The 65,315-nt window shown below is 35.1% G+C and overlaps 1 long non-coding RNA gene across 1 annotated transcript; it reads left to right on the top strand.

Moving 5' to 3' along the window:
• The first annotated feature begins 44,892 nt into the window (after positions 1–44,892).
• On the top strand, positions 44,893–59,909 carry LOC115941884 (uncharacterized). Its single transcript, XR_004076562.2, has 3 exons — positions 44,893–45,072; positions 56,228–56,390; positions 56,804–59,909. It is a non-coding gene; the product is annotated as an uncharacterized LOC115941884 (long non-coding RNA).
• Positions 59,910–65,315: the final 5,406 nt, after the last annotated feature.

The following is a 65,315-nucleotide window of genomic DNA, read 5'->3' on the forward strand; positions in this document are numbered from 1 at the left end:
AGTCCCGCATCGGGCTCCCTGCTCAGCGGGGAGCCTGCTTCTCCCTCTGACCCTCCCCCCTCTCATGTGCTCTCTCTCTCTCATTCTCTCTGTCTCAAATAAATAAATAAAATCTTTAAAAAAAAATTAGGCACAATTACAGCACTCTGATGCTTTGAGGATAAGTCATTTACATATAAAGGACAGCGTAATGCTTTATAGGTCTTATAGAAGTCACTAAATGCAGTTATTGTAGGGTTATAAAATTTTAAGTAATTATTAACCACAGAAATTCCAGTCAAATATTCAGCAGATAGGACCTAGACTCTGTAGGGTTAGAATGTGCAAAAGGAGAGTAACCATGCATCCTGTTTTCCTCAGGAGAGAGCCAAGGTAGGTCTGCAGTGCCAGGGTAATCATCAGTTATTAACACACCTTTCACTCTCAAGTATCAAAGTTTAGATGATAAATATCCAGTTTGCTCTATTAGGGGTCAGAATCATGGAGAATGTCAGCAAAGCAAGGATCCAGGGAATCGGACAATAAAGAAAACACGGACGTTCCAACTTATGATGGTTTGACTTGATGATGGGTGTGAAAGTGGTACACATTTAGTAGAAACCGTACCTTGAGTTTTGAATTTGGATCTTTTCCCGGACTGGTGATAGGTGGTCTGATACACTCTCATGATGCTGAGCAGTGACAACTCCAGGTCATCCACTGATCATGAGGGTTCATTTGCAGTATTCAATAAATTACAGGAGATATTCAACATGTTATTATAAAATAGGGTTTGTGTTAGAGGACTCTTCTCAACTGTAGGCTAATGTAAGTGTTCTGAGCACATTTCAGTTGGCTACACTAAGCTAAGATGTTCAGTAGATGTATTAAGGGCATATTCAGTTTATAGTATTTTCAACTTACAGTGGGTTTATCAAGATGTAACCCTATCAGAAGTGAGGGAAAAATCTGTAGGCATTTGTCCTTCTGGAAATCCAAGCAGGAGTAATAGTGAGGTCTTCATGAGTAAACTAAGCATAGGAAAAAAAAACTGTCATCAGTTCAGGAGTCTGGACCTTCCACAATAGCACATAACAACTTACTTAGGTGTTTGACTCCAGGAACGGTGATGTGGCTCTGAGAGATATAGTTTATGCCTTAGAACAAGGTCAAGCTAGCAAAAACAAGACAGTGACATGTTTTACAATGGGTTAGATTTCTGGGAAATCTATTAGGTCAGAAACAAAGCACAGAACACCTAGGAAGGAAGATAGCATGCATAGTAAAATTTTTTTTAAGAAATTAATATTTAATGAAAGCTGTTTAAGTGTTATCATCTCCTCCAATTCCCTGATACAGAATTTGGTGTTGGTCTTAAGTTCAAGTCCTGTCCTTGTTACTTATGTCTATCTTACCTTGCCCAAATTACTTAATTTTATCACAACTCAGTTTCTTGGTTGTTGAAGTAGGAATAATAATATACACCTCCCTAGTTGATTATGATGATTAAATTAACAAATATATAGATATAGAAGATACATACAGACACACAGAATCTAGCAAATGGGAAGAATGCATTAGTGTTATTATGATGATTGTGAAAATTTAAAATGGAGGTTTCATCTCAGGAGCAAAGTGTTAAGTACAGCTCCTTCCACTTAGTTTCAAATCAGAGCTGGATTGTCAACCAGTTTTACTTGGCCCTAAATCATCTGATCTAGAGCCTTTTAAATTACCATGCTAATTTGAGGCATGTAAGGTGGGGTAAGCTTGAGTGGAGGGGGATAAATGCTTCAGGTGTGGGTTAAGAAGAGTTACAGAAGCTAAAAAAATAAACAATCCTTGATAATCTCTATAACACAGGTGCTCAACAGTATTCGTCCTCTAGGAAATCCCATATATTCACAGGACACTGGGGTTACACTAAATCATCAGATTTGCAAGAAAGCTGACAGATGAAGATTGACGGTCTTAAACATTCTAGAATGGCTATTTTCTTTCCCAGAAGCATAATGCATGAATATGACAAATTTAGCTATTATCTGAAATTAAATTCACTTAATAGAATTAATATTATCAAGTTGAGCCTTAGAGAAAACTTGTTTCCCTTCCTAGAGAAAATACCAATAATATGAATGTGGAAACAATGCATTCCTGATACAAAATTCACTTCAGTACATGTACTGGCTTAATAATTGAATTCCTGCCCTTAAGAAGGAGTTAAGTTGAATCTTGTTTTCCTCAGTGATGGCAAGATGCTGATAAGACAGAAATAGAGTAGAGCTACAGTGGTTGACTGGTCTCCAAAGGCTCATAAAACACCCATTCATTTTTGTTTATTGCCCAGAAAATCAACTTAAAATTTTAGAGCAATAGTTCCAAAGACTTAAATAAGGACATGGGGAGTGAATTACTTATCTTTAGAGTTAAGTACTTCCCAAATACTCTATTCCATTCAGTGTGGTTTTGGATCAGAGAAGCTATACAATAAGACTTTGAGACAAACCAGTCATTATTTCTCTTGTTAGCAGTCTCTTCCAAGACTGTATATTTAGAATTTGTTGTAAATACAAAAATCCTTAGACCCAGATTTGAATTTGGATCAGAATTTGCTTAACAGACCCTTCCAATGATTAAAGTATGACTATTCAGTCAAAAAAACCCTGTATTGACCAAATACTTATAGCTTTCCTGTTTTGTGCCCAGTTCACTTCCCCATTTCTGGGAATCACCTTCCTTTTCCTTGCTCCATTTACAAGGAGCTCTTATGTTTTTATAAAATGATCTTGTTTATCTGGTCGAAGGCATTATGCTCAGGGATGGGTCCTTGACTTAAGTTGGACAAATTAGATCACTCCACAAAAATGTTACACTGGGGCCAAGAAAAATTTTATGGAGGGTCTGCCTGAAGACTGAACAAGAACGTGTAAACTTGAAGTTTGTTACAACCACACTTTTCAGCTATGTGGACTAAGAAAGACGATACTGCGATGCGTAGGCATACAGAAGAATCAGGAGATTAAGACAGGACCTAGTTTTAACTCTACTGCCTGGGTTTATTTCATTCCTGAGGCTCTATTGTATCCCTTCCTTTTATTCTCATCCAAAACTCATGGAATCTACTGAATTTTCTTGTTTAAGCTAGTTAGACTAGAATCCTGTTTCTTGTACTCAAGGGTCTTCATTAATGCATACTGTGATTCTGTTGAGTACCTGGGAAAAATTATCGCAAACATTTATTGCTTCAAGGTATTTTCAGCAATCCTCTATTTCAGTATTTTTGATATATTTGATTTAAAAAAAGTTTTTCAAAACTACTTAACAATGTACTGAGTCAAACAAATTTTTTTTTTTTTTCCTTTTGGCTGTACTCTGAGCCTTTAAAAAAGCTACATGCATTGTGACTCTCTAAGAGCATATTATAGTGCATGGCATTTTGTGCCCATATGTGACTTTAGGACCCTTTTCTGCGGAGCATCTTCAGAAATAGTATTCCACAGAAAATATGCTGATCTGTCCCAACTACCTAAAGAAGAACGCAAGGCCAAAAAAAGTAAGATGGCCAGAGAGAAGACTCGGGAGCCAGTATGTTTTGGGTTCAAAATCTGGTTCTACTTCATTTTAGCTGGGTAACCCTGGACAAGGACATGAACTTGTCTTGCCTCACTGGCCTCATGTAAAATGGGGATACCACTATTATTGATCTCTTATGATGGTTGTGAGGAATACATGGCTTAATAAAGGTGTAGCAAATACGGAGAAGTTGTTCACTTGTCATCAGTCCTAACCACATTCCAGAGGGCCTTCTTGTACTGCAAGACAACATCTTTTGGGACTTGGATTTAAAACTGAGCCATATGGGCAAAGAGGTAGATTGCAGATCACACATTTTGGGGATACAAATTTTGTCAGAGACAGTGTAACGGTAGAGCTGGCAACAAAAACAGCAGCTTCTCAATTCAGCAGGTAGCTTCTCAGAGTGGAAGAGGAAGCAGATCCTGTGAAGACACCAATCTGTGGCAAGTTTGGGAAGTTCCCCAAAACAAAGTCTAATGCCTGTATTTTCAGTCCTCCTAAGGATTCTGCAATCCACTTAATACCTATGATAAATCTCTTTCTTAAACTTTCCATAGTGCAGTGGATTCTCAAAAAAACAAACAAAAAAACCAGCTCTGAATGAAAAAAAAGAAACAAGCAAAAAACACGTTCTCCCAATATTATATGGAATGGAGGACACAAAGCACTCACTTCATATTATCTGTTATGATTATTTGGTGGACTCCCATGCAGCAATATCTTCTATCTTACTAGGATGCCCTAATTGCTACCTTAGTATCCCAAAGGAATGAAGTTGCCCTTCTAAGTGGAAAATTGTTATAAGAAAGGGCAGGTATTGAAGAGAAATGGAATTATGTGCATGATCTGGATGTCCCTTTATTAAAGGAGCTGCATTTTCTTTGTATTTGTTGTATGTTAACTTTGGCCAAGTATTTCCAAAGAGAGGGAGAGACAGAAACAGAAGAGATGGAGAATGACAGAGACGAAATATGGACTTAGCACTCATAGAAGGAATAGAAGTTATTTCAATAATATTTCTTTGCGAATTTCTGTAACAGAACCCAAAATGTGAATCTTACCAGTTACTTAGTCATATAAAAAACAACTTCAAAGAAGAAAATCTATTTATATCTGGAAGCAGTAAGAAAACATATTTATGGAAATCCAATTGCTCTTGACCAAAAGATCTTCAACTTGTACAGCATAGCCACAGAACCTAAGCTTTCATTAAAAAGTAGCTCTAGTTAAAATTCCTCTTTTCTTCAATATTGGGTTTTTAAGCTGAAAGACTGTAGGATTTATTTATTTACTTTTTACTTAAAGAGTAGACAACTGTTTCAGTGATTTATAGAAGAGTCAATAAATGCCTCTCCTCTTTCCTCCCTCTTCCTCCTGCTCCCCATTAAACCACAGGTTATTTTTCTAACCTTCCAGAGATCATCATCACAAGCTTCATATGATCACGTTACATTACCAATTATTACAAGTAAATTAATAGGTAAACATGAACAAAACAAAAAAGACGTTAGATGTTACAGTTTGTAGGACAATGGACTTGAATGAAGGCCAAAAAATGACAGATACACACAGATGTCTGCTTTTTAGTCACTTTGGGTCTTCTGAAGAAAGGTTGTGAATAATGAAAGCATTGTAGATCCTGCCATGAAAACTTATCTATTGTGTCACCGTTTTAATATAACTTTAATATAACTTTATTAAAGCTCATATTTCCAACTGACCACAGAAGGGACAGCACCAGCCATCAAGTTACCCTAGACAGACTCTGGAAGCTTTTGTTTTATGTCCCATTTCTTTACCTCCTACCATTCAGTCATTCACACTGTCTTGTAAATTCTACCTTCCAGTTCCATAAACATATCTCCATAACTGAAATATCTCCAGTTATAACTTAATCATCTCCTGTCCAAGACTTTTTCAGACTCTTTTCCTCTCCTTTACTCCATTTTCTACCTTGCCATCAAAAAGATTGTGATTTTTAATCTTTGTAATACTATGACAACCGGAGTAGACACATAGGACCTTTTCATTTTTCTGTTATATTTTGTTGAATGATTATAAATAGCCAGGCATTGTGCTAAATAAATCCCCTAACACATATTATTCCATGTAGTTGTCACAGTAATTCTGAGTAAGATATCCTTATTCACCACACATGTAGTAAATGCCAGACCCAGAATCCCAAAGAAATCCTGTGCTGTTTGAAATCAAGTGGATTTATAGTAAATATTTGATGAAGATCAAATATCATTACCATAAGCTCACCAGTGCCCTAACAACTCCCAATTAATGAATTGACAAGAAGGGAAGGCATTTGCCAAGTAATAGTCAACACAGAAGTTGACTTTTCATCTAAAATATCTATAAAGAATCACAGGAGTAATTCTGTAGATGATTAAGTAGTTTAAAAAAATGGAAAGAAAAAAAAAAAGACATCCTAAACACTGGGCGAAAGCAATAATTTAAAAAGCCAGGTAAAAGGCGAAATATTTATGTGATCTGAAGAGAAACCAGAGTAGGGCACTGCAAAAAAATCAATGTGAGAACACAAACCATAAATCATCATCGTCATTTTCGCCTACATTCTCAACTAAGTAGGCCATCTTAATAGTCCCCTTGAATTTTAAATTTACCACATCATTTTGCACAAATCCATCATACATAATTGTCAGAGCCTGTTTGAATCCAAGCAAAAAAAGAAGGGGGTCCTCCATGATCACACGTGCTTTGAGAGAAGCTGTTGTGTCAGGCTCACGAGCTACTTTGCATGATCCTTACGCTAGTATTTGCCAGTGGTCTTACTGGGGACATCAGTTCCAGGTTATATTTGTGAGTATTTAAAGGATTAAAAAAGGATTCAGTGTTGAGGTAAATCTAGGAAATTATCAGGACAGAACTTCTCATACGTTTGTACTATTATGCAATGGAATTTAGGAGAGTGAGGGGATTTGCAATACCTCAGCCCTTGGGGGGCCCAAGTAAGGCATTGTGAGGCTAGAGACAGATATTACCAGTTTCAGTTACATATCACAGAAATCTGAACAAATTGTATTATTTTCCATGAGTGCCAAAAATGGAAAAGGCTGGAAGCATTATCCAGCATATCTTGCAGACAGCATATCTTGATAAAGTGATCCAAAAAAAAACCTCATTGTTGATGATAGTACTAACCTGTATATAATGGGTGAAAATACACTTTTTCAAAGGACATTGGAATTGTATTAAAAGGAATTATTTTCAGGTGGTCATAAGCAGCCAGCTTGGCACTAATCTGAGTTAAACAAAGGAAAATAGGATTTTGAGTTGCCAGTAGTGGTTTGGTTTTGTTTTGATTAAGTTCATTTATTTTGCTTAATTTTCCAGCTTTTTTTTTAAGATTTTATTTATTTGACATGAGAGAGAGACAGCAAGAGAGGGAACACAAGCAGGGGGAGTGGGAGAGGGAGAAGCAGGCTTCCTGCTGAGCAGGGAGACCAATGGGGGGGCTCAATCCCAGGACCCTGGGATCATGACCTGAGCTGAAGGCAGACGCTTAATGACTGAGCCACCCAGGTGCCCCTATTTTCCAAAGTCTTAATCAGCATTATAGATTATAATGCGAGAAACATTATGAATTTTCTATGTGATCAGAAACAACACGTACCTGACTACTGGATATTTATACACAATTTAAAGAACAAGTTCTACAAAGCATGTTGTGTTAAATTTGTTTTCTAATGAAATTTGCTTAAAAGTCTTGTTTTTACACACTTCAAATGCATCTAAATAAAATAAAAATAGATATGTAGAAACACAATTAGCAGTTTTAACAGTCTGCTGTAAATTATCAGGACCGAAGTTGGTAATTATCACAATTTCACATTTGTATGAGTTCAGGTTTTTTTTTTTTTTAAGATTTATTCATTTGAGAGACAGTGTGTACACAAGCAGGGGGAGGGGCAGAGGGAGAGAGAGATTCCTTAAGCAGACTACCAGCTGAGCACGGAACCCAAAGCAGGGCTCCATCCCAGGACCCTGATACCATGACCTGAGCCAAAATCAAGAGTCAGCCATTTAACCAACTGAGCCACCCAGGCACCCCTGAGTTCAGTTTTTTAACTCTGGTGAGAAATGGGAGTTCAAATGAGAAGAGAAGGAAACTGTGGGTTTGCTCTAATCACAGTGACCCCTTAGCAAATGGAATAGTTTAAATTTTTTAAGTATCTGAAAGATGGCCAGAACAGATTCACCTGAAACACCCTTGTGTTTGAAACATACTAAAAACATGCTAAAACACACTAAATAGTAAAGAACAGATGATCCAAAGGTGAAAACTTATTTGAGGAGGTCCACTCACCAGTTCCCACTGAATCAAGTCTTCTTTTAAATAATCTCCAAACAGGAACAAAAATTAAAAAACGAAACAAACAAACAAAACCAACAACAAAGAAAACACCAAATAGTCTTGAAAATCTTCCTGCTATAAAACTTTCAATACTATCCCAATACTTTCTTAAACTTAAAATCAGGACTTCTCTTTATGACCCATAATACCTTCTGTGATCAGCTGCCTGTTGGATCTCTAGCCTCAACCTCTTGCCCTGTTCCCAGAATATACAGCAAGTTGTTTCCACCTTAGGCTTCTTCACCTGTTATTAGAATTTAGAATGCTCTTCACCTGCTGTTTGCAAGTCTTGCCTCTCTTCATCAGGTTTCAACCTCAATTACTCTTCTTTTGAGGGTCTTGACCAAGAATGAGAACTACTATTCCCCTTCCTTCAGGCCCCTCATATCCTCTATTAAAATACCTGCTTTGTTTCCTTCATAGAAGTCAGAATCTGCAGTTTATGTAACTTTTTTTATTTGTCTCCCACAGTAGATGATGCATTTTATAAAGGCAGACACTTTATTTGCTATATTCATGACTGTGTATTCTGCACCTAGCTACTTGCCTTTCATTGAACAGGTATCAGTACTTATTTGTTAAGTGAATGAATGACTTTTGGGTCTCTTCTGCCCTCTTATTTATGTTTCGAAGGAGAGAAAGTCTTTTTGAGTTCCTGGACCCAATTCTAATGTTTATGTTGGGGGTGGGGGGAGTCCTCACACACCACCAAGCACTTCTTGGGCACCAGTAGGGTGTCCAGGAATTCAACTCAATTCTGGAACTATCTACCAGAAATAGCATCAGGTTCCACAGGTTAAGGGTTCAGCCCTACAAGTCTGCCCATCCCCCCAGACTCCAGTCACAAGCCCAGCTTGTCAACTGTGCTTTGGACCACTTGGCTATAAATCAGAGGTTCCCACAATCCCTTCCTTTGGTTCAATTAATTTGCTAGAGTGGCTTACAGAATCAGGAAACCATTTTACTTACTAAAGTGCCAGATTAGTATAAAAGGATATAAGTCTGGAACAGCCAGATGGAAGAGATGCCTGGGGCATGGCATGGGGAAATGGTGTGGAGCCACCATGCTTTCTCAGGGGTACCACTCTCCCAGCACCTCCATATATTCACCAACCTGGAAGCTCTCTGAACCCTGTTCTTTTGGATTTTTATGGAGGCTTCATCAGATAAGCATGTCTGATTAACGCACTGGCCATTGGCAATTAATGCAATGTCCAGCCCCCTCTACCGTCTCCAGAGGTTGAAAATTTCAACCCACTAATCACATGGTTGGTTCTCCTGACAACCAGCCCCCAACCTCAGGCGAGGTTGGGGTATTCCAAGTCACCTTATTATCATAGCAGAACACCATCATCACTCTCATCACTGAGGAAATCCCAAGAGCTCTGTGCCAGAAATGGGGACAAAGACTAAATACATATTTCTTATTATAAATAAAAATATCATAGAGGGCTTCTTATTTTACTGCCATTTCTGATATTCCCCAGAGCAATGAAAAGTCCTGATGAATGCCTGTTCTGATTGCATTTTTGACTCAAATGAAGGCTAGGTGCTAAAATCCTGAGGGAACTGGGCCATGTGTTTCTCTCCATGCTGTTAGGTAGTAATAATGGCAGAAGATGCTTTGGTGCTATCAACCTTAAAAATAATGTAGCCAGGGCGCCTGGGTGGCTCAGTTGGTTAAGACTGCCTTCGGCTCAGGTCATGATCCTGGAGTCCCGGGATCGAGTCCCGCATCGGGCTCCCTGCTCCGCGGGGGGGTCTGCTTCGTCCTCTGACCCTATCCCCTCTCATGTGTTCTCTCTCATTCTCTCTCTCTCAAATAAATAAATAAAATCTTCAAAAAAAAAATAATAATGTAGCCAGTTATTTTACTAGTCAAATGAGTTAATTGAGGAATTGCAATTTGGGAAAACACTCAGGTGAACCAGAGGCAAGTCTGCAGAGATACAGGGAAGGTCAGCTTTTATTAGGTTTTAGGGAGAAATTGAGTTGCTCTGAAAAAAATTTCATTGAAGAGTGAGAATTCAAGGTTGTGGGAGTTTCTCACTGGCTGCAAGACGTGGTTAGTACGTTGTTGCTGGGATAGGGAGGGCTTTTTTTCCCTTCTTTTTCTTAAAAGCAGGAGACAAAATTCCTTTGTGGAAGCTGTCTTCCCCGGTCAAAATAATTCTTTCTTCCTGCTGATTATGCAAACTGCAAGGAGTGGTGTGAGCACGGGAGCTCCCCCTTCAGGGCTTCCCGACTCCATTTTTTTTTTTTTTTTTAAAGATTTTATTTATTTATTTGAGAGAGAGAGAATGAGAGACAGAGAGCATGAGAGGGAGGAGGGTCAGAGGGAGAAGCAGACTCCCCGCCGAGCAGGGAGCCCGATGCGGGACTCGATCCCGGGACTCCAGGATCAGGACCTGAGCCGAAGGCAGTCGCTCAACCAACTGAGCCACCCAGGCGCCCCTTTCCCGACTCCATTTTAAAGGAGGTTTCCTTTACTCCTTTTCACAGGTGCTGTCTTGATTTCACTCTTAGAAGTCATTTCCAATGAGGAGTCCTCCAGAAAATGATCAATTTAGTTTGCATTCAGGTCATATAAATGGCATGTTACAGCTACTTTAAAGCATCTTATAGGAAAATATATAATAAATAAGCAGTTCCTTATCTTCCCTCTTGGAGAGATGTTGACTTTTATACGTATGACAGTATGTTCCCGCTGCTTTCCAAACAGCCTAACACCATTCAATTAAGAAACCTTCCCAGCTGGCATAGCCCATAAGTACTTGAATTTTTCTAAATGTTTTTTCGGGATCTTTCTCTAGCCCTAAGGTCTCCAGTTTTTGCAATGTTGCAATTTAAGTGTGAGTTTCCTTTCATAGCCTCAAGGTTAGCAAACGAAATAGAATGCACCTTTTTTTTTTTTTGATTACGATTTTCCAAAAAGAGTGTGTAGGGAAAAAGCAAAGACTATGTTTTGAAATTACTCAGTAATCGCTTAAAAATGCTTATATTTAAGTCTATGTTTTGGAAGGCATTTATAAAAAATTCAACAACTTTGGTTATAAGTATTCATTTCAATTAATGAATTGTTTTTAAAATACAGAATATCATTTCAGCTTCCATCAGAACATAATAAGGCTTTGATGTTTTGCATATATCTGATGCTGGGGAGCTCTCTTCCTATCTAGGAATAAAATATAAATGACATAAATAATATAAGAATGTTGAAACATGGGGTAACTGGAAACTTTACTGCTCATTAATAATAAATTAGTCACCTTGATTTTATGAATATTTTAATAATTTTCCAAAATATTTTATGAAACTGAAAGGTTTGTTGGTCTGGTGATCGTAGTAACACTAGTACAGAGGTGGTTTGCTTAGAGTTCACTGTATAGCTTGCCAGGACTATGCTAACACAGTACCACAAACTAGGTGGCTTAAGCCCAGAAATTTGTCTCACAGTTCTGGAGGCTGGAAGTCTAAGCTCAAGGTAGATACACTGTTCCCTTCTGAGGGCTGTGAGAATTTGTTTCATGCCCCTTGTCTACCTTCTACTGGTTTGCTGGCAATCGTTGGCATTCCTGACTTGCAGAAGCATCTCTTAGATCTTCACATGCCTTCATCTTTGCATGCCATTCTCCCTGTGTGCATGTCTTTATGCACACATTTCCCCATTTATAAGGAGAGCAGTCATATTGGACTAGAGCCCCCCCTGATGACCTCAACTATTACATCTGCAATGATGCTATTGCAAAATAAAGTCACATTTTGAGGTACTGAGGATTAGAACTTCCACTTGAGAAATTTTGTGGGGATTCAATCCAACCTATAACATTTACTATAGTTTAAGCACTTGCCTTTCATTACTTCATTTAATCCCCAAGCCACCCCCTTAGAAGTGCCATTGTTTCCACTTTAGGGTAAAAAGAGGCTTCAGTAAGTTAAGTAAATTTTCCAGAATCACACAAGTGGCAAATGCCAGATCCAAGGGTTAAAACCAGACTTAACTAACTCCAAGTTCCATGTCTTTAAAATAACATTTCAGGGAACCTGGGTGGCTCAGTCGTTAAGCGTCTGCCTTTGGCTCAGGTCATGGTCCCAGGGTCCTGGGATCGAGCTCCACATCCGGCTCTCTGCTCCACGGGAAGCCTACTTCTCTCGCTGTGTCTCTCTCTGTCAGATAAATAAATAGAATCTTAAAAAAAAAATAACATTTTGAAACTTCTAAACATAATAATTCTTTCAAACAAGTTTCATTAATGACATACGTCCCAAAGTGGCGATAGTTACTCTCAAAAAGTTGTATTTAAAATGATGGTTTATGGCACTGTTTATGGAGACAGTTTCACAGGTGTATACTATCTTTGAACTCATCAAGATGTATACATCAAACATGTACAGCTTTTTTGTATGTCAATCATACCTCCATAGAAACAAGTAGTGCAATAGGAAACAATAAAAAGATGGGCAGCAAGAAAAAGAGAAAAATGACAGGAGTAAAGAAATGGCATGTAGCTATTTAGAAAGAAATATTGCTACTTATTCCTCAGAACTTTCTTTTTGTTTTTGTTTTTCTGATGGCTTCTGTGCTGCATAAGGATAAATAGTACATAGAAAATAATACCCAAACTTTGTTTTCCTAAGTCATAACTCAAAAGACATTTAGGAAACAAAGATACAGCCTTACAACTCTATCTTATAAAGCCTAATCTCTAATCCAGGCAGCTCTTCTGTGATTTCGTCTTTGAAATTTTGGACTAGGTAATGTATTCCTTTGAAATTAAATTTCTGATATGGAGGGGCTACCTGGGTGGCTCAGTCAGTTAAACGGCTGACTCTTGATTTTGGCTCAGGTCATGATTTCAGGGTCATGATCTCAGGGGTGTGAGATTGAGCCCCAAGTTGGGCTCTGTGCTGAGCAAGGAGCCTGCTTGAGATTCTCTCTCCCCCCTCCCTCTTCCCCTCCCCTCACCCTGCATGCAGGTGCTCTCTCTCTCAAAAATTTTTTTTCTGATATGGAAAAATATCTAACATATATCACTATAAAGCCTTTCAAGCCATTAACTTCTATTATAAATATGTAGCATTCATACCTTGCAAATATGTATAATTTGATAAGATCATATTATGTATATATACATATATAAATTTGATCTGGGGGGATTTGCTAGCAACATTTTGATTCCGATTACACTTACTGTCCCTATACTTTTTCTTATCTTTTGGTTCTCAAAAATCCAAATTGGTAACCTAATTCTAGAATGTTCCCTCAAGCTCATGCTGTGAATATTAAACCAACATACTTCCCTGGCCTTATGTTAACATTTACTGAAAACAAACAAAATTAACCTAACTACTTGCTCCAAGAACTACTTGCACTTGAGAGATAAATTGAACCAACCAAAATAGCTTGCTTATCAAGACTAATGGCTACTCTTAAAGACTCACTTCAAGATTTTCCCTTTACTGTGCCCAGCAGTCTAAAGTTTTATATCATAATTTATGCCCAATTCCAATGAGTTTCAAGTGTTTGAGGAATCACCTTAAAAGTCACATATCCCAGACCTTAAGACATTATAAATATCAAAGTGATGTTCTATGTTACTGCACTAAGTTGAATGAAGTTAACTTTTTTGTAACAAAATTTTCTGGAACTCCTCTATAGAGTTGATAGTCAGCAACTGAGAATAGAGCATCTGGAAATATGCATTTTTTTTTTTTTTTTTGAGAGAGTGCAAGTTGGTGGGGAGGGGGAAGGGGTAGACGAGGGAGAGAATCCCAAGCAGACTCCATGCTGAGTGTGGATCCTGGCCTGAGGCTTGATCTCACAATCCTGAGATCATGACCTAAGCCAAAACCAGTAGCTGGACGCTCAACTGACTGAGCCACCCAGGTGCCCTGATATGTGAACTTCTGTTGGTAATAATGATGGTAGTGATAGTAATAGTAGCCATAGCAGAAGCAGCTGCAGAAGTAGAAATCATATTGGCAACAGCAAGTACTTTGCATGCTCCCCTATCAACTTAGGATTACAAGACTATAACAAATCAAACAATTTTTCAGAAAGAAATGAAAATTGCTGATTTGATATATGTTTTCAGATTCTCAAAATGTAATGCATCCAATCATTTAAAATCCATATTAATTCTTCTGGACTCTTTGGAGACTGTTACCATTAAATTAAGTGTAAAAATGTATATGCATTCTTAAGGTATATAGAGCTTTTTAATTTTCTTTCTTTGTTCTAGAAATCTTAGAAAAAAACTTGTGAAATAAGTAAAGTTATGCCCATTTAAAAAACACAAAACCCACAACTCAGAGGAATTAAAGTTCATTTAGGTACTATATGAATTAAATCCTTCAGATTTAAAGGTCATGTTCATTATCTAATGCCACACTGTCCCTTCCGTTCTTAGTAAAGCAGCAAGTGACTACCTGGAATGGCACATTATTTAATACACTGTAGCACTTTTTATAAAATAAATAGCACATTATCACCTTTGTACATTTCATTATATCTTAAAATGAGTGTAGTATTTTCAACACATTTTTATGAGCATTTGTTTCATGATTTCATTAGTACATTTGTTCCCTCAATCTCTTTATGGCTAGAGATTACGTATCATTTTTATATCACTTTCATTGAATGATGTCTAGAAGTTAGAGACTCAATAAGGAAGCATATGCATTAGTTGAATGAACGAGGAAATGAATGAATGAGCAGAAGTTCTAAAAAATTGAGTGTTCAATTATGTAGTCCATTTATTTTTTTAAAAAAGAACTCAGAATATTTTATAAATATAATAATTTAATTTTTTTTCCTTACTGGGTTTTTATTACAGTTAGGTTTTATACTTCACTCCCCGTTATCATGCAGTGATCTTTTGTTATGAACATTTTAGTTAAAAAGAAACTAGACCTCAGGGCACTTGGGTGGCTCAGTCAGTTGAGCATCAGACTCCTTGATTTCAGTGTTGGCCCTGATCTCAGCATTGTGGGATCCAGTCCCATGCCCAGCATGGAGCCTGCTTGGGATTCTCTCTCCCTCTCAAGAAAGAAAGAGAGAAAGAAAGAAAGAAATTGAGAAAGAAAGAAAGAAAGGAAGGAAGGAAGGAAGGAAGGAAGGAAGGAAGGAAGGAAGGAAAGAAGGAAGGAAGGAAGGAAGGAAGAAAAAAAGAAACTAGGCCTGAGCAGAGAACCAGAAATACAAATATATTGCCCACTACAATAGAAGAGATATACCAAAATTCCCAATTTTGTTTTCTGCTGAAGCCTTCAGGGCAGAGTACAGTTACTCCAGTTAATTTATAAACTTACCATAATAAAACATTCATGATAGTTCTATAATTATTGTGTCTGTGAAGCAAATATACCAATTCTTGTACATGAACAATGTAAATATTTTAGAGTAATGAATGAGAAATATCATGTGCCTGTTGGAAAGTAGCCAGACACTAGAAGCAACATTTTGCAATTGTTTTAATAACCCAAAGTGGCTAAGTTTCTGTTCTACAATTTGCCTGCTATTGCAGGTCCCTTTGGAGTTTTTTGAGTCTAACTTCAAGTAAATCAGTCTCATTATTGAACTACTGCAACTCCTCATTCCCTTCTGCTTTCTTCCCTGCCTGAGGGCACCGTGCTGGGCGGCCAGTTGCTTTGGAGGGCCTGTAAAACCTGTCCTTACTACTGGACCATGATTGTACACACTAGTGTTTCTGTACCTCTTGAGTTCAATAAGGGATCAGAAACTTTCTTCACCATTTACTAATACTTATAAACTTTTGATTTGCCAAACCCAGCTTATTGAATCCTTAAGCAAATGGGTGGTCTTGCTCTTGTGCGCTCTTAAAAACAGTGCCAAAATTTTTATTGAAAGCTGGCTTCTGGGACTAAATTACTTGCTTAAGAAAGTGTTTTAAGTTCTTCGGGTCATCACTGAGAATTAGTGCATTAATGGCGACAAAATGAAAGATTTAAAGCAACTGACAAAATGCTTAAGTGGCAACTTAGTATCCTAAAAGAATGCATAAATCTCTGTCTCTCTGAATCTCTTCACTCTCAAAATATTTTATACCTCTCTTGTTGCTCACAATAATCCCATAAGACTCAGGAGGTAGATTATTATTTCATAGACAGGGATGCTAAAGCCCTTGTCCTAGTTGTAGTCTTACAGACAGTGAATCTTGATTTATTTTCTTAAGAATATTATTATGATTATAAAATTATTGCATGGTCATTATAAAATACTAGAAAAATAGTGAAAAAAAGCATAGAATAAAATTCTCCTTAACTAGCCCAACAAGAGCTACATAGCAAACCTCTTCATGCTCGTATGTGTTATACATTTAATGATAAACCTGCAGTTGTATATCTTATTCACTTAATAATGTACCTTGAGCGGTTTCTGAAATTCAAACTCATTTTTGAAAACTTGGTGTTTAGTAGATACAACATACCCTTACTTAATTCAAGTGAACTACTTTTAACTAACTGGCTACAGCAATATCTTTGTAAAGGACTCTTTGCGCATTAACTATGACTATTTCTTTCTAATACAGTCTAGAAAATAGAAATAGTGGGTTAAAATGTGTGTACATGTAATATCAAGAGTCTTGATTTTAACTGCCAGATTACCCTTATAAAGATTGAAAAAAAAGATTACACTCCCATTACCAATGTATGAAAATGCCTGTCACTATGCATGTTGCCAACTCTGAATGTGTTCGTCATTTTAAATCTTTGCCAATTTGATAAGTAAATAACAGTAAACTGTTTAAATTTGTACATCTTTGATGGTCTTTGAGAGTGAACATTTCTTTTTAAGCATTTATTGGCCCCTTATGATTATTCTTTGTGTATTGTTTGTTCATATCCTTTGGCATTTTTCTTTAGAGTGTTTGTATATTTCTATACGCTTATCAAAATCCTGTATTTTTTTCCAATTAAGTGTGTACTTTTAAGATTATTTCAGTTGTGATTTTCTTGTCTATGTTCACAAATTCATCAGTATTTATTTTTATGTTTCTTTCTTTTGGAAACCTTTTCTAATTCCAAGATCAAATACATGTTCACTTAGACCTTTTTTTTTCAGCACTTTCATTGTTTTACTTTTACTTTTAACTTCCAAAACCATCTGGAATTATATTGGCTAACTGGGAAAAAGAAGGATATTTGTCCAGAACTATTTGTTGATTCATGTAAAATGCCACATGTATACTAAATGGACTATACATGCTTGAGTCTGTCTCTAAACTTTCTGCTCTGTTCCCAGTATCTTATGTTAATTCTTACACCATGAACATACTTTTATAACTAGCATAATTTTAAGATATCATACAGGATATTTGTCTTCATTCTTAAATTTACTCAACATTTTATGTTTTTCTATTCCACTGTTGTTCACGTGAATTTAGAATCATCTTACAATATTAAAAATAACTCATTGGAATTTCAATGGTATTAAACACACTCATTATTTGGGGAGAATTAACAGCTATTATGTTTTGAATTTTTAAATCTAGGACGGCAAATTAATCTCTCATTATTCAAATCTTATTTTTTTAGTCCCATAGAATTTTTTTTATGTATTGTAATTCTTTCATATTCCTTATTAGCATGATGGTCAAATATAGTTAAGTTCATTGAATCTGTGGGTTTCAAATATTTATATTTTAATTAAAATTATATATTTTGGGGCACCTGGGTGGCTCAGTCATTAAGCGTCTGCTTCAGCTCAGGTCATGATCCCTGAGTACTGGGATCGAGCCCCGCATCGGGCTCCCTGCTCCGCGGGAAGCCTGCTTCTCCCTCTCCCACTCCCCCTGCTTGTGTTCCCTCTCTCGCTGTGTCTCTCTCTGTCGAATAAATAAATAAAATCTTAAAATAAATAAATAAATAAAATAAAATAAATTAAAATTATATATTTAAAATATTTGAATTTATATCTCAAGATTCAACTTTTCTGCTCAATTATTGATTCATATTCATTAGTTTATCCGAGGTTATTACTCAAATATCAAATATTAATTTAAATTTAAACCAAGACAAAAACCTGATTTTTTTTCTGCACAAGTAATGTCAACTCTTTGGGAGGTCTTCTTTACCTAGATAAATACTCTTCCAAGCCTACATGACTCACTTATATAAATTGTTAGTCTATTATTCTGCTTTGATTTTCTTCTGAGTAATATTAATTACCTAAAATTAGATTGTATATCTATACATGTATTAATGATCTCCTTTAAACAAACTGCAGAGTACATATTACTTGAGAGTCAGAACTTTGTCCTTCATACCTATAGCTCTAGTAACAGTGTTTCAAACAAGTTACTACTACGTAACTATTTTTAAAAGAGAAAGAAAAAGGAAATATACCGTACATTTATTTGTCATTATCCACATGGTATCTCTTCTCATTACATTTAACAAATATCTGCTTGTATCAAGAAGAATTATTCTTTTTTATTTATTTATTTTTTAATAGTAACCTTTCTTCACTTTCTTATGAGCTATAAATAGTCTTCTAATTGTTAGTCTTTTTGTTTTTCCAACTATGCCACAATAACATTGGCCAATACTTACAATTTCAAATTTTAACCTTCTTTTTTTTTTTTTAATCTGGGTAGAACATCCAAATTGTCTTAAATAATAATAATAATGGTGGAGATCCTGATCTTGTTCCAGACTTTAGAAAAAATGCATTTTAGTCAAATACTAGATTTCATGTTTGATTTTTTTGATATAGTTTTCCTCATTTTAAGAAAATGCTTTTGCTAACTCATTTATGAAGACTTTTAATCAGAATAAATACTGTTTATTTTTCTCCTTAAAGAACATCTTTTTTAGCACCTATCTACAGAATTATAGTTTCTCTCATTTGACCTACTCTTGAGGTTATTATATTAATAGATACCTTAATTTGGAACCATCCAGAAAGATATGAAATGAATCCTACTTCATCATACAAATCATGGATGCTTTCTTGTCAGTGCTTCATGATGAGAATTGCACTAGTTTTATACAACAAATTACGAATCTTTCCTTCTTTTTCAAGTTTAAAATAATTAATAAAATAGGAATTTTGTTTTTCAATAGTATAAAGTTCATTATCTCTAAATGAATACTCAGCTCAGGGCACATTCTGCATGGAGCAGTGGGTGTTATGCACAAACAATGAATCATGGAACACTTCATCTAAAACTAATGATGTAATGTATGGGGATTAACATAAGAATAAAAAAAAATAAAAGTTAAATGAATACTCAGCTCAGAAAATTTTCAGTTAATACATTGATGCATCTTTTAGCTCATTTCCTTGCCATTGATTTATTCAGGTGTTCTAAATATTCTTCAATTATTTTTAATAATTTATTTTTCCCATGAATTTATTTCCATTCGACCAAATTTTTCAAATGCTTTGTTTTGTGTAGTTTTCTTTCAAAATTTAAAGTAGTAGTGCCTTATGTTTATTTATTTTTTTTTTTTTCAACGTTGGATGGTTGTGCTTTTCTTTATTTCCTGGATTAGGTGGGTTTTATTTTATTATGACTTTTTCTGTAAACAATCAGCTCTTTAATGTATCAGTGCCTTTATTTTTTTCTTTATGTATGTATGTATGCCTGCATGCACGCACGTGTTTTTGGGTATGGTATACAGCAAGGCTGTAGGGAACATTGGAATGAGGCTGTTTGAAATGTAGCACCGTCACTTGTTAACTTTGTGATCTTACGAAGTTGTCTAATCTTTCTATACCACAATTCCCTCATATGCAACTAGGATAATTATATTGCTTATTTTATATGCCTATTATGAGAAGTACATGAGATAAGACATGCAAAGCAATTGGAATATATGCGCCATAAAATAAATGGTCAACAGATTCACAATCTTATTTACCTTCCTTCTGTTTTTTCAGAAGTTATTTTTCTGACTTTTAAATTTGATCACTTATTTCAATTTATCTCTATTTCTTCTTAATTTAGATCACTTTATTATTACTTCTTTAAGGTCATCACCTCTGATCCTCAGCCCCTTACTCTCAGATAGAATTAAACACACATTTCCTTGAATCCCCAAGGAATAGGGTATAAACTATACTTTAGTCATACTTGTGTTGCACAAGTATGTGCAAGAGTGTGTTCTCTTATTATTTATTTAGTTAGTCAGTTATTTAGTTATTTATTTTAAAGTGGGCTCCACACTGGGGCTTGAACTCCTGACCCTGAGATCAAGACCTGATCTGAGATCAAGAGTCAGACACTTAACCAACTGACTATATTCTCTTAAAAAAAAAAAATTCTCTTCAACCTTTTAATAACTAGGAATAAACTACTTTTAGGTGAGTGCTCTATCTTATTTAATTTTACAAACTTAGAATGAAACTAAATCACTCATATGTAGAGGTAAGTACCTTAAATACGACATTGGTTAAAGGACCAGTGATTTGCCTTACTTACTGGGGTAAGAAAATAATACATCAAAGTGATATAAATATGGGCAAAGAAACAAATTTACTATTTAAACAAAATTAGGGTTATCATAAGTTGAAATATGGTGTCATCCCTTGTAAGTAAATAGATGTCTTTTGTTCTTTCAGAAGTTTTAATTTCAAAATATATTTAAAAAATAGTGTTATATTCTTACATCTTTTACCCATGTCAGAACAAATGGCTATAAATTAGAGAACTATTTGATAATAGTCCCTCAATGTCTCTCAAATATTCCCAGCCCAGACTGATCCTTTATATTTGGCCAAAAATTTACACTGTATTAAATCTTGTCATTTTTTCCCTCTAAATAATAAATTGAGCTCTCAATATTTGCTGCTGTCTGTTTGGACAGCTGTCTGTTTATAATTTTTTTTATTAATAGGAACATTATCCTGAAGTTCAATAACTACATTTTGATTTAGTTAAGCCTATAATACAGAAGCTAAATAATAGATCAACCGTTTATTTATATGATTTTTGACCCAAGTGCCCCTGAAATGCAAGTTGATGAAAACAGCTGTACCACAGTAAATAAATACTGTGGTTACAGATTAAACTACTTATGGATCATTGTTGCTAACTTGAGAGTTATGATGAAGTATTGACTCCTTACTATGGCAGCAGATATTAACTGAAATATGTATTGTCCAGCTCCTAAAAATACTTGTAATTTATCTAGCTTTAAGAATATATAAATTAGGGATGCCTGGGTGGCTCAGTTGTGAAGCGTCTGCCTTCGGCTCAGGTCATGATCCCAGGGTCCTGGGATCGAGCCCCACATCAGGCTCCCTGCTCCGCCGGGAAGCCTGCTTCTCCCTCTCCCACTCCCCCTGCTTGTGTTTCCTCTCTCACTGTGTCTCTCTCTGTCAAATAAATAAAATCTTTAAAAAAAAAAAAAAGAATGTATAAATGATAAAATTATAAAACCCATCTAGCTAAAGATATTTTTTCTATAGAAATATAGAACTACTCATTTGCATCCTAAAACATTAAGTTTAACTAATAAAATTCTCACATATCTCATGGAACTTTTGGAAAGCTTTTACATAACAAAATAACCTACATTATAAAATGCTTATTAGAACAAAAACATGGATGATTTATGTTTGTAACAGATTACATGAAATATTCCGTATCACGTAACAATAAAATTATGAATCAGGAGATGTCTGGAAAGTTAATTTGGTTCATCTTGTCTTAATTAGATTTATCTATTTTCTAATAAAGGGCAAAATTGGTTCATGGATATCTTCCTAGAACAGTAAGTGAACTCTTTCTAATAAGGTTCAGAATCCAAATATCTACCACATATCCTATTCTTATGTGAAGGACAATAGATAATATACTATTTCTGGTATATCTTTTTCCATATATCAGAACAATATGAATCTCAAGGACCTGGAATATATCTTGGATCTTTTAATTCTCAAGGCAGACTACTCACCAAGATTCTCTTTTGGAAAACTTTCTTTCTAAGCACTTTTTGCAATCTCATGCTCAACTTTCTTTGTGTCCCACTAAATGTTCAAGTAACATATTATAGATTTTTTGAATATATAAAAATTTAAAGTAAAAAACAAAATGAACTATATTCCCATCACCAAGATAATTTTCTGTATTGGACAAGGTTCTTAGTTGCAAACCACAGAATTCACTTTTATTATTTCAAGCCTAAGAGTAATTTATTAAAGATTTTTAGATAGCTCCGAGAATCAGTGGGAGGACTTGAGAAATAGATTGAAGGCACTGTGGGGCTCCTGGCTCAGTCGGTTAAGCAACCTATTCTTCACTTTGGCTCAGGTCATGATCTCAGGGTTGTGAGATTGAACTCCCTGTCAGCTCTGTGCTGGGCATGGAGTCTGCTTAAGATTCTCTCTCTCCCTCTCCTTCTGCCCCTCCACACCCTGCATGCATGCTCTTTCTCTCTCTCTAAAAAAAAAAAAAATACTTTAGATTGAAGGCACTGCTTCCAGTAAAAGTATTTAGAACTACTCTGCAGAACTATCCTTATGTAGAAACCATAGTGCAAACATCACAGGACAGTAGCAACAAAAATGCTTCCTGCCAACAACCACTAGCACAACATCAATACCACATCTGTGGCAGGGACTTTATCTGGTAACCACTGTTTCTCATTTCCCTGACCTCCCAGAGCCAGGTAGCTCTGAGGTCACTTATAAAAGCAAAGTGGAAGCTCTATACAGAGCATGGCTCATTATTCTGCTCTTTCTAATTAGGACACACAAACCCAGCTCATTCTTTCCAAAGATTGAATCTGTCAAATGAATGTATCATAATTTAATTGGACCTCCTTACTGCTCCTAACTTTGAATTTTCTTTTTGTTATTGAAAACTCTTGAAATAAACATTGCTGAACCATACATTTTAGCATTTAGATCTGTCTAGTGTGAATTCCCAGCAGTGTAACTGGTAATCAGTGGGAATGTGTATATTAAATTTTAAGAGATGTTGCTAAATGCTTTCCAGTTGTACCAATTAACCTACAGACAAAATTTATGATCATGGATGTTTCTTTATACTTGCAAACATTGGTGCTAATATGGTATACAAAAATACTATTTACTGGGGTTCCTGGGTGGCTCAGTTGGTTAAGTGTCCAATTCTTGGTTTTGGCTCGGGTCATGATCTCAGGGTTGTGAGATCAAGCCCTGCATCAGGCTTTTCGCTCCACAGGGAGTCTGCTTGAGATTCTCTTCCTTTTTCCCTCTCCTGCGGGCACTCTGTCTCTAAAATAAACAAATATTTTTAAAAATACTATTTACTTTATCTCAGAACTGCTTATTTCTGATTTTTCTATTCTAATTTTTACAATTTTGATATATATTGCTTCAAATAAAAGAAATTAACCATATTTTTGTCACATATTTTTCAGTTGTTTCAGTTAAAGGAATTATCTGTAATTTACTTAATGTAAAAAATGAGGTAGAATTCCAGTTATATTTTTTTTCTCCCAAATAGATAGTCAATTATTCTAGTCTCATTTACTGGTTACTGAATAATTTATGATCCCTAATCAATCTAAAATGACACATTTAAAATGCATTTTTCTGAATGCTATTTTAACTATCCGTATATTTATTTTCTAGTATCAAACTTTTAATTGTTTTATAATAAACTTTATTTGGTCATCACTACCCATTTTCTGTTATTGATCTTGGTCCTATTCCTCTATACTAGCTGTGATTATCTCAAACCATTCCTCTATTTTCCTTTTAAACATGGATTTTCTTCTTTCTTATGTATTTACTATTTATGCAACGTTGTTATTTTTATTCCTCAATTCCTAGTACTAGGAATTTCATACCCTCCCCCGTTATTTTGTTATCATGTTGTTGTATTTTTTATTCTCAACTTATGTCCTCCTGTATTTCATCGAAACAAACAAAAAAACCACTTGAGAGAAGATATTTTTTCTCCTCCTCTCTTGGTTTTGTATTTTTCCAGAGTGAATTTTGCACCTTTATTTGCCCATACTCTTCCCTTACTATTTTTCGTTCATTGTATTATTTTTGGCTACCTGCAATTTTAAATTATTTGTTTCTCTTTTCCATGTTTAATGGGGAGAGCTCTTTTGTTTTGTATGAACATACTACAAGTTAAGTTTCTTTTTTTTTATGTCCATCTTTTCTCTTTCATTTGAGAATTGCATTTTTTCCTTATGTTAAGATATATGTATATTTTGTTTTCTCTTCTCTTGTGATCTCTTTTTTCTTATCTTTCCTTTTCTTTCTTTCTTTCTTGCTTGCTTGCTTGCTTGCTTGCTAGAGGATTTCAGTGTCCAAGTTGAAGAGCTCAGCTGGGATTGTGGAAGGCTGAGTTGACCACTTCTCATTCTGTTCATTGTGTGACTGATGGGCATGGAGCGCGTGGTGAACAGTCCATGGGAGTTAGGAAACACACAGTCTATTCTGGGCAACTTAAATTCTTGGAACCTTTTGCCTTTTTCTTTCTTTTTTCATGCCTTTAAACATTTTTAATGGGGTCGAACTCTTCATTTTCTGGACTGTTGGCTTTTTCTTATCAATAAAACCCCTAATTTGGCACAATTTAATTACATCTTAGGGAAGGAGATATTTTGATTTAACTTTACTTTAGATTTTTAACCAATACATCTTTGTTACCTTTATTTTTGAAAAATAGCACAAAAGAGGATTAACAACATGCAAAAATAGTTTAGCATTCACAACTAACTGGTCTGATGAGAGGGGGATAGTGAGGCTGTGCTATATGACATAGAGAAACTTCACCACCATATTATGCTTTAAAATACATGCTCTTTCAGCAGCTTCTTCAGACCATGACAAATATGTTCTTGAAGTAGTATTGTTTTTACATTGGCACAAAAAATGATTATTGCTTCTTTTTAATTAAACAGTTAAATAACAGCAATTGAGGATATATTGCAACAAGTATGTAAGTCCAAGGATTAGAATTTTTTATATATGATGAGTCCATTCCAGTGGATAAGATAAGTACCAAAAGGTATGGGCAGATAATTTGGGAAAGAGAAAAATCAAGAGTCTACAAATAATGGAGAGTGATGTTGGGTAGGTTCAAATGTATTAATAATTGAAGAAAGGTATGATATCCACCTATTAAGCTAGCAAGATACCAAACTTGTAATAAAAATGAAAAAATATGGGGCACCTGGGTGGCTTAATCGGTTAAGTGGCTGCCTTTGGCTCAGGTCCTGATTCCGGGGTTCTGGGATCTAGCCCCGTGTGGGGCTCCTTGCTCAGCAGGGAGCCTGCTTCATCCTTTTCTTCTGTCCCTGCACCCCCCCGCCCTGGTTATGTTCTCTCTCTCTCAAATATATAAACAAAATCCCTTAAAAATGAAAAAAAAAAAGAAATGAAATAAACAAACTGTAAACCTAACAAGTTAAAGCAGAAATAGACATTTCCTGCCACTGCAAATGAGAATGGGGAATTGTACAATTTGGGAGGAATCTAGTGGTAAAATCAGTCACTTCCCCCTGCTGGACACTAAAGATAGAGGAGTAAAGAACACAAACACTGTCCCGGATGTCATGGAGGCTTCTACTGGGAAGATAACAAGGTAATTCTTAAAACAGAGGAAATATAGTGCATGATAGAGGGATATAATCCAGTCTTTAAAAATGTTCATATATTTTTCACATTCAAATTAAGCTTTAGGAATTTGTCTCAATATAAACCTGAAAACAAAACATAATGTTTTATGCACTAAGGACCACTGAACAATTAACAAAGTGAAAAATTATGAACAACCAAAACATTCAACATTTGGAATAACTGCAAACAAAATTTTAGCATAAATATACAAAATAATAAGATATAACCACTAAAAATAATATATATGAAAAAGCAGTAAAATCAGGATAACCTGCATGTTATAATACTAATTTTTAAAAAAGTGAAAATTTCAAATAAAATGTTATCTTTATCATTTAAAATACACATAAACTGAACAAAATAACTGAGTAAATATAAAGAATGGCCAAAGAGCAAGATGATATATCTTCATTTTTATGTATTTGCCAGGTACAAGATTCTTTTTTATAATAAAATTAGAATAAAATTCTCTGAGAAACAAACTGAAGGTTCTAGAGGGGAGGGGGCTGGGGGGATGGGTTAGCCTGGTGATGGGTATTAAAGAGGGCATGTACTGAATGGAGCACTGGGTGTTATATGCAAACAATGAACCATGGAACACTACATCAAAAACTAATGATGTAATGCATGGTGATTAACATAATAAAAAAAATTCAAGACATAAACACAGGCAACTTATAAGCAATTTATTTTTATTGCATCCGTATCGTTTGGTTAAGTTTTGTTTTCTAAAAAAATAGGTACACATGAAAGGATGCATAATTTAAAAGATACAAATTGATTTATAATAGAAAGACTACTCCCTGGTCCATAGTCTTCCAGCCACTTAGTTTCCCTTTGCATTGGGAGGGAACACTCTACCTCCTCATCAGCTACTTATGTGTCTTAAAATGTATGTGTATAATATGTACTCCTTGGTTCAGTCTTTGAACCTGTAGATTTCAGAAATAAGAGGACACAGTGCAGTGAGTAGACATGGAATCAAAGCACTCAGTTGTGTTAGTTCTTCCACCAGAGCCTTCATCAGATTTTTAGATTCCTTCTGGTTTCAGATTCCTTCAGTATAAATGAGGAAAATAGGCTCTTACCTGCTGGTTTCAGAATATAAATAGATCTAATGAAATATGGACAGTGGTTCAGAGCAGGGTCTCTGGAACCACATACTTGGATTTGCTACATCCCACACATTTCCAAATACTGTGTAGTTATTTAGGATTATGTTGTTTAATTTCCACATGTTTAGCAATTTTATTTTAGATGTCATTCTGAAAAAATTCTAGGTTGATCTCTTTCTTTAAACATGTTGTTCCATCATCGTCTGGCTTGCATGATGTTTGACAAGGCAGTTACTGCTGTTTTTATCTTTCTTCCTCTGTACCAAATGTGTCATTTTATTCCTGGTTGATCTTGAGATTATGCCTGTAGACCTGAATTTTCAGCAACTTTTGTGATAGTCTGATGCTATTTTGCTTGTGTTTGTTTTGTTAGGCTTCCGTGTAGCTTCTTGGATCTGTGGGTTTCTATCTTTTATCAAATCTGTAAATGTTTGTATACTCTTAAAATATTATTAATTTTTTTCTGGTTGGTACATTTTTTTTCTATATTATTTCTCAAGTAGTTTATTTTTCTAACTCCATTTCTCTTTTTTCTTCCAGAATTCAATTATCATATATTAGTAATACTATCCCACACATCACTTGGTTCTGGTTATTTTTGTTCAGTTTTTTTCTCTCTATGCCTCATTCTGCACAGTCTCTATATGTTCATGTTCACTATTTTTTTTCCTTCTGTAATATCTGATTTGGTATTAATTTAATAAACATTTGATTTCCCATATTTTATTTTTTATACATATGGGTCCATCTCTTTATCTTTTATCTCTTTATCCTTGTGATCATGTTTTCTCTTATATCCTGAAACATGGCTGTTTTAAAACTCTTGTCTGATAATTCCTCATTTTATTACCTCAGGATTTGTTTCTATTGACTACTTTGAAAAAAATAGTCATATTTTCCTGTTTATTTGGATAACTAAAAACTATTGCCTGGATGCTGGACATTGTAAAATTTAATTGTTGAGTGGTAACTTTTATTTTGTTTCTTTAAAAAAGTTTTGAATACATTATGAAAAAAAGCTACTTGCAGATATTTCATAGGGGCGTGTGTATGCACATGTTGGTTTTGAGTGTGAGTCTAGAGTGATCTCTAGGGAGAGTTTAGTCCCACTACTAAGATATAATGCCTCTGGGATCCTCATTTAATACTTCAGGTACTCAGCAAGGTGCATTTAATCTAGCAGACAAAAAAAAAATCAAATGATTCTCAGCCTTATGTGAATTTTTGCAGTGGGTCCATTTTAGATTTTAGCCAATTGTACTTTCTCTCATAGCAGCTCTTTTTCAACCTTCATAGAGTTTTATCCCATGCTTGTACTGACTGGTATTCAGATAATCAACCAAAAACTTGAGAAGACTTTCATACAGAGAATTGGAGCTCTTTCTCCCTTTTGCTTCTCTCTCTCTCTTTTTTTAACCCCCCACCCCCGATATGAGGATCTATTCTTTTAAGCCATCTTGGACTCCTAAACATTTGAGCACTGCCTCTTTACCTTAGCAGAACTGTTGGACTCTTTTTGGATTGACCCTCTATGCACTGCTGTCTGGAAATAGCTTCCAGGCCAAAACAAAACAAAAAACAAATACTGGTTTATGGTTGGAATCACTTCCCTTGATTTCTTTTTATTAGGGATCATAGTCTCACAGTGCTCATTGTCCTATGTCTAAAAACTGGTATTGTATAAGTTCTATCAAGTTCTCTGTTATTTTGTTTTGTTTTAGTGTGTGTTTGTTTTGTTTTTTGTTTTTTTGTTTTTTTTCCCCCTGATAGCACAGTAAGTTCTGCAGCTCTTACATCTGCATGGGCAACTCTCACTGCTTGAACTTAAATCCTGACTTAGCTGCTTAGCAGATGTATGACCTGGGACAAATTATTTAACTTCTTGCCTCTGTTTTTTCATCTGTAAAAGGGAAAAGATAATCATACTTACTTTACAGGATTGTTGTGATGATTAAGTGAGTTGATGTTTGTAAATTGCTTAGAGAATGTCTGGCCCATTGCAAGCTCTGTGGAAAATAATACTTGAAGCTTCAATGACAAGGAAATGCAGTCACTGTCGCTACCCACATGGAACATAGCAGCCCGTGTGGAAAATGCTAGAGTGGAGAAGTACAGTGTGCTTCTAGCCATCGCCGTAGGAAAGGCTTCCCTGAAGAATTGATATTTGAGGTGAAATCTCTGACAAACTGATATTTGAAGTGAAATTTGATATAACAAATCACCTTGATCCCCCCATTCTTTAAAACAGGCTATTACAAACCACTTTGTATTTTTTTTTTTAAGTTCTGTATTGGAATTCAGTGGGTTATTCCCTGCAGTTTGAGAATTTGATGTAATTTGCTAAACTATAAGATATAAAATGTTCCTGAAATGTTATATATTTCCTCAACACATTTAGATTACACGAAGAACAAAATATCTATGTCAAATGGTATTCAATGCTTTTCTTTTTTCTCTAAAAAAATAAACCTGACTGATAAATCTTATACTTTCAATTCTATGGACATTTGCCTTACTATAGGGGCCTTTAAAAATCTCTAGTAAGGACAATTTAATATTTTTCTTCCCAACTGAAGGGTGCTTTTACATTTTGGTGGCTCACCATATAATTATTTTGATCTTTATAAAAGTCTATCTACACTTCCTTGAACTTTGCAAAATGGTAGTAATTATTGGTGCTTGTTCCTGACAATGTAAAAATTGAGTTGGTGATGATTCATGGCAAATTTATTCATTGTCTCCATTTCCTAGAAGTCTGAACAAATAGGTAAACGATTGGTTTAAAAACTGAATTAAGAAAATATGGTGGGCACCTGGATGGCTCAGTTGGTTAAGTGTCTGCCTTCAGCTCAGGTCATGATCCCATGGTCCTGGGATCAAGTCCTGCGTCAGGCTCCCTGCTCAGTGGGGAGTCTGCTTCTCCCTCTCCCCGTGCTCATTCTCTCTCTCTCAAATAAATAAATACAATCTTAAAAAAGAAAAACAAAAATATGGGAAGGCAGGACACCTGGGTGGCTCAGTTGGTTAAGTCTGACTGGCTCAGGTCATGATCTCAAGGTCCTGGGATGAAGCCCTGTGATGACAAGCTCCATGCTCAGTGGGGAGCCTGCTTCTCCCTCTCCCTCTGACCCGCCCCCCTCTTGTGCTCGCACTCCCTCTCTCTTCTCTCTCTCAAATAAATAAATAAACTTTAAAAAAAAAGAAAAAAGTATGGGATGGTGTATTATTATTCATTTTGGAGGCAGAAAATGATAATAAATGATAATAGATAAAAATCCTGTGGACTTACCAGGAGAGTGACTATATAGAATGTATGAGTATCTAGATCTTTATCTATATCTGTGTCTGAATGTAATTTATTCATTTCTTCAAAAAAGTTCTATGTAACTTTTACCATGGCTTTTATTTTGCTATTATGTTCTAAGTAAATGTCCCTGAATTCTCCAATAAGTGGAACCTGGGTAAGTTTTGAAATGCTTATGGCATCATGAAGAGAATAAAATCTTTACTCTGCCTTCTTGAAGAAGACACATTTTTTTTTTTCTCTGTTGAATGACATATTTTTCTCCCCACCAAAATCTTCACAGCCCATGAGATGTTGAAACCAGCCTCATTGGAAGCAGAAGGCTTAATTCATTTTACGTTGAAGTAGATATGATTTTATTCTTTCTATAAATGAGTAAGAGTACATATATTTTAATTCTATATAATTTTATATGATTGCTATAGGATAAAAGGGAGTGGTATGACTGTTTCTTCTTCCTCACAAGTAACCACTAACTTGAGGTTTTTTATTCATCTTCCCCATGAATATTCTTATATTTTAATTTTTGTGTTTCTATTCATAAACATAGTAGAAAATTTTTCACCTGGCTAACTTTTATATAAATACCAACTGTACTATATGTAACAATATTTAACTTTGCTTTTTTGTTGTTCAACTTTGTTTTTAAAATTTATCCACATTCCATCTATAATTTACCATTGTCCTCTTAAATATATTAAGATTACTGTTAATTTTCAGCAATATGAACAATGTTACCATAAGCATTCTTCTTGAAAGACTTAGAGTTCCTCTAAGGAATAAATATGGAAATGTAATTGTTGAATAGCTATTGGGTTATAGATTATAAACTTCTCTTTACTAGAAATGACCAAATTGTCTCCAAAAGTTTGATATCAATTTTTGCTGTCATGAACAGTTTGTTTCTATTTCTCAATATTGTTGATATTGCTTGATATTACAAATATTTGCCAACCTGTTGGGTATGAAGTAAAATGTCATTACAGATTTATGCTTTTATAGATTTTTAATCTGGATACTATTGCTTGCTGTTTGTAAAAGTTGCAAATATCTATTTTCTTGTGAGGAATAACCTTGTTCTAACTTTAGCATGGTATCTTCTTTCCTTTTTTATAATAAAAACGTTCACTTTTAAATTTTACTCATGATTTTTAGTTTTGGTATCTTTTTAAAAATATCCATTTTTTTACCCAAGATCATAAAGATATTGTCCCACATTTTCTTCTAAAATTTTTGTCACGTCACATATCACATTTGGATCTTTGATCTGCTTGGAATTGGTTTTACTTTTAGGGTACGATAAGAATCTGGTTTTACTTCATTTTTCTCAGTGTAAGCGAATATGGAAAGTAATTGTTTCTTCAACTTTCAATGCCATCTCTATTTTGTCACGTCTCCATAAATGTTCTTTCTGTTCTGGTGGTCATTTGCTTATCCTTATGCTGATACCACCCTGAAATAATTACCACTGCATTTTAATGTCTTTTTCTTTTCTTTTTTTAAGAGAGGGCAGTTGAGGGAGGGGCAGAGGGAGAGGGAGAAGAGAATCTTAAGTATGCTCCATGCTCAGCACAGAGCCCAACATGGGGCTGGATCCCATGACCCTGAGATCATGACCTGAGCCAAAACCAAGAGTTGGACGCTTAACTGACTGAGCCACCCAGGCACCCCTACCCTCAATATAATTTTAAGATCAGCTTGATGTAATTTTATATTACATTGGTGAGACTGATATATTTACCATCTTAGTCCTTATGCTCTTTAATGTAGTATATCTGTACCCTTATTCAGGTCTTATTCATTGCCTTCAATAGTGTTTTGGAATATTTCCATAAAGATATTGCCAATTTGTGTTAGATTTATTCCTAGGCATATTATCATATTGGATTTTATGATGAACTGGGTGCTTTTCCAATATATATATATATTTTTAGATTCTAGTGGTATATAGAAATGCTACTAATTCCTATATATATTGATCTTCTACCTACCAGTACATTCTATAATTTCTAATAGTTTGTCTATTTGATTAAGTATTTTATTATTTTTGTAGAGAATTATTTGATTATTTGACTTTTCCATATAGAACATTTCATTCGATTGTGTGTATAGATAATCGTATCACCTGCAAAAAAATTCGTTCTTTCCCTTTCCAGTAATTATGATTTTTTTTTGCCCTCATTTTATTACATAGGCTAGTAGCTCTTGTACAATGTTGGATAGAGGAAATAGTCTTTTTTGAATTAAGTAAGTAAACTTCTAAAGAAATTTCCTTTGTTTCCAAGTTAGCTAAGTGTATTTTGCATCTTTTGAAATAGTGGATGCTTTTTTCTCCTCATTTACATTTTTTGAATGTGGAGTATTTCTTTTTAAATATTTTTTCTAATGTTGAACCATGCTTATGTTCCTGAGATATAATCTACTTGACCACAGTGTATTTTTAATGCACTCCTGAATTATATTTTCTAGTACTTTAAGTGTGATTTTTATTAATTTAGCTCTAAAATGAGGCTTACCTATAAGTTTATCTTAAATTGTTTTTTCCCAGTTTTAACAGAAAGGTTGTTTTAGCCTCATAATATAAGTTCTGTATCTTCAATGTTTCTCTATCCCTTATACTTCAGATATAGGGATTATGGTTTCTTTAAGTTGAGGCAAAGTTCGAGATACAGTTTTTGATGGGATAGGATTTTAATCATTAACTAATCTTAAAAGTATTTTTACCTCCTTTTTTAGGCTTTCTATTCTTAATCAATTAGAGAAGTTAATGTTTTCTAGAAAGTTTCTTGCTAGCAGAAGCTTTCAAGTTTATTGGCACTTGAATTCCTATCTTCTTATAGTTGAAGAATATCTATTGTTTATAGTATTATATTCTTATAGAAATTGTTTTCTTCCCTGTTTTCTTGCTCAGTCTTTCTAGAAGTTTGTCTATTTTATCAGCAATTCTAAAGATCCAAAGTTTACTTCTTTTTCCTTTTTAAATTTTATCTTATTTTTACAATATCCTTTCAGTATTCTTGGATTTACTCTAAAGGGCTTTTCCTAATATCCTGACTTGAATAGTTAACCCCCTTAATTAAAAAAAAATTAAATTTACCTCCTAAGTTAAGCTTTGACTGCACCTACACACTTTGTTATATAGGATTTTACACTGTACTTCAGTCACTATTTCTTACAGTTTCAGTTTGACATTTTCCTATGCCATCAATTTGAGTACTTTAGTTTCTAAAAATGTATAAGTATAGTTATTTTGTTAATTGTTTTTTCTTAATATCATTTCTGATTTCTAATGCCATAATTGCACTTAGATCAGAGAATGGGATCTGTGTTATAGCAATTCTACTAAATGTGTTGACCCTTCTGTGATGACTTGGATTGTCATTTTTTTGTAAATGTTTCATGTTTTCAGGGAGAGAAAACACATTCTCATCTTTTGGTATAAGAATTGATAGCTACCAAGTAGATCATGTTTGTAAATTTTAATTTCAATTTTTCTGTGCTACACTAATATTTTTCTGTTTGATTTATTTATATATATAGATATAGATATCACAAGGAGAGTTTGACACATTTGCTATTATAATGGCAAGTTGTATTAACTTTTGCTTTATGTAATTTAAGATTTTATTAAGTGTAAAAACTCATTTGTAATTAACATCATTCAGTGATGATGTACACTGTACACCAAGGGAATGTAACAGTGGAGGAGATAATAAGATGTCTATTTACTTACATTTTATGCTCTCCTTCATAATTAAAATAAATAATATTTATGTTTATGTATTAGTGAGATTGATTTTTTGCATGTCCTTATAAATTAAGTCTAAAAGCATTTCTAAAAGATGAATTATAGGAATGTTTTGGATAATAGTGGCATTACTGTTATGCTCTTTTACAATCATAATTGTGAAGGGAAACAGTCTGAGACTGTTATTTTATCACTATGTAGCTTGTGTATATTCAGATATAATGCAATGCCCATTAGAGGAGATTGATCTACTTATCATCTATCTCTCTATCATCTACTTTAGAGACTGAAGAACTATCATTCAAAAGCAAACCATTAATTTTTATTCTCTGGATGTGGGTTGGCAATTAACATTTTACAGTGCCCGAGTTTTGGGGGAAGAATCTGCCTCCAATTTTCATTTAAATATTGAACACTACATCAAAAACTAATGATGTACTATATGTTGGCTAATTGAACATAATAAAAAATGCTAAAAAAATTTAAAAAAATAATATAGTTTGAACACCCATCCAATTTTCCCGAGGAAGAGAGTAAGAGTATATGCGGAAAGAGTGAAACAAAGGCGGAGAGAAAGAGAGTGAGCGAGCACAAGAGCCTTATTAGTGAGAGGTGTTTGTGAATGGAGGTAGTTATCTACATGATTATCAAATGTTGATAGGAATGTGCAGTCAAAATTATTTTAAAAGTATGTTGGAAGGACTCAGAAAGGCTCTGGTTGGAAAGAGTCACAATGACTCTAAGATACAGGTACTGAAGGTGGGAGGAGGGGATTTGGAAGTGATTTTAATGAGTTGGATAAACTACTTCTTAAAAGGTTTTATTCGGATAACTGATGAGAACTTTGTAATTGAGCACGATAGCTTGGAAGGCCTATCACCTGAAGTTTCTGGCGTTCGTTTCTTTGGAATGGATAAGGGCTTCTGGGACTTTTTTTAACGTAGGGGAGAAGGCAGAGAGAGTCTCAAAGACTCTCTTTCCTACTATATGGCAATTTGAGATTAGGGAGTCTTCATAGTCTTATTTTATGAGTAGGGTCAGATGGTGGATGTGATTGGGGCCAGGCTAAACTCTTTACTCACATCTGCCATGAGTGCTGGCTGATAATTTACAGCTGCCCTCTTCTCTAGACAACTGCCATTATCCCAAAGAGATCCCTCTCACCTGCTAACGCTTCAGCCTCACACCACCCCCTGGAGACAACCTTGCCAATAACTGATTGCCATGGGGGATGAAAGGCCAATCCTCTTGCTTTAGTTTCTTAGGGGGTTTCAAGCTGGAGTCAGGTGTAAGCTGAGACTGCATCCTTGCTTAGCTTCTATCCTTTGACTTACCCTATGTCTCTCACCCCTTCTCAGGGAATAAGAATAAGAATATATAAGAATTGTATAAGAATACTATAAATATAGGTTTTTGTGGGGGGTTTTGTCTGTTTTTTAATGCTGTCTTCACACAGTTTTGAGGCCTTGGCTAGAGGCCAATCAGTTCCCCTTTTTGAGTGGCTGATTAAAACCACACACCAACCACCTCCTCCATCAAGATCTCATATTCCTGGCCACAGAATGCTACCACCCTAATGTCCCCAGGGCCAGGTACCAAACAACTGGGAATTGCTGCCCCTATGTCCTAGATCCAGGGGAAACTACAGAGTTATACAAACAAGCCAACCCGAAGTCTTTTTGCCCTGCCTTGCCCTTCCCTTCCTATAGAAACTACAATAAACACTCATGCCCAGATCCCCTTCTCTCCCTCTGCCTCAGGACCAATCCTGGTGCTCCCCCCTGAGCAGCCAGCCAGCAGCTGTGTTCTCCCCAGGGAATTTTGAGTAAAACAAAAATGTGAAACTCTTCCCAGTTTTTCTCTCCTGATCTGCATCTAGCCTCATCATGCCCCACACAAGGTTAATATGCTTAAAACAAACTCCATCTCAGGTTGTTCTAGGAAATCTGCCTAAGTTAGGTGGTGAAGTCTGGGAATATCAAGATTTCACATACATTTTAGAGATAACCGAGGGCCTCGGGAATCATGGAATTCAGTGTTTTTCAATGTGGGCCATACATATGAATCATATATTAGTGTAACAGTTACCTGTTTTAAAATGTACATGTCCATTCCTGACTCCCAGAGACTCAGGTTCAGTGAATCTGTGATGAACGACAAGCATCTGTATTTTTTAAAAAATCTCTACAATGTCATGATATGGAGCCATGATTAAAGACCACTGACTAAATCCCTCTTCTCTCATTTTATAGTTGATATATCCATTTATATATTCACTATATGGATACAGAGGCAAGCAAACAATGAGCCTATTGTTACTTTTATTACCCTTAAAATTCCTTTCATCTTTTTCATTTCCTTTTTATTATTTTTCTCCTTTATCTTGATGAAATTTCAGTTTTCACACAATCACTTGTCTACTGAAAACTTTTTCCTTTATTAACAAGGTACATTATTGCTATGTAATTTGCAAGATAGTGCAGAACATAGAGAAAAAGTATGAAAAGTACAAATATCTAGACAGCAATTATTACAGAGCAACAAGCATACAACTTCCTTCCTTCCTTCCTTTCCTTCCTTCCTTCCTTCCTTTCCTTCCTTCCTTTCCTTCCTTTCCTTCCTTTCCTTCCTTCCAATTATCCTTTAGACTCTTAGGACCAATTGAAGATATTTGGCCATGAGGTTTATGTAGCTAACTTGCCTTGATGTATCTGTGTGTATAATTTATACTCAAGTATCTATAATCTTGATGGAACTTCCCTACTTTAGAAACACCTGTCCCTGGATTATAATGAAACAACATAAAGGCTAAATAATAAAGCCCTGGGGGAACCAAGACATGTAAAGCCCAGAACTGTAAATAAATAAGGTTTACTGAACATTAAACACAAATATATTGAACTGTCCATGGAGAATACTTTATCCTTGGTTGCAATGAAGATAAATATTAACAACACAATGTTAACACAAATAAGAAGCAAATACACATTCTTAGTATGCAAAACATCAATCTTATTTGGCTTATAGCTTTCATTTTGTAATGCTAGCGTTCACTGACATTTAAGTTTTGGTACAATATTGTCCCTGCTGCTGCCTGCCTTTACACTATATAATACAAACTATTGTCAAAAGTGACTTTGAGAAGCCTTTAGGGGCACTCATTAAATTTATAGCGTTTATAGAAAATGCAGCCTGGTGACTACAGAATAAATATAACTTATTTTAAGTTTTTTTAGACAGAACGACATTGTGAGACTGTGAAACTTTCTTATTCTCCACTCTCATGTATAGTCCCCCAAAATGTTTTTTTTTTTTTGTCCTCCTTCCCATTTCCCACCAAAGTTCTCTCTAAGGGAACTCCTTAACAATTATTCTTTTTAAAGCCATATTTACTAAAATATAGCTTACTAATTCCAAAACAAATTCCAAATAAATTATTTTTTAATAACCAGGGAAGTGTGCTATTTAAAGGTAAACATTACTTACCAGATAGCTAATTCCTATGTCTTACTCAATTTATCTATTTACCTATCTATCTGTATCATAATCTACATATTGACAAATGAGATCTGTTTAAGTAAGGCAAGTGTATATATGATTCAGTAATTCCTGAAATTAAATTCCAGTAAACTAAGTGTCTTTAATCCTCAGATGGGAACTACTTATAATAATGTAAATATAGGGGTGCCTGGGTAGTTCAGTCGGTTGAGTGTCTGTCTTCAGCTCAGGTCATGATCCAAGGGTCCTGGGATCCAGCCCCGCATCGAGCTCCCTGCTCAGTGGGGAGCCTGCTTCTTCCTCTCCCTCTGCTGTACCCCCCTGCTTGTACTCTCTCTCTTTAATAAACAATAAATAAAACCTTTAAAAATATATAAATTATAGGGCGCCTGGGTGGCTCAGATGGTTAAGCGTCTGCCTTCGGCTCAGGTCATGATCTCAGGGTCCTGGGATCGAGTCCCGCATCGGGCTCCCTGCTCCTTGGGAGCCTGCTTCTCCCTCTGCCTCTCTCTCTCTCTCTCTCTCTGTCTCTCATGAATAAATAAATAAAATTTAAAAAATATATATATAAATTATATACACTTATAAATTAAGTATAAAAATTAAGACTTAATCATACATTGTAGAAATTTAACAAGTCCAATATAAAAAACTTAACATTGATATTTTTCTAATTCAAGGATGAGAGATACCTTTCAAATCTGTCTCTGAGTTTAAAGAAAACAGATTATGACACTATAGATCTATACTAATGTAAGAAGGTCGCTTGTTATACCCAGTCTGTTTTAATTTCTTTATTTTATCACCAGTGTGGTTGAATAATTTCTTGCTTCTTGAGTTTATATTTCTTCTTAAAAGTTGCATATTTTAAGTTATATATTATAATGTAATTATATATTTTAATCATATATAATTTCTATAAATTATATATTTTTTATTTTGTTTTGTGAATTACATTTATTTAAAATATTTTTAATTAAATGTAACTTAATTATATATTTTGAATTATATAATTTTTAGAGATTATATTTCTTTTTTAAAATTCATGATGCTTCATTTTATATATTAACTTGGCTAGGCTGTGGTGCCCAGTTGTTTGGCCAAACACTAATCTAGATGTTGTTGTGAAGTTATTTTTCAGATGTAATTAACATTTAAATGAGTAGACTTTTAGTAAAGCCAATTACCCTCCATACCGTGGGTGGGCCTCATACAATCAGTTGAAAACCTTAAGAGAAAAGACTGATATTTCCTAAAGAAGGATTAATTCTGCCTCAAGACTGCAACATAGAAACCCTGCCTGAGTTTCCAGTCTATAGATTTTGGACTAAATAACCAATACCAACTCTTCCCTAAATTTCCAGCCTGCTGGCATACTCTACAAATTTTAGACTTGCTAGCCCCGTGATTGCATAAGCCAATTCCTTTAAATCTCACTCTCTCTTTCTCATATTTTATGATACATAAAAGAATGATATATACATAAGAATATATATACTTTTGGGATGCCTGGGTGGCTCAGTCGGTTAAGCGTCTGCCTTCAGCTCAGGCCATGATCCCAGGGTCCTGGGATGGAGCCCCATGTCGGGCTCCTTGCTCAATGGGGAGTCTGCTTCTCCCTCTTCCTGCCACTCTCCGTGCTTGTGCTGTCCCTCTCTCTGACAAATAAATACATAAAATATTAAAAAAAAGAATATATATACTTTCTATTATCTATATCTATTATATACAACTATCACATATATGTATGCATATATATAACTCCTATTATGTGTATATGTGTGTGTGTGTGTATGATATCAAATAGGAAACATAATATCCTATTGGTTCTGTTTCTCTAAAAACCTGAAGTAATAGAGTATCCCTTGCTATTTTTCTAACAGTATATTCACCTATTTCTTTCTGAACAAATTTATTTACATAATAAAATGTTAAACCCTTTACATGTCTCATGATACAATTATTTTTCTTACACTGTGTGGTTTGATTTTTGTTTTCCAATACTTGAAGTTTTTACATTTTTATTAAGCATTTTATTTCTTGTGGGTTTGTTCCTCTAAAGCTCTTCCATGCACAAGATCAGATATATTTCCCCATATATATTCTTCTAACTATAATTTTATTTGTTACATTTAATTTGCTAGTCCATGTGGAATTTATTTTGGTACATGGAGTAAGATTAAAAGTTATAGTTTTCTTACATAGTTTATCAACTATTTCAGCACCATTATTAAAAAAACCACAAAAAACAACTGATCTGAAATGTCTGCTTCAGCTAGGGTTGCCAGATTTGGCAAATAGGAATATAGGATGCCCTATTAAATTTGAATTTCATATAAAAATAAATATTTTTGGAATAAGCATGCCCCGTGTAATAATTGAGTCATGTTTAATACAAAAAATTGTTATTTATTTGAAATTTATATTTAGCTGGATATCTTGTATTTTATCTAACAACCTTAACTTTAGCTGTTATTAAATTTTTTCTGTGCTTTCTATGCCTTCGAATAAGTCTCAAATCACAAGAAGGAAGACTGCTGATAATGGAACAAATACAGTGAAAGTCATTGGAGATAAGAAAGCCCAAGTCTTAGACATATCATTTCAGCTTCACCTGGGCTACTGAGTCACATGAGCTGTGAATTCCTGTTACTATTTTCAAAAAGTCTAAGATGGTTTTTCAGTATTTGGAACTGTAAATATTTTATTTTATTTATTTTTTAAAGATTTTATTTATTTGACAGAGAGAGAGAGACAGCGAGAGAGGGAACACAAGCAGGGGGAGTGGGAGAGGGAGAAGTAGGCTTCCTGCGGAGCGGGGAGCCCGATGTGGGGCTCGATCCCAGGTCCCTGGGATCATGACCTGAGCCGAAGGCAGACGCTTAATGACTGAGCCACCCAGGCGCCCCGGAACTGTAAATATTTTAACTGACACAGAATAGATTGTGTTCTTATAACTGAAATTAATGTACATTTTTGCTTACTTGGGAAGATATAGTTGAATTATTTTATAAAATAATCACTTTAATACCTCTGACATAAATCTAATTTTGAATATTTTTTGGATTTACATTAAGCGCAGAACTGCCAGTGTGAATTAAGAATGGGATTGCCAGAATCAGAGAAAACAATAGAAAGTGGAAACTTTAATATGACATTAAACTTTTGATACTTTGGTTACTCACCTCCATAGAATAAGGTAGGATAATATGCACAAAGTCTGATGTAGAGAACCACCATTTTTCAGCATAACCAACTATACTTCATTATAGTCTTAACCATTTTACTGTGACTCTTCTCCCCTATGGGAGTAGTTAATATTTTAAAACAGCAGTGAAGGTATTGCTGGCATAGAAAGGGGTCATCTTGAAGGAAAAAAGGTAGTTCAGGGAGGGTAACATTAACCATTATATATGTGTCGACTGCTTCTTTGACCACCTTCCCTAAAAGTGGATTCACCAACACTGCAGGATAAACTGAACTGACTTTAACAATATTAGAGATTAGTAAGGTCTGGGTAGGAAAATATGAGTTTCTAAAGGTGATAAAAAGAGTGTTCCTTGAGGGCGCCTGGGTGGCTCAGACGGTTAAGCGTCTGCCTTCGGCTCAGGTCATGATCTCAGGGTCCTGGGATCGAGTGCCGCATCGGGCTCCCTGCTCAGTGCAGAGCCTGCTTCTCCCTCTCCCTCTGCCATTCCCTCTGCTTGTGCTCTTCTGTCTATCTTTCTGTCAAATAAATAAATAGAATCTTTAAAAAAAAAAAAAAGTGTTCCTTGAGAGGAAGTTGTAATTTCAATACAAGGAGTAGAATTTTCTCAACATTATTAGGAAGAGGAATTTTAGCATGTAATGGTAACATATAATAATATAATTTTGAATGGAATTCCAAGTAGTTTTGGTCTTTCATGTTATCAGAATGCAGTGGAAACCGATATGTAATGCATGCATGAGGGTTGAATGCTTCACAGAAATCTCCATTATCGGTAATTATGATAATTACAACTGATAACTTTTTAACAAGAGTGGTCCTATTTTGTCAAGCTACCATTTCTTACCAAGTGGTATTCATATTCAGTCTCAATATATTACAACTGGTTTGTAATTAGCATGATGCATACTTTAGAATTGTGTCAGATTATATTTTCAAATGACTGCTATAAGAATATCTGCCATCCAACCTGTTCTTTTACCTTGCCACTAACTCACCAAAAGATGAAGTCTATTTCTTTACTCCCTTGAATCTGTTTGGACCCTACGACTACGTTGATCAACAGGATAATGTTGTGTGACTTCTGAAGATAGGTCATAAGAGGTCAAATCCTTTTATCTTCTCTCTGGGCCTCTTGGAATGTTCACAGTTGCGAAATTCCCTCTTGGAACATACTCTCCATGCTAATGAGAAGAAGCCTAAGCCATATAGAGAGGCCATCTGTGGGCACTCTCACTGACAACCCCATGTGAGTTCTGAGATGATAGCCAGCTCCTCTACTAGTAATATGACTGAGCCTTCTTGGATATTGTCCAGGCTTGCGATGACTGTAGCCCTGACCACCATCTGTCTGCGTATGTATAAAAGAAACTCAAATGAGAGCTACACAGAACTACACAATCGACCCAGAAAACTATGAGAGATGATAATAATAAATTGGTTTACGTTAACAAATTTTGGGATGGCTTATTAGTCACAACAGATAGCTAAAATAGATGGTCAGAATAATTTGAAAAGTAGTCCAGGCAGAATCCATAACTGACTCAACCTTTCAGATGCTACCTTCCTCCACTCCCCAAACATGGCATCGTCATTAAAGAATTGTGGTAAACATTTTCATATAATTTCTGGTTTGTTATTATTATTTTTAAAGATTTTATTTATTTATTTGAGAGAGAGCAAGCACGAATGGGGTGAGAGGCAGAGGGAGAAGCAGACTCCCCACTGAGCAGGGAGCCCGATGTGGGGCTCTATCCCAGGACTCCAGGATCATGATCTGAACCAAAGGCAGATGCTTAACCGACTTAGCCATCCAGATGTGCCCCCCCATTATGTTTTAATTACCTCTTTCAATATCACTGGAATTAATGACTTAATTTCTGATTTTCAAATGCAAGGAACCAACTCTGTGAAGTACTGTATCCTTTCCTAATTGTCTATTTTCTCCTGTTGCAGTGATACCCAAGGGTAAGGAAATCTTGGTCTTCCCAGCAATGTGACAGGCTGCTTTATTTTGTTGTACTCCTAGTTTAGATTAGGAAAAACAAAACTCCCATGAGGCACTTGGGGAGAGGCGTGCAGTGGACAATCTAGGGAACACTTCTCAAAGGTTAGTCTGGCTTCTCTCTCCCTGTCCTGAAACTAGGAGACACAGAAATTAACTTTTTTCCTCTGTAGACTTCCCAAAGCACATTTGGTAGCCATTTTGCAGTGGGAAGGTTAAATATGCAAAGTCTTTTAACAGCACAAAAAGTTTAGAGTTCCTTGTAAAGCAGCTATGTGAATAACCTACCCCACTCTACTAGAAGTCCTTTTAATGTGGCATGACTGTAAATGAGAAAAATGAAATGAAATAATGCAAGTAACTCTTTGATCACAACATGAGAATGCTTCACTTGTAGTAATGTCTCTGAACAAACTGAGAAAAAAATGTTTAACTGAATTATTTGTTAAAATCAAAAGCTTTTTTTATACTTGTATTTTTTAATGGATGGTCAATAGCAATTAATGTGAAATACTCACTAATAACATGGTCAAGGTCCATCAAGTTACAAAAACTATTTAGAATTCAAGATTATTTTGTGATATCCAAGGAATCAATTAATAGAGAATGTGCAGAGAAATGGTATTCCAACAGGGTAGGTCTTGCATTGACACCTACATTCTTTCTACTAAATTATAGAACTCTGGGTGATTGTTTCATTTTAAAATAATGACCTAGTTAAATAAAGGGTCTTTGCAGATAGCTTAAAATGTCATTAAAATAGTGCTTCATGGAATATTAAGGTTGGATAGCTATATGACTGGTTGGATTTTTTTTTTTTTCTTGTCATGAAGATGGTAAAAAGTCTCAACTAGCTAAAGACTACAAGTAATTGGCATTTTTGAAATAGTAGGATTAAATTAAAATATATGTAATACATGTTTCTTAATTTCATCTTAAAAAAACTACTATGTATTAATTTATACTCACTTTTGGTTCTAGAAAGTATTTTTCAAACTTTCATCTGTGACAGCTCTGAAGATCCTATTTATACTTTTGTGAAGCTATCTGTCTTTGTAATTATTGCTGTCAAATGCTGTATTCCTTCTTTCACCTGAGGAAAGCACCTTAAGGGACCACTAAAACTATTTCCTGAAATCTAGAAAGCGGAGTGAAGCACCACCAATACAACATGCAAACAACAATAATAAAGACAATAGGCTAAGTATTGTTACTGTTGGTGAAAAAAAAGCGCCAACTTCATTAGAAGGGAAGGACGGTATTTATTAATGTGAAAGGATTCCAACTTTTTTCCTTCTGCTTCAGGTGTTCAAATTATTTTGTTTTGTTCATATGGTTTGCTATATAAAGTGATTCATGGATTTAGTGGTCATTTGATTGACATACATAAAAGATGATTCCATTATGCAAGCTAATTCTTCTTAGTAGAATATGTTTTTAAAAATCCATTCTATACTGCATTGTAAATGGCAATAAAATTGACAATAAAATTATGTGCATGTCAAATCTGGTCCCTTGTTGCTTGACAGGAACACACTGGCTGACAGAAGTATCAAAAGTCTTACTCAAAATCCCATTTTTCATGTTTAATTACTCATGAGGATGAAATTATGAGGATTTGTTTTATATGAATTTAATCTTTCCCTTTTTCTAAGGGTTTTATAATAAAATATAAAATTAAGGTGAATTGACTTATATCTGTCTTCAGGAGATATGTGGCATTAATGGAAATAATTACTCTGTTCCTTTCCAGAATGTCTGGATAAACTGTGAAATGAGTATAATTTGTCACAATGTTATTTTTTTTCAGAAATGAGACAAATAAGCACTATAATGCATTCGCTTTCCATTATGCCAATTCCTTCAGACATTTGCCACATTATGAGCTCCTATAGGGAAATCATTATCTCTCTTGTAAGAAAAAAAAAATGAGGCAAGTCACCATTTCATTACCTATATTTCAAAAAGTTAAATGATTTAAAATGTCTGCCCTGGGAAATCACTGTATTTGCTTGTCTGTGCTTCCACAAGCACTATTATCCTTAGCTATAATTCATTTTTGAAATGCCAAAATCAGGCAGAGTAATGTTTACCAGATTTAACCTTGTTCATTTTATTTTAATGGTTAAAATGAATCCATTCACTATGTGCAAAGGAGATGAAAGTGCCCATTCAGAAAAATAAAATAAGTAGGTCTCATCTAGAGATTCATGTGTACAATTAATATTTTTTATGCATACGAATTCTAATGGCTAAAATGTTATGTTTATCTATGATAAGCACTAAATAAATATACAAACAACAGAAATATATGTGCAATGATGGCACGTTAAGCAAGGTCTGCTTGAACATGACAGCTAATTCGTCATGATCTAGTGGACTTTGGAGCAAAGCATAACCACAGTTCCAACCTTGTGTCTGGCACTGTGACCATGAGTAACTTTTATTTTTATCCTCAGTGTCATGAATTCTATGCTCTGCTACCCAGATCTCTATTTTGGGACTGAAGTATTTTTGCCCAGCAGCTCAAGGGTTGTCCTGCAACTGATCTCTGGAAGTCCTTTCCTGGATTTATTTTCATCTGAAGAGAGCTGCCTTGCCCAAGTCCACACCCTTCTCCAGAGACAGACCACCACAGAGGAAGGAGACAAAATGTCTGGTAGGTCCCTTTGGATTCTGAAACTCAGATATTTCATACCAGGTAGTAATAATATGACCCACACACTGGGTGATTAAATGCTGTCATGATTGGATAGAGCCCAGAGCATGGAAAGTCCAGGCTAAGGTACAAGTATCTCCTGGGTCAGATGTCTGAGTTATTAGATCTATCAATAGTGGGAAAGGATGCTGTATGGCATTTCTGGGAAGACCCAATGGGAAAATCACAATACATTCCCAAGATTTTGGAGCAAGACCATGCCATCTTCAGGAGAATATTACACACTGGCTAACAAAGGAAGAAGCCAAAACTTGGTTCACAGATGTGTTGGCTCAAGATAGTCCTGGTTGTGGATGGTCTTGAAAGACAGTGGAGAGGAGAAATCCTCTTAGTAGAGTTTTGGGTGGTGTATCAGTTGTCTTGTGTAGAAGTGTCCTTTGTTTAAAATATATAGCAACTCATGTGCAGTGGTGAGAAGCTAAAACATTTGATCAGGAACAAGATGGAATACTTGGGAAAAGTGGGTCGATGGATCTATGTGGACATAAGTTTGAATATTATTGTTATTGTGTGCTAATGCCCATCAGAGAACATCCAGTAAGGAAGCATTACTAAATTACGTAGACAGAATTACCTGGACAGATGATATGTGCCAGCCTGCCTTTAGCTACCCCAGTGTTGACATAGGAGCACATGATTGGAAAGCCCAGGTGGCAGCAATGGAGGCTACACATGGACCTGATAGAAGGGGCTTCTGCTCATCAAGCCTAACTTATCTACTGCTGCTGATGAATGTCCAGTATGCCAGCAAGAGGTTAACTACTAGGCTCCCAATAGAGAGCCATCCCTCAAGAAGAACCAGATACTTGGCACTGACTACAGTGCACCTCTTCCTCTCTGAGACAGCAATTTATACGCACAGGAATTGTCATATTCTGAACATGGGTTTACTTTCCCTGCCAGCAGGACTTTAGTCAGCACCATTATGCAAGGGCTTGAAAAATTCTTGATTCCAACAATCACGAACCCATATGACATAAGACCAAAGGACTGACTCTGTAACAGGAAAGTCAAGGGATGGATGTATGGTTCCTAACACATAGTGCACTATTCAGAAGCAGCTGACCTAATAGAGTGATAGAACAACCTAATGAAGGTGTGGCTAATGCACAAGAGGTATCCTCCTTCAGGCTAAGGATACTCATTAAATTAGTGACCATAGTATGGTGCTCTGTCCTCCCAGGTAAAATACTTAAGTCTTGAAATCTAGACATAGAAGTAGCTTCATATACCAACACTCCCGGTAATCCATTTAGTGATCTTGTGCTTTTTTTCTCTGTAACTCTGAGCTCTGTGGGTTTTAGAAGTTCTGATTCCCAAATAAGGAATGCTGCCACAGAGAAGGTCACAGCAATGATACCAAACTGCAGCTGGAAATCAGGATGTTTAGACTCTGCTTGCTAAAAGAACAAATAAGAAGAATCATCTTCTTGGGGTGAGGCTAGGGGGATAATTGGCCCTGATCATCATAAGGAGGTATGGCTACTATTGTATACTGTGGGTACCTTTAGCATCCATGTGATCCACTTGGGCATCCTTAGGACTCATTTGTCCAATTTTGATGGTAAATGGACAAATGAAGAAGCTGTAGCCTGAGAAAGCCGTAAGAACCCAAAATTTAGACTTCTCAGGGATGAAGATCTGGGTAACCTCACCATGATAAGATGCCTAGACCAACTAAGGTTGTAGCCAAGGGTGAGAAGAATCTAGAATGAGCAGTGGAGGAGGGAGAAAATGAGTATCAATCACATCCTTGTAAACAGCTATAGCAACACAGGATTTTTTTTTTTTTTATTCCATTAACCTTCCTCTCAGCTTCTCCCAGGAAAAGAAATCCAGCAGAATCCTGATGGTATAAATTATAGACCCTATAGAAGCAAGTGAATCCTAACAATGCATGGGATGCTATTCTGTTACAACTGGATTCCTTTTAAAGCTAAAGTATTAAATTCCCTAACTCCTTAGACGGTTGCCAACTGAGAGATATAAGCTGTCAGCTCTCTCCAAGAATAACCCTTAGCTGTAAAGAGCCTCTTTACCTGCTCAAGGTCATATCACTTCTTGCAAGGGTGGCCAACATCCAATGACTGGTCAATGCAATGACATAAGGACCCAAACCCTTTATGTCAACTCAGGACACCTCTGAATGGCTCTTCCAGCTATGGGAGTCTCCTGGTGTCAATGGAGGCTATTCTACTGTCTAAGTCCTCTGCCTGCCCATCTACTTTTGTCCCTTCAGTACAATTATTGACCCTAAGAGCATTCCTTAATACAATTCCTGTGTGCTAATCCATGTTACAGAGTTGACTTCCTGCCAACCAATGACACTCAATTTACTAATCCATATATGTGGATGATCATGTCTATAGTTAGGTTTCGAAGACTGGATAAATTTATGGTTATAAAGGAACACAACCAACTCTTTTTTTTTTTTTTTAAAGATTTTATTTATTTATTCATGAGAGACAGAGAGAGAGACAGAGGCAGAGGGAAAAGCAGGCTCTCCGCGGAGCAGGGAGCCCGATGCGGGACTCGATCCCAGGACCCTGGGATCATGACCTGAGCCGAAGGCAGACGCTTAACCAACTAAGCCACTCAGGCGTCACACAACCAACTCTTAATAAAAATTATTTCCCCTCTCTGTTGTTTTGCTACTGAATACAACTAAACAAACACAGAAGTCATGTGAACAATTTCCTATGCTAACCATACCTTTTCCAAAAGTAGAAGAGTAGAAACATCATGGCACTATGGAATCACAGCTGTGGGCTCTGTTGGGGTCTCAGTCATGAAGTTACTTTTTAACAGATTTATTTGAGTTTGCCCAGCCAATTCAAACTATTTACTCCAATTCTTTCGTGATTTACCTTCTTTTTTTTTTTGTCCTGTTCTTTCTTACTAAGACTTTATTATTTTTATTTATATTTGTAGTCTGAATTACATGTTATACTTCTCCATATATATAAAGTGACATATTTAAAAAAAAAATAAATGGCTTTTTTTTTTTTTCCACAAAGCCACTCATGGGGTAAGAATATGAACACAAATCATAATATGAACTGGGTTTTTACTTGATTAAAATTGAGGTGTTGATATCTGAAACTATAAAAGGTAGGCTGGTTCACTTCGGTTTATTATCAGATTATTTTTATAGAATAAATAAATGCTTCTGAAGATATTTTAATGGCAAACTTATTATTTAAAAAAATTAGAAATATGAAATAAGGGTTACTTTATTTTGAATTCACCATGCACAGTTTTGATTGTACCCTCTCTGTGAAAGTAATCTGGTTCATTTGGAAATAAATTTTCTAAGAAATTTCCTGTGCACTTAAGAAAGTCAGTTCAAGCTAAAGGTCAGGATTTGGGATTTTCAGTCCAAATGTTCCTGACCTCACTTCCTCTAATATGCTAAAACCAAGACTGAGGTCAACAAGTAGTTTTTAAAAATAGCAAGAGAGATTCAATTTTCTACTTGGTAGATTAAATTTAAAAATACATCAAGTTGACGGAATAAGTCTATTTACGGAGAGGCCAGACTAATCAAATAAATCAAGAAGTTGTTGTCAGAAATTTAAAACAAACAAAAAAAATCCAAGACCACAAGATAATGTGGAAAAGAATATAGGATATTAAACATGGAAGTCTTGGCTTTAAGCTCTTGTCTGCTCTGTGCTATGTTAACTTTGTTCTTGATAAATCTTTTATGTCCTTAAGGCACCCTCATTAAAACCTAAAATTATGCTAATATGTCCACAAACTAACTCTGCTCATGAGCCAATCACCAAAAATTTCTTTACCTGTAAAATAAAAAAAAAATTAAATGAATAATCTTTTAGTCCAATGTTTTAGAAATCCAGATATTTATCTTTCTTAATTTATAGGTTTGATTTAAAGATTAGATAAGTAATGAATGTAAAGTGATTTATAAATGATAAATACTATGCAAAGTTATTGATAAACATGTAAACTGTTTTTTTCCTACAAACAATTAAATATAATAGTAAACACACAGTAATCCAATTCTATACAAGATAACTGCTATATAAAATATCAATTGTAGTGTTCTTAAAAACCAACAATCCATGGTAATATAAAATGTTAAGTGCCATATAAGAAACAAAAATTTAAAAAGTTAAATAGATCATACCTATCGTATCTTTGCTATAAGAACAAAGGGAGCACTTGTTCACAGGATGTTGATTCCAGGCTGGAGGCTGATAGTACAAATAAGAGAAGAAACAATACAAAATGGAACAAAAAAAACCAAAATCCTGTACTTGGAGGGAATTTCACTTCAAAAAACTAAGCATCAGAGACTCTTCCCAGTAATTTCAATACTGAGAGTGGACTCACTTAAAATTTTGAAGCTTACTAGGTTCTAGCTTCTAGAAACTCACGAGGTTCTCTATTTGTTTTGTTCACTGCTTTCTAAATAAATGAATCATTTAAAAAAAAAAACCCACTTGAATGCTATTTTATAAGGTCAACTTTACCTCACGGAGACTGCCCTTGAAGATGGAGGATTTTTCCCCCTTTCTTCAACTCATATATATTCCTCAGAATATATATAACCCTTGCACAATGTGAAATTTTTAATAAGAATCCCAAACTTCTCAGTAATCATTTTAAAACTGGTATAGTTGGTTTCATTTATTTTCTAAAGAGTTATTATGAATCTTAGATTTGAGAAACCTCAACAAAACTGATTCACACTAACATTTTTTTCTCAAAAAAAGACTCCAAATGAAGAAAGTAGGAATTCCTATCAGCAATCGTATGATTACTTAAGACTTTCAGCTTCCCGTAATTTTTTTTTTTGGTATTGTTAATTACCATTCTCTTTTGATGGACTTTGCTTGCCTCCTGTTGTGTTTTCCTCTATAAAGGAGACAAAGGGAGAGGTGCCTGGGTGGCTCATTCAGTTAGGCATACAACTCTTGATTTAGGCTCAGGTCATGATCTCAGGGTTGTGGGACCAAGCCCAGCACTGGGCTCAGTGCTTAGCACAGAGTCTGCTTGTCCCTCTCCCTCTGCTCCTCCCCCCACTCTCTCTCTGCCTCTCAAATAAATAAATAAATAAAATATTTAAAGAAAAAAAGAGACAAAGAGAATTTGTAAATTCATATGTAGATGTTGTTAATGTCATCCTCTTAGGAGTAAGTATCTAAAAATAGAATAAGATAAGGGCAAAGTTTAATGTCAAAATAATGTCTGATGATGACATGGTGGAGTCTCTCACTCTGCTCGTATTCTGCACTCCCATCAGCAAGGCAGGCAATTGCTTAAGGCTGACCAAGTTTTCAAAAGAAGAAATGAGCAGGATTCAAATTAAAAGGACATAATTCTACTGTAACCAACACCCAGATAGAATGCCTTGCTAAGTGTCAAATTTATTGATGGCCCAAACTTAATAAAGTTTTCCTCTTTTATTCTTAATTCATAAGAAGTTTAGCTTTAGAAGGAAGGCAATATATGTTCATGAAAAATGAATTATAATAAAGTGAACACATATTTTCAAATGCTAAATATTAAGCCTAATAAATTAAAAATGTCTTCTGTCTTATATTAGTTGATGATTTCTTAGCAGTCTAAGATGGCAAAGTTTATATCTGTTAATTTCCTGTAACTTGTCATCTTTTTTATAATATACAAAATTCCACACCCTAGAAATGCCAGAAATCAATCATGTACATAATTTCTCCTGATTCTGAAATATTACCCTGCAGAAGCTGTGAGGGCTCCCGAGGTGCTACATTCTGAATAATATATAAGAGAGAGGAATCATCTTTCATCACTGTAAATCATTCCAGCATTTCTTGTAATATAGAAAAAAAATACAGATTTTTATCTCTATCTGTATTATCCATATAATTGATCCTTTAAAGTTTCAAGTCCAGCAGGAGACAAAAGCTGAGGCTTACAAAACCACCAAATGCAAAACTCCCATATCAAGTTGGGAGTCACCAAAAGCAACTCTTCATTAGAATGACTTAGATGGAGGTAGAGAGACTGACCTCTTAAAGAAAGGTGGTAAAGAAATAAAGGCATTCCCTTGGGCACAGGGGAAAATAAAGCCTCCCTTATAATTTATAAGAAATTCTGGCTCTCAAGTGGGTTTGGGCTAGGATTCATAATTCACCTCCACCAAAAAAACAATGTAAGTTGAGAATTAAATTTAAATCTGTTCCGGGTTGGTAATGCAAAACACAGTGCCTGTAACACAAAAAGCAAATACTCTAAACTATAGAAATCCATTCCAAACTATGCTTCATAAACATGACTTTGAAAAAAAAATATGAAGTGTATATAGAAACAAATCAAGATAAGTGAGAAAAGGAAGAAAAAAACATACTACAAGACTGGACATTGGAATGAAATGAGTAAAGATATAAAATATTTTTAGAACGCTTAAGGAAATATAAGTAGGTAATCAAAGTACAATAATGAGATAAGAAGCTATAAAACTGCCTGTGTATATTAGAAACTAAAAGGAAATAACTTCAAAAACTTCTAAAATAGAATAATAGAAATTACTTACAAAAGGAATTCTATCAACTAATCAGGCAGTAGTTTAAGCATAGCTAAAGATAAATGAGTGAGGTAGAAGATATACTTCTGAAGGAGATAACAGGATGCAGCATAGAAAAAATTATGTAAAAATATGGATGAAGCACAGAAAGCCATGGCAAAAAGAGAAAAAAATCTAATATAAATTAGAGGATGCATTTTGAAAAGATATTGGCTTAGAATGTTACAAAGCTGGGCAAAAAAAACAACAACACTAATTGTTGGGTCTAGGAAGACCAGAAGCCAAATGAGATAAATAGAAAGAAATCAGTGCTCAGATGCATTATAGTGAGGCTGTCAAACACAAAACATCAGGGAAATTCCCTATAATAAATCAAAGGAAAGCAGTTTACTAATACAGAATGACATTTAGGCAGATGCTTGTTTCTCAACAATAAAAGTGAAACTATTAAAATAGCAGCATAATATCTTCAGTTGCTTAAATAAGAAATAATAGGTTAATATTATCCATCTTATTTGAACTATCTTTCAATACCAAGGGGAAATTAAAACACATTAATACAAGGCCAAAACATTTAGAAGAGGAACTTATAAATGATCGATTTCGGGAAGAAGAAAAAATGAGCTAATATTAAATGTGGCAAAAAAAGTAGCTAGTCAAGAAAGTGATCAACATGTGGGTAAATCTAAACAAACATTGATTGTACCAAATAATGATGATAAAGGAATAGCTGTATTTATACCATATAATACAGACTTTCAGAATTATTAGAAATAGGAGGGTCATGAATTATTAGTAAAAATTAGTAAAAATTCAAAGCATCAGGAATATATTGCAATTCTGAAATTGCATGCACTTAATGGCATAACTTCAAAATGAAAATAAAATCTCCCCATTTGGTGGTGATTTTAATACATAGCTTACAGTAATTGCAGACCAACTACAGAAAAAAAAATTGTCAATAGAGAAATGGATTTTTTCAGGAACATCTGTGGGAATATATGAAGCACTGCATCCCCAAATTGGAGAACACACATGCCTTTCATGTACATATTAAAAAGCAAAAACAAGAAGGAGGTCATATAATTTGTGCATTGGTAATATCAAATAATTCATTTCATACAGGAAATATTTTCTGACAAAAATGAAATTAAGTAAAAATATAACTTAATTAAGTACCAAAAATATAACAACAAAAACCACAAGAATATTACCAAAAATGGAAATTTAATCTCATTGGTGAAAGAAAAACAATTCTGGAAATTAAAAAATACCAAATTAATTATTCTTTGCACTGAATAATATTATAATGCTACTATAAAAATCAATCAGCTAAATGTCTAAATTTTAAAAAGTAAGCAAGAACAGGGGAAAAAAAAAAAACTCATATGAAAGTAGAGGAAATAATGAGACAAGACAAAACCAGAGGGGGAAACAAACCATAAGAGACTCTTAATCTTAGGAAACACACTGAGGGTTCCTGGAGGGGAGGGGGGTTGGGGGATGGGGTGGCTGGGTGATGGACACTGGGGAGGGTATGTGTTGTGGTGAGCACTGAGTGTTCTATAAGACTGATGAATCACCGACCTGTACTACTGAAACAAATAATACATGTTAATTACAATAAATAAATAAAATAAAACTCAAAAAATAAATAAAATAAAAATAAAATAAAAATCAATGATATTAAAACCTATCTAGACAATGAATGAAACCCAAAATTAGCTTGTTCAGGAACATAATCAAACCGATAAAATTATTTGGCAAGACTGATCCCAGCTGAGAGAGAGAGAAATGAAACAAATAATACCAAAAATGAAGAGGGAGATAGAACAATACATAAAGTGGGGATGGATTAAAAAGTAACTCCGTATTTGGACAAATATCATGGCAATAAATGTTGACACTTCTGTGAAATGCATAACTTAGAGAAAAAACTTAAAAGCAGCTAAAAATTTCGGGGCACCTGGGTGGCTCAGTTGGTTGGGCGACTGCCTTCGGCTCAGGTCATGATCCTGGAGTCCCGGGATCGAGTCCCGCATCGGGCTCCCTGCTCGGTGGGGAGTCTGCTTCTCCCTCTGACCCTCCTCCCTCTCATTCTCTTTGTCTCAAATAAATAAATAAAATCTTTAAAAAAAAAAAAAGCAGCTGAAAATTTCAAATGTAATTTAAGAAAAGGATAATTTGAATAGTCTTCCATCAATTAAAATATATGGTCACTTGTTAGATATTTTCCCACAAAGGAAAGCATCAGGCCAAGGCAGATACTCTACCCAGCATTTATGAACCAGGTGATGTTATCTTCCACAAACTTTTCCAGACAATAAGAAAGGGGAAAGTATTTTATGCCTCATATACCATGATAACAAACCCAGGAAATTACAAGAAAGAAAATTACAGGTTTATACCCTCCTCAACATAAAGGCAAAAATCCAAAACAAACATTAAAAAAATCAAATCCAGCTATGAGACTCCTGGGTGGCTCTGACTCTGGATTTCAGCTCAGGTCATGATCTCGGGGTCCTGAGATGCAGACCCACGTCAGACCCTGCTGGGTGTTGAGCCTGCTTGAGATTCTCTCTTTCCCTCTGCCCCTCCACCCCCAAAAATTCAAATCCAGCTAAATAACAAATTGTGTTTTAGTCTAGAAATGAAAAGGTAGTTCAATTTCAGAAAAAAACTACTTATATAATTTTTCATGTTACATGGCAGTGCAAGATGTGGGCATGATATGAGTGTGAGGAGGTGTGCCAGGCCTCAGTATCCAGGTGTGTCCCTCTACTTAAGGCCACAGACACTTATATGTCAGGTAGCTCTCTTCTATAGTGACTGTCCCTTAGGTTTCTGTAACAGTTCACTCCCCTCGTCCCTTCCATTTAGGCCTATGCTGAGGAGTAACTCCCTGAAGGTTCTGAGACCCTGGGTGCTTTGCCCTCCTCTCTTCTCTGCCTATGACTTTAAAATTATTTGTTATTAAGTTAATAATGTTAAGTTACTATTTATTACGTTACTTTCAATTACCCTTATTTAGTTGTTACATCTGTTTCCCACTACTACTTTGATATAACCCTTCAGAAACTATTTGGCATTATTCAAAAAAATTAAGATGATTAACCCCATAGATGTTAGAATTCATTCCTGTGTATCATTCCAGCATATTAATACCATGAATAGGTTATCTGTGTGCCTGAGGACTTCTCCGCTTCAGCCCTCAAGGGGAAAGGGAAGGGCTAGCAGAATGCAGCTAGAACCCATGGGCTAGTCACCTTCTCCTGTGAGCATATCCAACCGTTTACTCCAGTATGACAGATGGATATGCATGTTTTACTCCATGGAGAATTTGAGGAATTTCTTCCCTAGAGAAACTTTTCACATGTGGCAAGAGGAGACTGATAGAGCAATATTCACAGCAGCACTGAAGGTCTATCAACAGATTAAAAAAATAATCTCCTATAATCTGATACTTTACAACAGTGATAATGAATGATATAGAGAATGAACCTATGGAGCATGTTACATAAACCGACATGGATAAATCTTATGTCATTTTGAGCAAAAAAAAAAAAGGGTTTAAAAATATATACAGTGACTCTATAGTTATATAATTCAAACACAAGTAATACTAACCAATATTTTGTTAAAATACACATAAAAATGGACAAATTATAAAGAGAAGCAAAGGAATAATGGGTACACAGTTCAGGAAGAGGATAGTGATTACTTCTAGGTCAATACAGAGAAATGAAATCTGGCAAAGGTGACTTCAGGTTATTGTAATGTTCTGTTCTTCAAGCTGAGTGGTGGGTGCATGAATGTCCATTTTTTTCCTTTGCTCAACATTTACTTTGAAGATTCTCTTATTTTTCATATGTTCATCTTATTATAAAGCATATGCATGTTTTGAATATAAAAGATTCTATTAAGAGCTGAATGGATACTACTTTTGAGGAGTTCAATATATGTAGCTTAGAAATAAAAATAATAATATAGATAATTTTTATAGATACTTTGTTTTGAGCAGAAATAACCCTAAAGGGATATAAAATTCTGGACAAAGTCAAGTACTAAAATCATATACTGATTCATATTTTACCCTTTGCACCTTTTAGTACCATTCAAAATATAATTGGCATAATTAATGAACAGTCCAATAGGAGAAACAGTTCCAGCAGTAAAAGGAAATTGTTTTGTGCACTCCTCTACAGATTCTGAAAGCTCTATAAAAGTACTGCTTGCAGAGAGAAGAGGAGAGGATGAATGACCCTTGGTTTTACCTAATGTTTGCACTTGATTGCTTTATAAAAATTATGCCCTTGAGTAAGGCTTAAGGTAGTCATAAAATTGTAACCAAGGCCAAGGAATTCTAAAATTAAAACATAATCCATTCCAGAAGCATAATTACATTAGTGACAAACCATACGTACATAAATCAGTACCGGAAGTGGCTTCCAAAGACTGATTAAAAGAAATTCTGCTTATAAGGATGTTCTCCTACTTCAACATGGTACTTGGCAGAGGTTTCTCATCTCTGCCATTGAAGATAACAATCTGCTTCACCTTCAGGTAAGGAAGTGCTCATCTAGCCAATACCTGCCCCTTGGAGATGGGGGACTTGGGAAAGACAAAACAGAAAGCAAATGGAGGGAACTGTAACTGCCGTATCTTGAGGAAGGAAACTACTCACTCATCTTGGCTATTAAACTTCAATTGATACACATTTTCCGAGGTAAAATAGAATCATTGTCCCCCTCCCACTCTTATGGAACTTCAATGTTTAAGAATCCATTATTATTGGGGCGCCTGGGTGGCTCAGTTGGTTGCGCGGCTGCCTTGGGCTCGGGTCATGGTCCTGGAGTCCCGGGATCGAGTCCTGCATCGGGCTCCCTGCTCGGCAGGGAGTCTGCTTCTCCCTCTGACCCTCCCCCGTCTCATGCTCTCTCTCTCTGTCTCATTCTCTCTCTCAAATAAATAAATAAAAAATCTTAAAAAAAAAAAAAAAAGAATCCATTATTATCAATGAATATCATTCTTATCAATACTTCTTTCTTTTGAGAAATAATGACTCCCATTACTGCCATTTTTTGTCTCATGTCTTTTTGTTGTGGGATTTTAACAACTTATTTAACCTCTCTTTTACAGGAATTTTACGGTGGCAAAGAACTGGAAATCATTCCATCTCTCTCAAATAAAACTTGTGGACAGATTGAAAGGATTGAAAAGGGAGATGTTATTTTAAAGATATACATCTCATGTGATTCGATGAGTATTTAAAAGTATTCAGACAACCTAAGTGTCTGTAGACGGATAGATAAAGAAAATGTGGTATATACAGTTGACCTTTGAACAATGTGAGGGTTAGGGGCACCAACCCCACCCCACAATGAAAAATCTGCATATCTTTTGACTCCTCAAAAACTTAACTGGGGCACCTGGGTGGCTCAGTCGTTGGGCGTCTGCCTTCGGCTCAGGTCATGATCCCAGGGTCCTGGGATCGAGCCCGCATCTGGCTCCCTGCTCAGTGGGAGGCCTGCTTCTCCCTCTCCCACTCCCCCTGCTTGTACTCCCTCTCTCGCTGTCTCTCTCTCTGTCAAATAAATAAATAAAATCTTTAAAAAAAAAAAAAAAACTTAACTAATAGCCTAGCCTACTAGAGACCAGAACTCTTACCAATAACATAGCCAATTAACACATTTTGTATGTTATATGTATTATATACTGTATTCTTACAACAAATAAGTTAGAGAAAAAAAGTTAAGAAAACCATAAAAAGGAGAAAATACATTTACACTACTGTACTACAAGATACCTGACTGTAAGGACTCGCACAGTTCAAACTCATATTGTTCAAGAGTCAGCTATATATATACAAAGGAATATTATTCAGCCTTAAAAAATAAGGAAATCTTGTCATTTGCAACAATATGGATGGACTTTGAGGGCATTATGCTAAGTGAAATAAACCAGACAGAGAAGGATACCATATGGTACCACTTATATGTGGAGTCTTAAAAAAAAAAAAAAAGAAAGAAAATCAAACTCACAGAAACAGAATAGGAAAATGATTGTCAGGGGCTGGGTAAAATAAGAAGAGGCTGGTAAATGGATACAAACTTTCAGTTATAAGGTTTGAGGATCTTATAACATGGTGACTATAACTGATTATACTGTACTGTATAATTAAAATTTTCCAAGGGAGTAGAACTTAAATATTCTCACCAATCAATCAATCTGTAGGTGATAGATATGTTCATTAACTCGATGAGGGCAATCTTGTCACAGCATATACATATATCAAATCATCACATTGTACACTTTAAATATCTTACAATTTTGTCAATCATACATCAATTATTTAAAGAAATAAACAACAACAACAAAAAATAAAAGTTCTCAGGGTGGTCAGAAACCAGGTGTGTCCTGGGACATCTACATTAATAGTTAATGGATCTTATTTCTAAGTACTCTACTTTGTGTGCAACTCAGTTTATTTCCATGTTTGTTAACTAATTTTAATGACCAATGGCACCCCTCTGCAACCCAATTCCAAATTTTTAGGAAAAAATTCTGATTGGTTCAGCTTGATCACTGAAACAAGGAGCATAGGGTCATTCACACCTACTTGACCTCCGGGTATTTAAATCTAAAGGAAATTTATCAAGATGGCGGGAGATAACTCATGGACTTGGAAACCCCAAGTGGGATTTTGGGTTGGTACTAAACAATTATTTTTTTTTTTTTAAATATTTTATTTATTTGAAACAGAGAGAAAAGGAGAGAGCACTCACAAGCGAGGGAGGAGCAGAGGGAGAGGGACAAGCAGACTCCACCCTGAATGTGGAGCCTGTTATGGGGATCAATCCCACAACCTGGAGATCATGACCTGAGATGAAATCAAGAGTCAGACGCTTAAGCAACTGAGCCACTCAGGTGCCCCATTACTAAACAATTACCTTAGAGCATACAGCACTGCTCAGAAAATGTATGTTTCTCTCACTCACATATTAGAATTCATTTAGTGAATTGCTCAGTTTACTTCTTACACATTGCTTCCCGCATTCAGTAGAAGCAATTGGAGTGAGAAGTGTTCACTGATGTTCTAAATCATACTTTGCCATTTACCTGATATCTTGATATTGGGTTCCATTTATGGAAAGGTGATATTGTTTCAGTGCATGAGACTTCCTTATGTATTTTATGATATAAGATGCATATTTAAAATGTAAAGCAATATTCAAGGTTAGGAATTACTATCATTCATAACAGATGCTATGGAAAATATAGAATATATTCTATAAAATGTAGAAATCAAAATATCTGACCTTTAGGAGGTCATTAAATTGGACTAGAAACCAGGTGTTCAGACCCTCATTCCGTGTTTTCCTACTAAACCATGCTTCATGATAATTTAAAAGTTGACTAATTAAATGAGACTTGATATATATGTTGTGAAAGAAGCATGACTTTTTAAAAAAAATTCTTAAGGGGCGCCTGGGTGGCTCAGTCGTTGAGTGTCTGCCTTCGGCTCAGGTCATGATCCCAGGGTCCTGGGATCGAGCCCCGCATTGGGCTCCCTGCTCGGTGGGAAGCCTGCTTCTCCCTCTCCCACTCTCCCTGCTTGTGTTCCCTCTCTCGCTGTCTCTCTCTGTCAAATAAATAAATAAAATCTAAAAAAAAAAAAAGTTCTTAAATCACCTTCTAATTAAACTATGTATTTGTTCGACACTGATAACTGCCTTAAAAATGAGACTTTTAAAACTAACACAAAAGATTAAGCAGTTGACTGATATACACCTAAGAGTTGTGAATTATTATTGTGTTCAAGTAATATTTTCAAGTTTTATTAACAGTTTCTAAATAATCATAGGCCATTTTTGTATGATATGAATATATTAAGGATATCTAATGATTTAGTGACAATAGTTTTCATGATTGGAGAGTTTGTAATTTATGGTGAACAGAAATAAAAATTGATATAAATCATTTAGGTTTTCTAAAACTAATACATATGGACACAATTGTGAAGCATGTGCTTCCCAGATTAGCAGAAAATTGAACATGAAAAATTGTATCCAGAAAACTGGTTTTTAAAGGACTCAAAAATGAAATACAATGTATTTTCTTATTACTTAGTAAGTCAAATGACAATTCAGTTGTTAAGAACAAAATAAATCGAAAGAAAAAGAAGATAGGAACACAGTAAATCAGTAAAATCAGCAGCATGTTTTCAGTTAAACAACTTTTTAAAAAATAAAAGTTTAAGCAAAAATAAATTGCAAAAGTAGCTGGCTATTTACTGTTTGTTTTTTATTTAATTGTGCCCACCTCTGTATTAGGTGTTGTACTTGATGCTGGTGATGCAAAAATGCATAAGATAAACTTTGTGCATTCTTCCATTAGATAGCTGGGGAAAAGGGAGGAATGAGAATTGGTGCTAGTTTGTAATCTTTCACTAAGACATCGAAATATTCCATGTGTTACCTTATTGTACTTTCTAGGACCTTCATTACCATCCTACATAGAAGTGGTAAGAGGAGACATCCTTTTATTGTTCCTTCTTTCAGGCAGAAAACATTCAGTCTTGAACCACTAACTACATATCTTTTAGCCATTCCCTTTTATTCCTATGGGTTTTATAGTGAATGGATGTTAAATTTTATTCAATACTTTAGTAAAACAATCCCGTGATTTTATCTTGAAAGGTGTGTTGATATGGTGAGTCACACTGATTGATTTTTGCTAAACCAACTTGCATTCTTGGGATAAACCCTATTGGATCATGATGTATTTACACTTCTTTTATATTCCTGGATTCAATTTGCTAACATTAAGGATTTTTCTGCCTATGTTTATAAGGGATATTGATCTAATTTTTTTTTTGGAAACTCTTTTTCTGATTTTGTAGCAGAGTAATACTGGCCTTTTAGAGTGGCCTGCAAAGTGTCCCTATAGCTTCTATTTTGTGAAAGACATTGTGCAAAATCAGTATTCATTTGAAAACTTTCTGGAAAATTCTAGGCCTAGATTTTTCTGTATGGGGATGTTTTGAACTAGGAATGTAATTATTTCAATAGATTTAGAATAATTCAGGTTATCTATTACTTCTTAATAAGCTTTGGTAGTTTGCATTTATCTTGCAAAGAATCAAAGATACTTTCATCTGAGTTACCAAATTTAGCAGCATAAGTTTGTTTTCCTAATTTCTCCTTATTGTCTTTTAATGTCTACTTGATCTGTAGTAGTGTGTTCTATTCCTAAGATAAGTAGATGTATCTTCTTCCTTTTATTTGATTATTCTTACTGGATGTTTATACTTTTATTGATTTTTCCAAAGAAACAGGTTTGATTTTGTTGATATTCCCTATGTTTTCTACTTTTTTGTTTAAAATTTTATTGATTTCTGTATTTATTATCATTTTCCTTGCTGCTTGAGGTTTAATTTGTTCTTCCCTTTTCAATTTCTTAACATGAAAGGTTAATTCATTGATTTGAGCCCTTTCCTCTTTTCTAACATATGTTCATGCTTTAAATTTCTCACTAAGTGCTTTAACTGAGGCCCACAAATTTTGATATTATAATTAAGTCTAATTTCAAATATTTTCTAATTTCCTTTCTGATTTCATTTTGACCAATAGGTTATTTACAAGAGGGCTAATTCCAAATATTGGTTATATTTCAGAAATTTTTCTGTCACTAATTTCTAGTTTAATTCCATTTGGTCTGAGATCATACTTTGTATGGCATTTAATTATTTTAATTTTATTAAAATCTAGTCTATGGACCAGTATGTGGTCTATTTGAGGAAATATTCCATGTGTGCTTAAAACGAATATGATTTCTGTTCTTGGTTGAGGTGGCTGATGGTGTTGTTTCCTTCTCTTTATTGATTACTTTTCTCTATTTGTTCTGTCAGTAACCAAGAGAGAACTGTTGAAGTCTCCAGCTATACTTATGGATTTGCCTATTTCTCCTTTCAATTATTTCAGGTTTTTTAAAAACTGCATTTTTGAAGATCTGTTATTTTGTGTGTAAATACTTAAGATTATAAAATCCTCTTGTTAAGTTGACCCCTTTCTACTTATTTCATGCTCAGTTTTCTTCTTGAAAAGTATATTTGTTCTAGGGGTGCCTGGGTGGCTCAGTCGTTAAGCGTCTGCCTTCAGCTCAGGTCATGATCCCAGGGTCCTGGGATCGAGCCCCGCATTGGGCTCCCTGCTCGGCAAGAAGCCTGCTTCTCCCTCTCCTACTACCCCCTGCTCCCCCTGCTTGTGTTCCCTCTCTCGCTGTGTCTCTGTCAAATAAATAAATAAAATCTTAAAAAAAAAAAGTATATTTGTTCTAACATCTAATATGGTTAAAGTTTGCATTGTTTATTTTTTCCATCCTTTAGTTTTTATCTATATATGCTTTCACATTAAAATCAATTTCTTATTAAGAAAATATACTTTGGTCTTATTTTTTTATCCAATCTGACAATTACTAATGCTCAAGTATTGTGTTAGACTATTTATATATATTTTTAAAGATTTATTTATTTATTTGAGTGAGAGAGAGACCATGTGCGTGCATGAGTTGGGGAAAGGGTAGAAGGAGAGAATCTTCAACCAGACTCTGCTGAGTGCAGAGCCTGAAGTGACGCTTGATTTCACAACCCATGAGATCAGGACCTGAGCCAAAACCAAGAGTCAGATGCTTAACCTACTGAGCCACCCAGAGGCCCCTAAGCTATTTATGTTTAACGCATTTATTGACATTGTTGGATTTGTAAGTCTCCTATCTCACTGGTTTCTACCTACTGCATGTGTTCTTCGTTCCTACTTTCCACTTCTCTGCCCCTTTGGGAATTGAGCATTTTTTACTATTCATTTTTTCTCTCTCATCATTTGCTTTTAGTTTTACTTATTTTTTAAAAATATTTTTAGTTATTGCTCTGGTATTTATAATATGCATCTTTGACTTATCACAGTCTGTCTTCACATAATATTATACCACTTCACAGGTGGTATAAGAATCTATAGCAGTATATTTCAATTTCTACAAACCCATTCTTTGTGCTCTTTTTGTCATATATTTTATTTCTAAATACGTTCCAAAATCTTGTTATTTCTACTACAAGAAGTCAATTATCTTTATATATTTACTCTGAATTTTTCTGGTTTTGTGATTCTTATTTTTCTGTGTTGATCCAAATTTTCATCAAATATCATACTCCTTCTGTCTGAAGAATTTCCTTTAATAGTCCTTGTAGTTCAGGTTGGCTGGAAATGAATTAGCTTAGCTTTTGTTTGTCTGAAAAAATGTTATTTCACTTTCATTTTGGAAAACATTTTCATTGCATAAAGAATTCTAATTTATACTTATTTGTATCTCAGTACTTTACAGATGTCACTGCCCTCTGCTAGCATGCAGAGTTTCTGACAAGAAATCTCTGTTCTCTTCAAATATGTATTCTGCCCCATTCTTTAAGAGTTTATGGGAATTTAAGCTTCTTTCTTCTTATCTGCTTTAATGGTGGCTGCCTCTTCCTTCCATGGTTTGCCAAATGCGACACAGTTTATGGTTTATAACTCCTCCAGAATAAGCTTGTCATTCTTTAGAGTTCAATTTAGTTGGTTATCTTGTGAAATTTGCTATGTGATGTGCTCAATAGTAAGTTCTAATTTTATAGATTATCCCACTTTCTCTCATTGTTAGGGTGAGAAAGATGTCTCTTGCAGCTTTTTACATCCTAACTATAAGCAGAACAATAAGTTCATGTTTGATAGCTTTTAAAAAATCTATATAATTCAAGGATATCTGCTAAGAGTAAATGGTCTGATGGTGGTATGGAAAATTTTAAGGGGATAAAAAAAAAGCTGGATATAGCTATTGCAGATAAAAGAATAAGAAACAAATTAGAGAAATATGAAAATTTGGCAAATTAGAGTGAAGATATGTATGATGCTGAGTACTATAATTTGCCATATTCACTAATCTGTATCATTGTGAAATTTTCTCCGGCACCACTCTGCAGTAGAGCCCAAGTGGGGAGAATGAGATCAATATGAATAGTGGATTTACCCAGTTATGAAGTTGTTTAACTCCCGTTTATAGGATAATAAAGTCAAAAAAATTGGAGGATACTAGTTGAAATAATGTAACATGTATAAACTTGTTAAGGAAAGAATTGAAGACAGGAAATAGCTGACTATTTGGAAGAAAATATAGCACTCAAATCAATGGCAGAAATGTGTTTCAGGATTATTATAGCTTAGGAGGCAGGAAAACTGGGAGGCTAACATTCAGTGAGTTATCCATGTAGCTGATGTCCACCAGCTTGATGGCAAAACATGAAACACAGAGGAAGAATATGATACAAGGGAGAAATTCTTTAATGAATGACAGCAAGCAATGGAAAAGTGGTCTGGAAGCACCTTGGTGAGCATGAAAGACACACGCATATCCTAATAATGAGTTATGTGAGGAGTGGCGGAATTAATCACACACATTTTGCCCTCAGTGAAGAGAGGTAGAGGAAACATTCAGAAAAGAGATTGAGGATTTCAGAGTGACTGGTAGAAAGTTTTGGAAGGGAAGACAATAACTGACACTTGAGTCAAAGAAGGATAAACACAAGAAATAGGATAAGAATGACTGAAAGAGGTTACGTATTTGTTACGACAAAAGACCACACTGACATAAGGTCTGAGGGGTTTAGCAGGTTGTAAGTAGTGTTCCCAAAGTTTGCCACTGCATCCCTTGTCCATGAGAGGCATATCCAACTTATTTGTAGGTCCCAATTGTTCTGAATGGGGGTGTTTGCTACAAATGGAGTCATTATCCACATAAAGTAGCAACATCAACTAGTTGATTATCAGGTATAGTCACATATTAAAAGCAGTACCAACGTGAGTTTAGGGGAAAATTTCCCTTCTTAAAGGACGTAATTGTAGTTTTTCATACAATCTTCAGGATACAAAGAAAAATAAAGTTTTCCTGGTCTAGGAACCATTCTCTATCCTTAAGATGATTTTGCATATTTTAGCATTAATTTAGAATGTTTTGACAACTAATGTTAACTATTAGAAGGATATATTACTTCCCTTTTTAAGTTTTTTTTTTTAAAGATTTTATTTACTTATTTGAGAGAGAGAATGAGACAGAGAGAGAGAGCATGAGATGGGGAAGGGTGAGGGAGAAGCAGACTCCCTGCTGAGCAGGGAGCCTGATGTGGGACTTGATCCCGGGACTCCAGGATCATGACCTGAGCCGAAAGCAGTCGCTTAACCAACTGAGTCACCCAGGTGCCCTTCCCTTTTTAAGTTTTAAGATCACATATATGTCTTTACCTTACTCCAACCCCCCACTCCAGTTAATTTTCAAAGATAACATTTTTTATACTATTTGAAAAACATCTCCAATTTATCATATCTCCAATATTTATTTCAATCAGGTCTTAACCCTCTTACATATGCCAAATTCTAGTCTATATATATGTGATTAATTGGATTTGAGACACTGGATAATTTGCATAGACACCTGAGCCTACATGCTCACATCACTTCCACCACCACCAATGATAGGGTTAATGATATTTTTTTTTTAAAGATTTATTTATTTATTTGAGAGAGAGAATGAGAGAGAGAGCACATGAGAGGGGGGAGGGTCAGAGGGA

Source organism: Leptonychotes weddellii, chromosome 2 (assembly GCF_054177405.1).
Source record: "Leptonychotes weddellii isolate Sample4059 chromosome 2, ASM5417740v2, whole genome shotgun sequence".
In the NCBI taxonomy this organism is placed as follows: domain Eukaryota; kingdom Metazoa; phylum Chordata; class Mammalia; order Carnivora; family Phocidae; genus Leptonychotes; species Leptonychotes weddellii.